Here is a 58,013-nt window from a genome sequence, read left to right as displayed (position 1 = left end):
TGCCTCCGCTTGAGCAATCCCTTGAACATTCAACCCTTGGAATGCCTCCACACGGGTTTTCACTAGAATTTCCCAGCCTTTTGCTATTTCTAGACTATTCCTGCTCCAAAACAACACTATTTTTGGAATTGGGCAACCATCTTCCAAATCTAGTTTAATGTAATGATTACTATTAACATAACCGATCCCAAGCACATTAACATTGTTTAGATCCACTGGGGAACTCATAGGAAGAAAGGTATAACAATATGATGTAGAGAACTGTACAAGCACAACGTCAAATCTCGACACAAACAAATACCCAGTAATAGGCATATCCATCCATTTGTTCCTCTTGGCACGAGTTCTCTTCTTTTTCCTTATCCTTTTATTTAATCCATCAACAGCTTCCTGGAAAAATATCCTCACATAATATTCCTCATTTGACATTAAGTCACTTAATAACTCTTGTCTCATCCAAAACCAGTCGGTTTGTTTTCTTCCCAAAGCCAAGCAGAGAGCCCTGAAACCACAATTTCCATCGCTGATAGGGTCTTCAAAACCAACAATAAACTGTAGTAATTCACGGAAAAAACATATTTTATATCCAGATTGAGCAATGGGGCAACTGACATCAAAACTCAACTTCTTCTTCCCCTTTGAAACATATGGTTTGGCCTTGGGTTTCGTTATAGATTGTGGAGTCACATGTGGAGCATCTGGAGGATGTTCAATTTCATTAATGGAGCAACCAACATCAACATTTTGTTTCTTCCTCTTTGAAACATATGGTTTGGCCATGGGCTTCGTTATAGATTGTGGAGTCACGGGTGGAGCATCTGGAGGATGTTCAATTTCATTAATGGAGCAACCAACATCATCATTTGGTTTCTTCCTTTTTGGAACAAATGGTTTGGCCTTAGGCTTCATTATGGATTGTGGAGTCACGGGTGGAGCATCCGGAGGGTACTCAAACCATGACGGATCTAGAGTAGTTGACCACTCTTCTTTTGCTGGCCTCTTCTTAGTACTGCCCTTAGGGTGACCCTTTGGTGTAGCATCCTCCTTTGGTGGCTCCAATGATGAACTTTCAGGCGTTGCAAGTTCCATGAGCATCTTTATCATAGATCTCTGCTAGTCTTCAAAAGTCGATCCTAGTCGTTGAATAAATAAATCCATAGCTGGTTTGTAATCAACACCAATGGGATCATTGGCTCTCGGTTCAATAGACAACTTTTTCCAAAATTCATCAATTTCATAAAGAGGTATTCTACAACCTTTTTGTTTGAGTATCACTAGCTCATGCACACGGCAAACAGTGTGAAGTACGCAAAGTGTGGTCGCAAACACTATCATCTACCCTAATGACATCTATACGTCCCATCTCTTCCAAAATCAAATCTAAAGCTCTCTTTGAAATAAATCCTCTGAGCTCACTAAAAAACCTGTCATTGTACTCGTGCTGAAATCTAGTTAAACTCCTCTCAAAAGAGGCTCTAATTTCGCTCATCTCAATATTGATAATTGGATGGATCAATTTCCACATTCCAAGAAAATCATGTTTGCATGTCCCCTTCAAGCTTGACTTCAGTCGAGCATTCAATCCTTCCACCCTATTCGTCGTAGTGTTTCCATAGTGCTTTTGTTGGTCTATCAAGTAAGCAACAAATGCTTCTTTGTAAGGCAACCATGTTCTACGCAAATATTGGATGAGCGCATGATAGTCTTTAAAAGCTAACTCTATAAAAGCAAACTTTCTAAAAAAAACCCTCCTGTGTCTTTGACTTTACCACATTAGTCCACATGGCACAAAGTTTATTTATGTTTTGCTCGTCACTGAGAATATTTTTTCCCATTTTCAAGACACATTGGGAAATGTGCCATCAACACAAGTGCTTCTTTGCATTTGGAAAGATGACATCGGCTGTATTCTTCAAAGCTAGTTCCCTATCCCTATCAGTCACAATCAACACTGGAACTTCAGGCATGAGTATCTCTCGAAACATTTTCAATGCCTAAGTGTAGTCATACTCTTTTTCCTTTTCCATCAACACATGACATGCAGTGAAAGTCATATTGGTCGATGTCACTCCTGCAATCTTTAACAACTTGAAATGATACTTGTTTGTCCTATACGTACAATCCATGATAAAATTTTGGTTAAAAGTCTTAACCATTTGGATCGAACCCAGATGGGCCCAAAACAATTCGCAAACCTCATTGCTACCTTCTCGACGTTTACTGTATTCCACATATCCATTTTCCCTTAACAATCTACCCAACTCTTGCAACTGTGTTCTATTTTCCATTTCATCAAGTCTAATTCTGTGTCTTGCGTTATACATTTGTCTCATGGAGGACGAGTTTATTATATCTCTTGCTTTGACAGCATTCATGACCTCTTTTGGTTTGACTCCAACTCTACTCATCTCAGACACAAGAATAATTTCTATCTTATTAAACCTTCCCATATAAGAGTGACCCTCCATAGTTTTTGCCAATCCATGAGTATGACGACCACAATCAACTCTTAGTGTCCATCTATCTAAACTACCACGTTCAAAACAAGCTTTTAATTTAAAAGGACAATTCATCTTTTTTGTTCCAGTCTTTCTCATTTGCTTCTACCTTTTTATGAAATTGAAATTTACCACCACTCTCACATATCAAAATAAGTCTAGGAGCCTTCCCACCAATTGCATTTTGAGATTTCCCAGTGACGATAATAGCTCCCACTTCATTTCCTTTATGTTGTGTCCAATCAATTAAATCTTGACGACTATCAAATACCTATAAATTAATTTAAGTATTCATTATTCCATGGGTAAGAAGATATTAAATCAAAGAAGTAAGTTTCAAAACATATATTCATCCATACATACCATGTTGGTATTAAAATGTTCGATTTGATCTATGTAGTGCTCCTCCGAAAATGCATATGAATTTTGTGAAGTCTGAAGTGCATCAATTGGTACCTCATTGTGATTGTATAGAGGATCCTATAACATTTACAGTGAATTATAATGTTAGCTAAAAATTTGTCACAAGAAAAATATCTATCGAAGTAACTAAGAGACGGCCAAATTAGACTGTTTAATGCTTCCTAGGTCGCTCCAGTTGGAGGCCAGAGTCTTAGAAAGTTAGTTGGCCTGGGACGTCTCGAACGTAAAACTATTCCCATTTCCCAACACTCACTATTAAAATCAACCATAAACGGAAGATATCGTCCTCATAGATTGAGTTTGCATAAATACTTTGTAATCACATTTTGTACAAATCATCCTCAGAATGATCTCATAATAAATTGATATTGGAATCATTATGAACAATAGTTGTGTATGGAGTTACCTCGTCTTGGTCGCCGTCTTGGTCACTTGATTGAAATTTCTCTTCATTAAATAGTTCATTTTCCACATTAAAAACATTATATGCCCATTCCATTTCACTCAATGTCATAAAAAAAAATGAAAAACAAAAAGATGGGTTTTAGGGTTGTAAATAGAAATATAACAAAAGAATTTGAAAAAGAAGATGAATATGTGTAGAGAAAGAAGAGATGTGTGGGTTAAGTTTATGTAGATTGGAAAATGAGAGGAGTGGAGAAAAAAAGTGTGGGTTTAAGGAAGATTTCTTGAGAGAGAGTAAAAAGACAAAACTTGAGTAAAAAGACAAAAGTTGAAATTTAGGTGTTTTCACTTTTTAAATAGGGTCTGCCCTAAGATATTATTTGGGGACATATCCAGTATTTAAATTTTTTAAAATGGGGTCTGCCTTGAGAGATATGGGGTATGTATATAGCAATTCCCTATTATTAATCAAGAAGTGAGTCTCAAAACCCTACACTTAGCCTTATATTGGCGACTTAAAACAGACAAGAAATTATGGACCAAATAGGGGCGAAACTACCCAAAGAAATAAACACGTAATAAAATTCACTATAGGGCTCATGCCCCTTATTTGAGTTGGGAATACGAGCGCTCGCCCATGTCTTCCACTCAACAGCAACTAAGCCTTTGATGCATGATCACGAGCGTCTATGAAACCATCTGCTATAGCTTGTACTACATCAGATGTGGTGCTTTCACATATATAAGATATATATGTTTGCAGTCAATCTACTATGGGTGTCGTTCTTGCTCCAGAAGAATAGAAGACCTACTAAAGTAAGGCATTCTCGAACTGCTATCGCTTCCGAGTTCAAGTTTTGATTTAAGACAGAAATTACGTGCGGTGATTATTCCAAAGTTGAAATAGTTGATATATTTCTCAAAGTACATTTAAGAAATAACAGCCATTGCGCTTGCTTTCAAGAAAAAATGGTGAAATTTGCTAGGCCAAGCCCAACACTCAAACCAGTTTGAAATAAAATAAAAAATAAAAAATCAATAAAAACATATGAATCTTAAGCTTTTCTCAGTAGATATGAATGCAAGACATGCAAGGGGGTAATTGTAGAATTTAACAACCAATCACAGAGACAAAACACAAGATTTATAGTGGTTCGGTGCCATTGCGGCAACCTACGTCCACAGGAGAAGAAAGAGATGTTATTGCTTGATTGATTTTTTAGGATTCCATTACAGAGATATATATATGCACAACTCAAGTGCACAAAATCATCTCTTGTTTCTAAGAATAGAGTCTTCCCTTTTATAGAAACATCAATATCGGTCGAACTTGTCATGAATCGACCGAAGGCCCAAGACCTTCATCATGTGCAATGTAGCCAGCCTTAAGTGTCTCCTCTCGACTTCTCCCACACTCCCCCTCAAGTTGGTGCGAAGATATTCAGCAAGCCCAACTTGGAGAGTATATCATGGAACTTGGAAGCTGGAAGTCCCTTGGTAAAAATGTCTGCAAGTTGTTGATCACTTCGAGCAAAGGAGGTAGTGACAATGTTAGACTACACTTTTCCATGCACAAAATGACAGTCAACTTCAATATGCTTAGTTCTTTCATAAAACACCGGATTTGCAGCAATGTGCATAGTAGCTTGATTATCATAGTAAAGTGTAGTTGGCAGATGCAAACCAAAACACAAATCCTTCATAAGAGCACGAAGCCATATAATTTCACTGGTGGTGGAAGCCATAGCTCTGTACTCAGCTTCAGCACTAGAATGAGCCACTACATTCTATTTTTCGCTCTTCTAAGTGACCAAATTACCTCCCACAAAGGTGCAATAACCAGAAGTAGACCGCATATCAACTGGACATCCTGCCCAATCAGCATCTATATAAGCAGTAATAGATGCATGCCCATTTTTCCGCATCCAAATACCTCTGCCTGGCAACCCTTACAGATACTACAATATTCTGGAAACTGCATTCATATGTAGACTCCTTGGAGCATGCATAAAACGACTAACCAAGCTTACTACATAAGAAATATATGGTCGGGTAATAGTTAAATATATTAGTTTACCAACTAATCGCTGATACTGACCAATGTCAGTAAGAAGATCACCGATGTTGTCCAACTTGACTCCACTGTCAGTTGGAGAATCAGATGCTTTTACACCCAGCTTTCCTGCTTTACTCCAAAGATCTAACACACACTTTCTTTGATTAAGAAATATGCCTCTTTTTGAATAAGCAATTTCGATCCCAAGAAAGTACTTCACAATACCCAGATCCTTGATGGCAAATTTCTTGTGCAGTAGATCCTTAAGTTGAGAGATTTCGATATGGTCATTACCTGTGATAACTATGCCATTAACATAAATAAAAACAACAACCAAGCCTGACTTGCTAGACTTAACAAATAAGGAAGGATCAGCATCACTCCGCTTAGGACTGGTCATAGTTAGAACAGAACTGAGCTTGGCATACCACTCTCGTGGAGATTGTTTAAGTCCATAGATAGCTTTTTTTAACTTACATACTAATCCAACCTTAGTCTCCTTCGGATGTCCAGGTGGGATGCTCATATACACTTCTTCTTTAAGATCGCCGTGTAAGAATGCATTTTTAACATCCATCTGAAACAATATCCAGTCTTGATTTATAGCTAGAGACAAAAGAACTCTAAAAGTGTTCATCTTTGCAACTGGTGCAAAATTTTCCTTGTAGTCCTGACCATATGTTTGGGTGAATCCCCTTGCAATGAGTCAAGCTTTAAACCTCTCTAAGGAACAATCACTATTGAATTTGTTTCCATGACAATCAATTGTTTTCTTTCCGTAAGGTAGCATAACAATCTCCCAAGTTTTATTCTCGTCTAGAGCACGAAGTTCTTCTTGCATCGCCTTTCTCTATACTAGACAAGAGTTAGCTTCTCTAAAGTTCTTGGGTTCTTACACATCATCGACTGTACTCAAGAAAGTATGATGAGATGAAGTGATATTGGCATATGTTATATACTCTTATAGAGGATATGAAACGTCATGCAATGAATAAAAATTCCTGTGAATCACTGGGGAATGCAGTTCTCTATCAGATTTATAGTAATCCTTGAGAGTTACTGGAGGTCGTCTCTCTCGTTCTGATTGTCGAGAAACTGGAGGTGCTGGAGTAGCTGGAGGAGCTAGAGCGTGTGCACCCTTTAGTTGCTCAGCATGGAAGCGCCCGCCCTGTCTACTGTAAAGTCGTCAGTAGTGAGTGGCGCGCGCCCTTTGGTTGTTCAGTATGTGAGCGCGCCCGGGCAATGTCTTATGTAGAACCTATAACTTCAGTAGGTTCAATAACTTCTACAGCGGGAACTATATCTTCACCAACCGCTAGGACAGGAACTATATCTTCACCAACTTGAACTATATCTTCACCAACTTCTGGGAGAGGTGCCAAATCTGCCATAACTGCTGGGAGAGGTGCCAAAATGCCAAACACTCCCCGTGGGACCGATTCCCAGGCATAGCTAAATCCTGAAAAAAAACTTCAGATTCCACAAATCATACATCACGAAAGACAACCAGTTTTCTTGTCGCCAGATTGTAACATATGTAGCCTTTCTGTGTGGTAGAATAACCAACAAAAATACATCGAGTAGCTCGAGCATCGAATTTATCTCGATGAATAGCTTGCTGATGCACATAACAAACACACCCAAACACTCGTAGATGAGAGAGATCTAGCGGCATAGATTTGAGCACTTCCAATGGGGATTTAAACCAAGAACCCGACTGGGAAGACAATTAATCAAATAAGCAGCAGTTAAGACACCATGAGACCAGTATTGCTTAGGAACATTCATGCCCAACATAAAAGCACGAGTGGTTTCAAAAAGGTGTCTATTTTTTCTTTCAGCCACGCCATTCTGCTGAGGTGTGCGAACACAGCTAGTTTGATGAATTATCCTCTGGTTATGAAGGTACTCAAGTAACAGACCTTTGCAAAACTCAGTGCCATTGTCAAATCTAAACATCTTGATTTTTGCCCCAAACTGATTAGTAACCATAATATGAAAATCTTTGAAAACATTCACAACCTCAGTCTTCCATTTCAACAAATATAACCATGTAGCACAAGATTATCATCAATAAACAACACAAAATACTTATAGCCATCATAAGAATTAACAGAAGAAGGTCCCCATAAATCAGAGTGGATTAACTCAAACAAATTATTAGACATAGTATGCGAGCTTGGAAGAGGGAAACGAGTTTGTTTAGAAAATTGACAAGCATCACAAACATCATCCGAGTTTATAGAAACATGCGGAAATAAATTTGACAGGACATGACCAGATGGATGCCCAAGTCTTTTATGCAAAATTCGACTCTCAAGTAACCCACTAGCTTGACACACCTTTTTATTCGACTTTAACAAATAGAGCCCATTGGAATAAATTCCTTCACCAATCGTCCTCTTCGACTTTCGATCCTGAAAGACAACAGAGTTAGAAGAAAAAATGACATCACAATTTAAAGAATTTGTAAGTTTTCCAACAGATAGAAGTTGGACAGGGAAGGAAGGAACAACTAGAGCGTCACTCTGGAGACTTTGATTAAAAAAATCCACTTGACCACTACCTAGAATGGGAACGGTAGATCCATTGGCTATGGAAATATTATGTTTGTCGGTTTTAGACACAAAATTATGGACAAAGGCAGGGAAATTAGCCATATGATCAGTAGCCCCCGAATCAATTATCCATGAGTTATTATTTTCTGGCATAGTAAAATAGGCATGTAAATTACCTGACACATGAGTTGAGACATACTGACCTTTGCTAGATGGCATGGACTTAGTGAGTTGTTAGAGAATTTGACTCAATTGATGACTAATATATGAGTTGGAAATTGATGTCTCAGCTACTGCGGCATGATCTTTCTTGGATAGTTCCTTTTTAAGATGCAGATGTAATTCCCAACAACGGTCCTTGGTGTGTTAGTTTTTTCCACAATGATCACAGTGAGATGGTTCCCTTTTTCCCTTACCTTTTTCAAATCCCTGTGACTTCTTTCAAAAATCATTTTCTACAAGTAATACAGTATATTCAGAGATTAAAGACTTCACCTCAGAGTTCATAGTTTTCTTCCTTGTTTCCTCTCTCTGAATAGTTGCATAAACAGTAGCAAGTGATGGAAGAGTGATTTCTATTAGAATATTGATTTCCAGATTTTCATATTCTGGTTTAAGACTATGAAATACTATGAAGATTTTATCCTTTTCAGCCCCATTTCAAAAGAGTTTTAGTATCTGTGGTGTGTGGACGATATATGTTTAACTCATTCCATAATTTTTTAAGATTCTCAAGGTGTTATGTAAAAGTCTTCTCACATTGTTGGAAAGCGCCGATTGCAAGTTGAAGTTAAAAAACACAGGCAGAATTGTTTTGGTTTTCGTATAAATCTTCAATTGAATCCCACATCTACTTTGCAGAATCAGAAAAAGTAAAAATTTCAGCAATAGTTGACTCCATCAAATTGAGTAACCAAGATCGAACAAGCTGATCATTGGAAACCCAATTCTCGTATTCGGCATCATCAATGGCAGGACACACATTTGCACCATTAATGAACCCTGATTTCCTCTTGCCACCCAGAGATAGCGAAACAGCCCTGGACCAAGGTATATAGTTAGTTCCATTCAAAAGAATTGATGACAGCTTCCAACCGGGATTAGAATCAGTCTCTGTTGTTACGGCAGACTTAGGGTTTGGTTTTGGATCTGTCATAGTTTTTTGTTTTTGTTTTTGAGTAAGTTGAGATTGATTGAGATAAGAGATTAAGCGCTCCACTCTGATACCATGTAGAATTTAACAACCAATCACAGAGACAAAACACAAGATTTATAGTGGTTCGGTGCCATTGCGGCAACCTACGTCCACGGGAGAAGAAAGAGATGTTATAGTTTGGTTAATATTTTAGGGTTCCATTACAGAGATATATATAGGCACAATACAAGTGCACAAAATTGTCTCTTGTTTCTAAGAATGGAGTCTTCCCTTTTATAGAAACACAAATATCGGTCAAACTTGTTATGAACCGACTAAGCACGCCCGCGCCTTCATCATGTGCAACAGAAGCGCGCCCGCACCTAAGCGCCTATCTCTGACTTCTCCCACATTATTATTGTAATAGGATGAGTTTGATAGGAAGCTTATTGCGTTAAGAATGGAAAAAATAAGATACGCCAGACATAACCTCCATAAGCTTATTGTGTCAGGCTACTTGTCTCCTTACTGCATGTTGAGATAATGAGATGAGAATGTGTCTATATTCCAAAAATATTAGTCTAGCATAGTGCCATTGTGCATCATCCACAAACGAAGTGAGTTCTTACAATAGGGTAGGGGAGAGAGAGAGTGCTTATTTGTTTGTTACTCTGTTCTGTTGAGCCGTGTCTTGAGGTTTTCCTCCAATAGCACTCGTGCAATACGAACTGTTATAAGCGAATAAAGAAAACAATGAAGAGACAAGGACAGCAGTAACATGGAACAACCAAGGCGCGGATTAGGCTGTCATTAAGGAAAGATTTCGCCCCTTCTAGTGGTGCAAAAAGGCAGCAGTGTCATCTTCCTCACAGGATACAATGGTGTATAGCAATTTGATTTGCACTAGAACAAACTACTCTCTATAACATTAATATAACTCTCTCTGGCAGCTACAATAAGAAGAGAAGAAGAATAGGCTGGGGTTTGCGAGTTCTATTTCTCTGGATGTGTGAGTTTCTATCTCTGGGATGATATCTATATGGACGCATGGTCCTGAATTTATAGAGGTAAGGTCGTCGGTTTTCCAGATATGAAAAGAACTCATACTGTTACTCTAAGTCGGTTTCCAAAAGAGATAAACATGGAGGAGAAACCAACTTGAAGTAGAACACCGAAACTTGCTGCTGAAGCAAAAGCAAAAACAAGTTTAGGCAATTGGTTAAGCCACTACCCACTAGACAGTAAGCCCAAGCCCAAGCCCAAGCCCAAGCTCGACCTGACGCGAGTCGGCTCGGTGCGGTGCAGGCAGGCGCGCGCGCAAGTTTGTGGCTTTGGGTGAGTCCTCCCTCCTAACACAAAAGCATTTGTACCCTAAGGGCACACCCTTATGGTAGAGGAATGTCTCTTATACTTCACTTGCTAGTCGTGGATAACTAATGTGGGATTATCTTCTATGCACTAAAGTGGAAAGAACACTCTTTGTTCATCTCCTCCACTTTGTACACACACACAGTAGTATTTAGAAATACAATAGAGATTCCAACAATCCCCCACTATTTCAAAATACTAATAGTCCCCCACTATTTTGGAATAGGATATTAGAAAAGAAATGGGTTAACAAAATCCCAGAGAGAATCGAAAAAGCAATGCCTAAGATACTGGTGCTTTACAGGCTTGAACTAGTCATAGGGTAACATGTCTTATAATACGTGAAAGTGGTGGATTAAAAAATCTTTGAACCAACATTCCCTTATAGTAAAATAGATCACATGCACCCACACTGCTCTTTCATTATATGCATGTTCTGCGGTGTTGCGCTTTTTGGCCCTATGTTGCCTGTGTTCCATGAATGCTCTAAAGTATTTGCCCGAATACTCATAAGAACCGACCCCGTTCTACATTCACGTAGGTGGATATCCATCAAGTGTACATTGCAGTTAAAATACACTATCTCATTATAAAATAGACTATGGATTCTAATAAGAGTAAAATAACTCATCCTTACTCATTGCAATTCAAGTTATACAAAGTATACAAAAATACTATCTCGTCATAAGGTGGGACGTCTCAAAAAAGACGATAGCATACCAGAGCGACTAGGTGACTTGTTTTTCCCTTTGAACCTACTTCATGGGATCTCCAATCACATAGGTGGGGTTGGCATCAGTGTCGCCCTCTATCTTAGGCAAAAGTCTCATCCCCCTCGACATTTCAACCATTTGCCTCCTGCTAAACGGTTTGGTCAGAGGATCGGCTAAATTTAACTCTGACCTCACATAATCTAGAGCCATAACTCCAAATTCCAACAGCTGTTTTATAGAATGTAGTCTCAGACGGATATGTCTGCTTTTCCCATTATGCAATTTGCTCTTTGCCTTTGCTATTACGGCCTGACAGTCACAATGCATAGGTATAGCTAGAGGCGGTTTTGTACCAATAGGAAGATCTGCCAAGAGGTTTCTAAGACACTCAGCCTCAGCACTTGCTTTATCTAAAGCAATAAGCTTGGACTCCATGGTTGAACGAGCTATCAATGTCTGCTTAGAAGATTTCTAAACGACTGCACCTCCACCAAGGGTGAATATATAACCACTAGTGGACTTGATATCATGAGAATCAGATATCCAGTTTGCATCACAATAACCCTCTATCACAGGTGCTAAAGCAATAAGCTTGGACTCCATGGTTGAACGAGCTATCAATGTCTGCTTAGAAGATTTCCAAGCGACTGCATCTCCACCAAGGGTGAATATATAACCACTAGTGGACTTGATATCATGAGAATCAGATATCCAGTTTGCATCACAATAACCCTCTATCACAGGTGGAGAGTTTATCTAAAATGTATGCCGTAATTCCTTGTTCCTCTCAAGTACTTGGCTAGTCTCTCTAACGCACTCCAATGTTCCTTGCTAGGACAATGAGTGTATTTGCTTAATTTGCTAACTGCATAAACAATGTCAGGTCTAGTGCAATTCATCAAGTACATGAGACTACCAATAATTTGGGTATATTTAGACTGAAGGACACTATGTTGATTATTTTTCTGAAGTTCAATACTTGCCTCATAAGGTGTCGACACAGGCTTACTATCATAATAGTTAAACTTCTTCAAAAACTTCTCAACATAATGTTCTTGTGAAAGTGTATAACCATCATAGTTTCTGATGATTTTGATTCCAAGAATCACATCAGCTTCTCCCAAATCCTTCATTTCAAATTGGGAGGATAAGAACATCTTGGTGTTTCTCATAACATCAAGGCTAGGACTCATTAACATGTCATCCACATATAGACAGATAATCACATATGTATTCACAACAAAAGATTTAAAGTAAATACATTTATCAACATCATTTATTTGATATCCATTGGACATCATGACACTGTCAAACTTTTCATCCCATTGTTTTGGTGCTTGTTTCAACCTATATAAAGACTTAACTAATTTGCATATCTTATGCTCATTCCCTGGTACTATAATACCCTCAGGCTGCATCATATATATTTCTTCATCAAGATCACCATTCAAAAATGCAGTTTTTACATCCATTTGATGAATAAATAAATTATGAATAGCAGCGAGAGCCATTAGAACTCTTATAGAAGAAATTCTAGTTACAGGAGCATAAGTATCAAAATAGTCAATGCCTTTTTTCTGGGAGAATCCCTTGACTACTAGTCTAGCCTTGTATTTATCAATGGAACCATCTAGCTTCAGTTTCTTTTTGAAGATCCACTTGTAACGTATATGTTTTGCCCCAGGCGGTAGATCAACTATCTCCCATGTGTGATTAGATATAATTGAATCTAGTTCTGAGTTTATAGCATCTTTCCAGAAATGTGCATCTCTAGAACTGATTGCCTCATTATACGTCACAGGATTATCATCAACGAGAAATGTGTAAAATTCATCACCAAAATTGGTGGATTTTCTATCTCTTTTACTCTTCTGAATTTCTTGTTAAGAAATTTCAGGATCTGTTGTTTGTTGTTCACTAGGAGCAACCAACCTACCTCTCAATGCCAATTTTCAAAGAAAATATATTCTCAAAGAAATCAGCATTTTTACTCTCTATAATAGTGTTAGCATCGACAAGGTTATTATCGGATTTTACTACTAAAAATCTATATGCAACACTATTATGAGCATAACCAATGAACATACAATCAACAGTTCTAGGTCCCAATTTTCTCTTTTTAGGTTCGTTCACTAGAACCTTTGCTAGACACCCCCACATTTTGAAGTATTTCAGGTTAGGTACATGACCTTTCCATAATTCATATGGTGTCTTATTCCCTGTTTTCTTGTTGGGTATCCTATTCTATATATGGCAAGCAGATAGGATTGTTTCCCCCCCACAAGTTCAGGGAAGCTCCAGAACTTACAAGCATAGCATTCATCATCTTTTTTAGTGTTCTATTTTTTCGTTCGGCTACTCCATTAGACTCAGGAGAGTATGGTGGAGTAGTCTCATGAATAATGTCATTCTTGTCACAAAAGTCCTGGAAGGGGTTAGACTCATATTCTCCACCCCTGTCAGACCGAAGTCTTTTAATCTTACAGTTAAGCTAGTTTTCAACTTCAGCTTTGTACTTGAGAAACATCTCACCTGCCTCATACTTGTTTCTAAGTAAATATATTATGGTGTACCTAGAGAAGTCATCTATGAATGTAATATAATAAAACTTTCTCCCTCTAGACATGGTACTTCTAAATTCACCCAAATCTGTATGAATAAAAGTTAGTAATCCAGTTTTATCTCTAGAAACAGTTCTGCAAGGTTTCTTTGTGGCTTTAGTCTCAGCATATATCACACATTTATCATTAGAAAAATCAGAAATATCAGTCAATAAACCGCATACTTTCATCATTTTCATATACTGAACATTCACATGTCCTAGTCTACCATGTCATATATTAAAAGAGTCAAGCAAGTAAGCAGAAACAAATTCATTCTTATTAATAATATTGTTGTCAAGTACATTCAACATGAAAAGACCACTGTTATTACAATAACCTTTCCCAACAAAACTCTCATTCTTACTTAGAACGAACTTGTCACTTTCAAAAGTCACCTTGACGCCAACTTTTCCCAGTAATGACACAAAAATTAGATTCTGACGAATCTCAAGAACATGGAGAACATTACTAAGTGAAAGGGTTTTCCCTAAAGTTAACTTCAGAAGAATCTTGCATGTTCCCTCAACAAGAATAGACTTTGAGTCACCCATATAGACATTTTCATCTTTCACTAGCTAGTATGCAGTCTGAGAAGGCTTCAACATCACCACAGACGTGGCAGGTGGCACCAGAATCTAGTACCCAGTTCTTCTTCCCAGTGGCCACAAACACTTCTGACACTACAGCAGCAATTATATCATCTCCCTAAACTAAATTAACATTGGGAGGATCATCAGTGTCTTTCTTGTGCCTGCACTGAAAAGCCTATGTCCCGATTTACCATAAATATAACAATTGCCATTGCCAGTACCACTCCTTTTAAAAGAAGTGCTTTTGACCTTGAAATTCTTATTTTTGTTGTACTTCTGCTTTTTAGAGGTTTTGTTGGATTTGCTGGGATTACCTTCAATGATATTAGCTTTGGAATGGAATTCCTTAAACAACACCTCATCCCGAAGTCTTATTATTTTCCTCTATGTGAATGTGAATGATCACATCCTCAAGAGTCATCTCTTTGCGCTTATACTTCATACTATTCTTATAGTGTTTCCAAGACTCGGGGAGTTTCTCAATCAAACATCCAGCAACAAAGGTTTCGGGTAAATCAATACCCTCAGTTTTCAAATCATTAATTAGCACATGAATATCATGGATTTGAGACGTTACATCTCTATCCTCTCTCATTTGGAACTTTAGAAAAGTCCCAAGAGCATATTTCTGAGTACCAGCATCCTCTATTATGTATTTTTTGTTCAAACTCTCCCATATATCATGTGCATTCTTATTTGAACAATAAATATCAAAAATTTCATTGGACAAGGTACTCAAAATAGCATGACGACATACCTTATTCGCATTAAGTCAAGCAGCTTGATTTCTTTTGAAATCATTAGAACCCTCCACGGGTGCTGTATCAGTGAGATAGTTTACATAGTTGAGTACATTTAGGGCTGAGAACACCCTTTCTCTCCATTGCTTGAAGTGTGAACCGTTGAAGGATTCAATCTTTGATACATTGGGTAAGTTGCGAGCATTCAGTAAAGGTGCAACATCTCTCATAGTCGAAGTAACCTCCATGACTCCAGAATTGGTTTCTTTGTTCGGCGTGTCTACTGGTGTAGACATCTCGATTCTTTCCTTAAGATTGTTGTAAGCAAATAAAGAAAACAATGAAGTAACAAGGACAGCAGTAATAGGGAACAACCAAGGCGCGGATTAGGCTGTCCTTAAGGAAAGCCCCTTCTTCCAAATTGAATGCGTCGCGTAAAGCAGCGATGGCGTGGCGTGCCTTCCTCCACGAGGATACAATGGTGTACATCAGTTTGACTTGCACTAGAACAAAATACTCTCGAGAACAGCAATATAACTCTCTCTAACAATTACAGTATGAAGAGAAGAAGAATAGGCTACAGCAGTTTGACTTGCACTAGAACAAACTACTCTCTAGAACAACAATATAAGAGAAGAAGAATAGGCTACAGCAGTTTGACTTGCACTAGAACAAACTACTCTCTAGAACAGCAATATAACTCTCTCTGGTGGCGCGGCTACAGTAAGAAAAGAAGAAGAATAGGCTAGGGTTTGCGAGTTCTGTTTCTATGGCGGCTACAGTAAGATGAGAAGAAGAATAGGCAATTGGTCAAGCCACTACCCACTAGACAGTAATTAAGCCCGAGCCCGACCCGGCGCGCTCATGTGGCTTTGGGCGAGTCCTCCCACCTAACACAAAAACATTTGTACCCTAAGGGCATGCCCTTATGGTAGAGGAATGTCTCTTATACTTCACTTGCTAGTGATGGATAACCAATGTAGGACTATCTTCTATGCACTAAAGTGGAGATAACACTCTTTGTTCATCTCCTCCACTTTGTATATACACACTAGTATTTAGAAATACAATAGAGATTCCAACACGAACTGACCACGTTACCCAATTTCCTCTGCCATTGATAAGCCCATTTTGAGCCTCTGGTAAGAGATCCGTGCAAATCGGGAGCTCTTGGACTTGTGGACGATTGAGTTTGTTCCATCTTTTGATTCCAATATCTCATAGGCGATCTTCCATTCCATTCACGCTTATGCTCAGCGACTAGGAGATCGACGTCTCCATGATAGGACAGTGTACTCCTATGGTGTTTTCCTAGCTTTTTAAAGGTAGTGCATGTCTACGTACAATTCAAGGGCAGTGTTGTTACACTAAGTATCTTGACCGAAAGTTTCTGTCTATGGATCAATTCCATCTCTGTTTTCCTGTTTGGCTGATAATTCCGTGGTCGTAGGTTACATTTAGATGTTCTCCTTCGAGAGTTCTCCTTGAAAATCTATTTAAGGTGGGCGGAGAGTTACAGCGAGTACTGATATGGTTACCGGATTAGGCTACGTCTGTGATCATGAACTATTGGTCCATTCCCTTTGTGAAGAAGGGATAAGAAAGAAAGCTAGTGGCGCCAGTGCGACGAGGTTTCCATACGAGGTACTTGAATATTTTTAGATGATGATTATAAGAGGCCATGAGCCCAGTATTGGCACAGTCAACTTGTTTTTGGACGGATACCGTCTCCATGGAATGGAAAGGGGATTAGAAAAATATTATTATTCAGGGGTTGCTGCAGATCATGCGCGTATTAGTACTATTAGCTTTAACCCAACATTTGGATCGGTGGCTATTGCAAAGCGGAGAGGAGGTATGAGGCAGTTCAACATGTTTATTGTTTTCGCCGCAAGGAATTATATTGAAGCCCAACACTGCTACCTACACTACGCTTAGCTTATACGCGAGTTTTGCAACGTTTGTAATGTTAAATATGGGTGCACAAGAGCTTTCCAAGGGCATGCTAGTTAATATGCAAATCCAGTGTACTAGATTTGCAATAACTGGCCTATGCACTAACAACATTTTTTCCAATGAAGCCAAGGGAGTAAGGGACTGTTCCATATTATGGAAAAAAAAACATGGACTGAAGGCTGATCATATAGAAAGTTACTGTCACTGTTGAAAACATGTGTACTTTTATTTGTCGGGGCAAGCTAAGTGAACTCTTTTACTCTCCTGGTGCGCAAGTGAATTGAAACCAGACACATGGTTGTGTAATTTAGTCACTAGAGGTTAGCGACCTCTTTGAAGAGGGGATGATATGTATCGAATCAGCTTGTTCTTCTGTGGTGCCAATTAATTTGGTGACTAATATGCATGGGGCTTTGATTGGGACAATATATCATTGTATCTAGACGCTAGTAGCATCCGTTTGGCTTGTAGATTTTGTAGATTCCATTTCGATACTACGGATATTAATGGGCAGTTGCTTTCTCAATTGCAATGAAGCGTATGCTAGCTGCTGATAGCCATCCATGTTCAAGAGAATTAGAGTTAGAAGTGCAAAACAAGATTGTTTTAGTAATTATTAGGGTACACATGAATAGCAAAAAAGAATACAATTGGGAATTATTTCAATCAAGCGCTAACTGTTAAAATTTTGATTATGAACTCCCCACTGGCCTGTATATTCTTTTATTAGGAAACTTCTGCCAGTTATTGTAATTCCTTCCTGTAAACAAAAAATAAGACAATTGTTGTTAGTACTATGGAGTATGGAGTATGGACCTTATCAAAAACTATGGAGTATGGACTATAGTATGAAAGCATAATTCATGTCAACAAGTTCAGTTATTGGGATCTTGAAGACGGAATGTTTTGGCACAATAATACCACTTGGCTTTTCAGTTTATAGGCCGGGCTCATGTTGTAAATGAAGTTTGGGATAGATTGGGCAAGTACAGAAGTATAAGAAGGAAAAAGCTCATACCTGAATATCTATATTCTTGCACCAACGGGACGATATGAGGAATGAAAACGCCTGTTCCATTACTAAAATTCCCCGTATTCACCTGTTTAAGTGGAACCCGATTGTGTTTCCAGCAATCTAAGGAGTTGCTAGGTTCAAGTCCAGCATCATAAACAATCTCTTTAGGCCTTACAGAGGGCATCGAAGTATTTTGAGACACTCTTGATTCAATTTGGAGCAATTCTTCATCACCATCATCAATTAAGAGCAAAATTTGTCTTCGTAAATCTGCGTAGAAGGTATCATTTTCATCGGCCTCAAAATAAGAATCCATGTTCGCGCTAATGCTGCTTCAAAATGAGATACAGAGGAGATTGAGTTCAGTGCAAGATGCATGACAAATGAGTGAAATATATACAGACAATGTCGACAGTGGGTACAAAAAAAAGGATACACTGTTTGAGGACAATTCTCCAGATTCTACTCAAGAAAGATGGTCAAATAGAATGTACTTAAGTTAATGCATATCAATATCTCCAAATTTTGATATTTGTACGTTTCTTACTTTGAAACTGATATAGTGGGACAGGTACATCACACTAATCCACTTTAAATGATCCAAATCCAAATCCAAATCCAAAGCGTCAATGGTTCTTAGCAAGTTAAAAGCGTAGTAAATTGGGTTAATAAATTAGAATGGTTAAGAATTTGAAATGTAAGTGCATCTTTTAGTGATAAGAAATCTTGCATGGATACTCTTTTACTAAATATATTTTGACTTTTCACACTAGTCATTACTGGAAACTGTTTTAATAGGAGGCTTTCTCTTACGTAATTTAATCATCCAATATTGTCTTTTACAAATGATCCATGTTTTTGAACTGAACTGGCCGTCTGTAGTCTTTCAAAGTTTAAGATTATCATGTCGAGTAATATCTCCAAGTATTTTGTACTGAGTATAGTCAACAGTGTGATGTCTAAGAATTAAGGAATTAACGTGATCGAATTGGAACTAATAATATTATTCAACGACTTATTACATTCCACTGGGTACACGTTATTATGGATCCAATCGATATCATACTGTACCGAATTTTGGATCAATATCAATAATTAGCTGCTGCAAATCTGCAATAATCTATGATTTTTCAGTGCAAACAAACATTTAGCAGCATCTTGATGCAATAGAAGTTAGGAGACTTGTAAACAGAAGTTGAGCTATGTGTTGATCTCACATACGTGGCGCGAAGTTAACTTCTCAGCTAATCAAGTTGCAACACATAGTCTGACCCTCAACCTACAAGAACAGGTTCTTTATCCAGGTAAACCAGTATGGATTTCCAAATGGAAAAGGCCAGATTTTGTGTACTTCAGATTTGATTAAAGTTAATTAGGAACCATTTCCTAATTAAGCCAACCTTTTGTAATTTTATTTCATGGTAATATAATTTGCTAACTTAGGAAAAATAGAAAAGCAGCATCTTGATGCAATAGCAAATCCGTTTTCGTTATTTATAAATTACTAGTAAATATGCACGTGCTTTGCACTTGAATGAAAAACAAAACTTATTGATGAGAATGTGATTATAGTTTAGTTTTCAATTTTTTTTTTGTGAAATTATGCAAGTATATATACCTATGGGTTATAACTCACATTAGCATTTTGAAATTGGCATATGGGCGATGGCATATATCTAAACAAAAGTATAAGGCAAGAGTATTAATTAACAGACTTAAATCCCAAATTGTGGCTTATAGATATGAGCACAAAATCACAATAATATTAAAGCAAAATTAATAGTAGTAGATTACAGATAATAGGCGGCTTTGATGCATATATATAACATAAGTAAAACTCAGTCCAAAATTGTTTACACTACCAATTTGTTGGCCTGTATTGAGAATTCGCTATTTCAAAATGGATGAAAGAAGCCTATATAATTAACATATAATCATGTACATGAATCTCATAGGCTTTGTGTTCATGCCTATGATTATAAAAAAAAAAAAAAAAAAAAAAAAAAAAAAAAAAAAAAAACGACCTATAAAATTTATACCTATATATGGATAGTCAAGTAAACATCACCAATATCAATCAATGAATAACACCTGTGGTAACCTAGCATTGAATATTAATTAACTCTTTAGCTTGCAAAGAAAAACCTTATATATAGATCACATATCGAACTAAACTGCTTCTAAACCATCGATTAAAAGAAAAGAGGCATCTGCCTAAGCATTTGCTCAGGGCCACTTTCACCCAGAAAAATAGAATACAGCTTGTACTCGCACAAATTCCAATGTGGTATAGTGTATACTTGTATAGAAAATGACCTCTGAATTTGGACTTGCATCCTTTGCAGTCACTGGAAGTGCAAAATGGTATCGCCAGTCCAATCAATATCTACTTGTCCTATTGGTACCACCCTGCAATGCTCGACATTCAAAAATTATAAAAGAGATTTCATAAACATTTAACTACACAATTTAGCTTCAAAGCTAATTAGGACAAAGCTTCAATGAGAAGAATGTCCCCGTGAGACTAATTTTGGGGGAATGGATATGGCAAATGGTGATAAATACATTAAGTGCATCATTCCTTGAAAAAGTTCATAACATCTAGCTAGAAGCTAATTAATGTTGATATTACGGTATCACACCTAATATGAAACTCTCAGATAAGCAATACTTACCTTGTCCCTTTATCAAGTAGGATACCAATGTAAGTTTTAGAAGACAACATTCATCCCAAGAAGATCTTTGTTCGAGTGTACCACCAAAGCTTCCATAGAAATCTTTGGACACCTTAATGAACTCCTCATTATAATAGCTTACATAAAGTTAACTTCCATTCTCTATGGCAAGCACCCTATGGGAAACCAACTGCAGCCCGACCACATTCTAGGTCGAAGTTTGTGTACCACCTTGTAAGGTGTTTCTACACGGGCTTAAAGAGAAGTTTTTTAAATTTCAGGACGGTATATCAAATGCCATCTTGGTAGTTAGAGGAAAATGAAAGGGGATGTTGTCGGCTTATGCAAATTGAAATAGGATATGTGCGACAATAAAATACCAACCTTCTTTCTTTTTTGGCAGTCTCAAATACAATAGTGGGATCTTTAGAGAATTCATTAAAAGTAAAACCCTCCAAGTTTAGAGAATTCATACAGCAGTCAATCGACTTAAAGAGCATGCAATGCACTCAAATCCAATCTAATATTAACTAATAATAACACCTGAGAATGAGTTTCCACAAACCTATTAGTCTAAGTCATAACAGAGAACCAAGACCTTAAAATTTGTTTTTAAGTAGCAAGGAAGACCACCTCTTTTGCAAACTAATTTTTTGAATAGACAAAAGATTTATAAAGTTAATTAGAGTAAAACAGGACTATGCTGGCAAAAACCAAAATTCTATTTTAAAAATAAATAAATATCATATTCGAAGCATTCTAGCTCCCCGGCCTCATGAATGTCTTAGGGTTATTTTGCTTATCGAGATGTGGAGTTTGTAACAAATTATTTCACATTCCAATTAAATGATTAATTTCGAGAAGGGGAAGAGAATTCCCAATGGGACATCATTGGAGACCATACCCCTTGAAACCTAGTTATAAATCACATTCCTATCCTACACAACAGATCCTATAATGAATATCTTATACATAAGGATGGCAGAAGCCTTTGGGGCTATTGCATTACCACATATAAGGGTTAATGCTAACACAACAATAGGTGGTATCAAAAGAAAGCCTCATTAACCAAACTTTAAAAAAAAATACTAATTCAGAAGCACTTACAATTCAAGGAGAAGCTAAACCTTTGTGCATTAGTGTTTGAGAAAGTACCAACTCGGACATCACCCTCACCTGCAAACTGAAGATTAGAAGTGTAGCTGCATCAGTCACAACAATCTTCCTAACCTGTTTAGCAGTTCAAAATAAGGTTATCACATGAGACAGATTACTTAAATGTCATGGAAAAAGAAAACAGTATTAAGAAGTGGGACATGAGATATAATGTTGGTACTTTTATTGCCACAACCGTAAGTGTTAAGTTCTCACAATCCATCAAGACAGAGAGCATAATTTTGAAAGAATGACCCGTGTTTTCACTAAATACTAATACCAATTGCTTAAACATCGGTTATAAAATAACCCGTGTTTTCACTAAATACTAATAGCGATTGCTCAAACATTGGTTATGAAGGCTTCCTAGAGACGATTGATCACAATGTTGCTTTGTGACATAGATCATGAATAATTTCCTACAAATCATAAATATATGTAAAAAGAAGATTAAAAAAAAAATGAGAAGATACCTCACATGTTGCTTCAATGAATTGGATAAAAAACAGTGTGTTTCTCTTCTCCCTCAAATTGCTCATCTTTTTTTCTGAAACAATTAGAAGGAATGAATGCATGCTTACATAATTTAACAACATAAATAAAATATAGAAAGCATAACAAACTGTAAGTATAATCCAAAAGGTCACCTTGCCAATACGCAATACTAGTTTTGGTGAAGTTGTTTTTCGTCCATCTAGTGGATGAGTACATGACCTGTGACACCTTTACTATTTACTATTTTTTTATGAAAATAGTAAAAAATTCGACAGATAGATAGCATTCCCCGAGAGTGCTTATGAAAAGATAGCTTCCCTTATAATTTGAAGTAAGCATTCTATAATTTTACAGTATTCGACGCATCATTAAGCTAACCTCAAAATTTTCAGTACACATTCTGCTCCGGTCAAATTTAAGGAGTTCAGGTACCTCATTTTAATACTTGATAACGAATTCTTCAATAGCACGACTTTGACTACTTTAAACGCTTGACCAAAGGTTTTAATGACTATAATCTTTTGACACAAATGTTTAACAATGTTTGTTGGAATGTTTCCCTTTTACAAGCTTAGTAATATAACAGTCGCATGCTTCGAAAAAACTAAGCATGTCAAATTCAGGGTAGTCATGAAGAAATCCAGTGCTCAATCACTATTATATGTACTTGGATAGTATTACAATGGAATCTCAAAACAATATTGTTACTACTAATACTACTAAAAATCTAAAACTATATTTGTAAAACAGTAAAATGAATGCTAAAGTGTGAAAGTAGGGCTGGTCATCGAGCTACCCGAGTCGAGTTTTGCTATACTCGAGCTCGACTCGCACATCCAGAAGCTCGACTCGAACTCGCATTCGAGCTTAATATTGAAGCTCAAGCTCGACTCGCCTAGTTATACTAATAGTTCGAGCTCGACTCGGCTCGACTCGTTTTACACTTCGAGCTCGAGCTTAGGTTCGAACTCGAGTTCAGTTGTGCTCGTTTGAACTTGAACTCGAGCTCAAACTCGAAAAAAATGTATATAAAACATTAAAACTAGTATAAATTGTAAATTATAGTTGGGTATAAAGTATAAAATGTTGTATAAATTATAAATTATATACTACGTATGGGCTTATAAAACGAGTAGCTCACGAGTAACTCGCGAGCTACTCGAACTCGAACTCGAACTACTTGCTATCTAGAATGAACTTTAAATTAAGCTCAAGCTCGACTCATACTTTTGTGCGAACGAGTTTGAGTCGAGCCTTCAACGAGCGAGCTCGAGTTACTCACAAATAGCTCGACTCAATGACCAGCCCTATGTGAAAGAAATAGTTAGAATTCCTGTTCACCTAATGTCATGTGCTTTACATAACATCTACTTATTCAAAGCTTTAATAGAAAGTCAAAGCAAATTAGTAACTCCAACATACCTCGTTTCCCATTGTAAGTGGTAAAACTGAAGAAGTATCCACTGCCACAGGTATGCGTAATTCTCGAAGAGACTCTAAGTTCATTCGTTCTTCACTAACGTATGACGAACTTTCGTTTTTTCTAGTCAAACTACCTCATCCAGGTTCATGCAATGTTTTCTTTTATCCAAAAGTCCTATTGTAAGCAACGCTAAGTCAGAGGTCACAAGCACAATAACTATATGCCTCTTGGTTTGCCTCGATAAATACAAACAGTACCATAGACAAAAGAATGGATAATCAATTATAAACTATGATTAGTTGAAAATTTATTCATTAATAAGTTGCATCCTGTTGGACTTGAAGGCTATAATCAAGTTCGCAATGATACATAGTACATATTTGAAGAGCTTATCATATTTAACATAATAATTGAGGAAGCCAAAACATCACTCACAGCTAAAGACTTAATGGAAAAATTCATAAATCATCATATCATAATCAAATAACATGAAGCAAAATCAGTTTAGGACTTGGTATTAGTACGACCTAATAGTCAAGAAGGGACTAATCATCCTACTTGATACAAGGTACCACCATGAATCCCATTATAAAAAGAAAAGCACAACTTCAAAAAATAAATCAATTGAACCAACAATCATTGAAAATGAAATAGATTGATGCAAATAAATAACTAAGGAATCGGAGGTTACCTATATATCTCCACCTCCGTTATCTCCAAGTTGTGTCATCTTTGTACCACCGACAAAAGATAAAACCAGCATGTGAGTCAGAAGCATCAATAGACACGGACACAAAACCTTATCAAAAAGATGTTCCAGTACTTTACGGACCAGCGAACAAAAAGATGTGCATCATCAGTAGATGTAGCATCCGGCAAGTAATTTAGAAATATTTGTTGAACGACTTTGACTTTAGTAACAGATTCTGAAGCTTCGAATTCATGCGTCTGGTGTGATTCTTTCCCCATCGACTTTCGCAACTTGTAGTATGATTGCAGAACAATCAGCTGCTTCTTATAGAGGCAAAGCTGGCAAAATGAACCACGTGTAGGAACATCATGCCCTGCAACTTCCATACAATCTGTATGGAAAGCTCTCTGACAACCATGACAAATATATCAAATTTTGCCACCCCTTGCATCAAGACAAACTGCGCACATGTCCTCTTGGTAATTGTGCTCAGCAGTATCTCGACTAATCAAATGTTGCAAAGTCCAAAATCTATCTTGTTTGCAAAGGACAACAACATGTTTCAACCGCGGAAACAGTTCCAAGTAAGTCAATTGCCAGTGCACGAGTGGAAATGTCTTTTGATTTCAACCCAGCATTTTGCAATAACATCACACGGAGAACCTGCAAATAAATTGTAATTAACATCCACACAAAGATTTTTCAATTGGTGATCACGATGAATAATCCTTGGATTACAATGTTCGTGAAGGTACTCTAATCCACGAGCTATGCCTAGAGCCACTCTTTTTCTGGTAGGCCAATCCAGAACTGGCTCCCCAGGTTTAATCTCTGCAATTCATAGGCATATATTTAGAGAAAATTGTAAAATCACGTAAACAAATTATAGAAAATAGATAATATCCATCAAATGACATTTCACAATACTGATGGACAATGGATTTAAGGGAAAAAACAACACCCGAAAATTCCATAATGACTAATCATAGTTCTGCTAGCAAAGGGGAAGATATGGTCAACAACTTGTTGGCTGAAGTGGAGATCTTTCTTTCAATAAATGCTATTTGACAAACCCCATTTTGATTAAGATGAATGCCACTCGCCCCTCTTGCACACATCACATCTATTTCATTATAAGCACATACAAGCTTAAAAGCTTTGAAGAGTAGATTTGTGTCTATATGATAAGGACTGATTATTGCTACTACCCTTGGTACTCCACAACACAATTGCTTTACACAAATCCAAGTAAAAGAGCTTCCAAGGAATTTCTCTCGGTGTTAAAGAAATGTCATTCTCTATCATACGATTAATGCGCAGATAACGAACAAACCAACCTTTGGATATCAAGAAATTCAGCAAAATCCCATACATACTTAAACAAATTCAACGAATGAAAAACACCCACTGACCAAAACATGCAAAAACCAAACCCCAACTAAACTCAAAAGTCATTAACACTAACCTAATGAATAGGCTGGAGGGTACATGGAATTGGTACAAACATGACACTCGAGCAATTCATGAACACCAGTAGGAGGAGGAATAGTTGTTGTTGGTGTTGAAGCAGTATTAAGATGTTGTGAACAAATAAGAAAACTGAGGATTGCAACGATGAGATAAAGATAGAATTGTCCAGTTCCAGGCAGAAAATGTCAAATGAGTCCAAGGCTCCTCTCGCTATTTGTGTCACCTAGAATTCAAATCAAAGTGCCCTGCTCCCCGCCACATATCTTGTATCCCAGTCTCTCTATTTTCAGGTTCATTCTCATCATTCAGGAAATCCTCAGTTGGTTCTTCTTCCTCTCTATGTGTGTTAACCCATCCATGAACCATCTCGTCCATGTGAACTACCTGCTCGGTCCTCCCAAGTTATGACCAATGGGAACCAACATCACCGATACCCAAAATCATTCCCTCAAGATAGGATGAGCAAGCATCTCAAAGACGAGCTTGCTCTCGCTTGAAGCATCACCGCCATCCACATCCCGGTCTCTAGGCCTCTCTGTTAGCCTTCTCCTTTAATTCCATCTCTGCCCTTAAATTAAACAAAGCATCTATTTCTCCTCTTCTGAAGAAGCCCGCTACCCCATCATTTGTTCTTTCTCGTAATTCCTCAGAGCTTGCTTATGGGTTAGGTTATTGAAGGTATTGACCTGTTTCTCAAACATGGTGGTGAATTCTGCAAGCTTATTGACAATGTTATGGTGCCACTGCTGGAGGCGTGATGGCATCTGACATGTTGTGTCAGAATCAAGGAACTTGTCATCCTCTTCAGCTTCATAGTCAGCCACCACATGGTACAGCAATAGCCTACATACAAAAATTCATTTGGCAAGAATGATGAGATTATTAAAAATCAAACGAATGAACATTTTGCGAGATTGATGAAATTAACAAAAATTGAAAGCACTACCATTTTTTCTTATATAATGATAAACTATTGAAAGCATAAATTGTTTTTTTGGACAATGCAAATGTGCATAGTGGAAAGCAAGAAAGAGAGTGAAAATATGACCACCCTCTCAGGTACAAAGAGTTTTTTTGTAATTAGCTCCAAGAAATATTAAACGACCACACATATACCATTTTCAGGTGACAAACCACGAGGAAATAGAAACAAAAAAATGGCATGAAGGATCCAATATCTAGATATGATATCTCACTGGGTACAAAACTACAGACCAAAAGGCTAGTAGAAACAAAGAAGCATATAAAAGAAGCACAATTTATCAACATAAAAAGAAATGTAAACATGAATTTAGAATCTTGGAAGAAGTAGTAAAGCTTTTTACGTTGTGATATATTGTTGTAAAAAGAAAAATGGAAACACTAACCTTTAATCTCTCATGAGCTTCCTTGATAGACATTCCATCTTTTTCCTTCCGCCAGTTATGGCCATCCTTCCGAAAGTATCTCAATACTTTCCGGTCAAAAAGGAAAAGTCAACCGTCGAGAAGAAGAAAAAAAAGTGTTAATAAAGCTTGTATGAAAATGAGAAAATATGAATTTTTTTCATTTGGTTATTAGGTTATCTTTTACTGTTGGCAAAAGAAAGTGGAGAGACCGTAGAGTGGAGATTGAGAGGGAGAGGGAAAGTGAAGGGGAGGGGGTTTGTATTTATGGTAATTAATGACACCGTAATTAATATTTATTGGGCATTTATTGTGTGGATACAATTTAAAATGGCATGGATTTGGTTTTTTAATTAACCACCTCATGAAATTACCAATTACCCCTATTAAACAATGTTAAAAAACACTTTAATTGAAAGACAATATCGGTACTTAGAATTTACATAGGTATAAAAAGACCAAATAGTCATTCGTAATAGTATTTAGGTGCTTGATTTAATTATTTATTCAGAGGCATTATGCATAAGAAAAAGACGGACGAATTTAAGAGGCACAATCATTATAGAATATGCTACTAGTATAGATGATTAAGACACTTGGAGATATTTCAGGAATTGGCTTTGAAATGCTTGTCGACATCTCGTTGACATTTTCTAATAAAAAAAAAATTATTGGTGTACAAGTTTCTTAATAACAAAGTTAGGCTTCTTCTTGTTCTCAATTTCCTTTAGAAAAATACCGTTCTCAAAAAGTTTGTAAAGCACCAATAATGGAGGATACTTACGATTATTTTTTCCCGGCCTCTAGAACTACAAGACGTAGCTGACGATGTTGGTACTGGACTACTCGATCGTTTTAGTGGTGGCATGCTAAGGGAATTGTAAAGCAAACAAGTCTGTAGTCTCTACAACTTTACCAGTAGATATAGCTTGAAAGTCAGTTTCAGAGCTTTCGCCACAATTAGCACGATATCATCATTAAGAACGATTTGATTGGGTAGTAACTATGGTAGGTACTAAGGTAATATGGTGAAACAATTCTTTCAGTTCGGTACTTTCACGAAGGAGATCAATTTTACGTATATAGTGTTGATTCTAAAGATTAATAGGCCTACACTGGCTGAACATTTTCGACCTATTAGTCTCACCAATGTGTCTTATAAGGTGATCACAAAGATTAAGGTGAATAGAATGAGACCTATTTTACAATCTATCATCAGCCCAAATCAAAGTGCTTTCCTACCTGGTCAATTTATCCATAATAATGTTCTGTTAGCACATGAAGCTTTCCACCAAATCCGAACAAAGAGGAACAAGAAACATCACTTTTATGCTCTAAAATTTGGTATGCAAAAAGCCTATGATAGGCTTAAATGGCCATTTATCGAAGAAGTGCTAAAGAGGTTTGGTTTCAATCAACAATGGGTTCAACGAATAATGTTTTGTATCTCTACACCTTATGCCATTTTGGTCAATGGAGCACCATCTGATTTTTTTTGTCCATCTCTTGGCATTCGACAAGGCGACCCTCTATCGATCACCATATACTTATTTATCTTATGTGATGAAGTCTTGTATTTAAAGTTGCACCATTTATTGGCTACACACTAGGTCAGAGGTCTTCAACTTTCAAAAAAATTGTCCCTCTTACTCATTTGTTGTATGCGGATGATTTATTGATATTTGCCAAGGATGATACTGCTGAAGCAAATGTGATTAACACGACTCTTCAATCTTATCGTAATATTTATGGTCAAAGAATCAATAAAGTTAAATCACAGCTCATTCATCATAAAAGCATGCCAAGAACGTCTATTTCCATGCCGTATAATGTATATAAAGTTCCTTGTACTATTTCTTTTCCTAATTATTTAAGAGTCCCATCAATACTGGGTAGAGCAACCATGGATCATTATTCTCATTTGATCCAGAGAATTCAGAGTCAATTAGTAGGCTGGAAGTCTTCTTTGATATCAAAAGGTGGTAGGATTACATTAATTAATTATGTTCTATCTACATTACCTACTCATATTATGTCATGTATTAGACTTCCGGTCCATATTATCGAGGAGTTAGACAAGTACATGAAATGTTTCTTTTGGGGGCATGAGAAGGGGCAGCATAAATTACATTACTTTAATTGGCACCTTGTGTGCAAACCTTTCAAAGAAGGAGGGTTGGGTGTTAAAAACTTGGAGGTTCAAAATGTTGCATTATTAGGCAAACATGCTTGGTCTTTATTGAATCCAAAGTCAATGTGGGCGACATATATGCAAGCCAAATATTTTCCTCGTGGCAACTTTCTTAGAGCAAGTTGTCCATCTTCTGCTTCATTGGTTTGGAAGTCAATATATAAACTTAGACATCTCCTTGTGCATGGTATTAGGTACGGTGGAGTATTGGAGATGGTTTATCTGTTCGAGCATGGCTAGATTCCTGGGTGCCAGACAAACCTTGCCCACTACCATTACTTCTACAACCAACTGGTTGTATGTTAAACCGTGTGGCAAATTTTATTGATCCGGTGAATCGGTGTTGGAATGAAGAGCTTGTTCTTACTCATTGGCCAACCCCTTATGCTAACAGAATACTTTTACTGCCTCTTCGTATCGTGGCTCATGAGGATTCCAAATTCTAGGCACCTGACAAGCATGGCATATACACAGTCAAGAGTGCCTATACAGTAGTGATGAAGTTTCTTAACCCTGAATGGGATATTTACTCTTCTTTATATTTGAAGATATGGAACCTACAAGTGTCATACAATATTCATTTCTTCTTATGGCAGAGTTCTCAAGGGGTCATTCCAACCGCAGATTTTTTGGCTACTAAATCTTTTTTAGTAGATCATACATGTTACTTATGTATACAACATGAGGAAACTCAGTTACATCTTTTTTATTAGTGTCTTTTTGCTCGGGTGGTCTGGTTTGAATTTAATTTTTCTTAGGCTCTAAATGCTGCAAGGAGAGATCACATGAGGTTTTGGCTATTGGATATATTTTCTATGATTAGCACGTCAAATAATTCTTAATACCAGCCTATATTATTCCCTATGACTATGTGGCTGATTTGGCTGGAGCGGAACAAATATCGGTTTCAACCTACAACACAGCCACTATAACACCCCGTTTATTTCTTTTATTTTTCCTAGTATAATAATAATAATAATAGATAAAAAAAAAAATAGGATAGATATTAGTAAGGATAGGAAACCCAGTAGGGTTAAGAGATAAACCTTCCTTCCTTGTTTTTAGGGGGGTTTGAAAAAAAAAAGGAGTTCACACGGAGTTTTTAAAAACACATAGAGTTTTTTTATACAGAGAAAAAAAAAAAGTTTTACTGAGAGAGGAAAAGGAAGGTTTTTCTGATAGATAGCTGATAGTCGGAGCTAATCACGGGTGAGTAGATATTTTATTTTTTTTTTTTTATAATGTCCTCGTTTACTGTAGATTGCATGAGGCTGGAAAAAATATGATTTTTACTGTTCACATACTGTTTTAAGATTCGGTTTTGTATTGTATACTATTTAGTGTTAACTGCGTATACATCTTGATTATCGTTTGAAGAACCCATCTGTCTCCGGAAAACTTGTCCAGATCTAGTGATAAAACGCAAGTAATCAATCGATTATGGTTACTGTAACTTTCTTTGTTGATCTATATGTATGATGTATGCGTTTTCGCAATTTGGTTGACAGTGGATTATTGGTTTGTGGGTGTGACGGGAATTACCTAAGGTATTCATTGAATGTGTCATGAATGACCTCGAGCCATTTTTTTGCACAGCTTTATCACCAAAATTAATGTTAACTCACTCTACCTAAAAACCATTAGATTTTGTATGTTGTGCGGTCAAGATCTGTTGTAAGAACTGTTGTATGAAAGTCATTGTATACGGAACCACCCTATATATATATATATATATATATATATATATATATATATATATATATATATATATTTATCACCAAAATTAATGTTAACTCACTCTACCTAAAACCATTAGATTTTGTATGTTGTGCGGTCAAGATCTGTTGTAAGAACTGTTGTATGAAAGTCATTGTATACGGAACCCACCCATATATATATATATATATATATATATATATGGGGTGGGCCTACTAATGGTTTAAACGGTTATTTCTAGTTTGACGTTTCATACTTGGATCTAAAATTCCGTCAGTGTAGCCATAGTTTAGCTACGCGTGCCCTACGGCTTTCATTGACATACTATACTTCTATAGCTACTATAGCGCACTACGGAGCAAGTGACTACACTACTTTAGTAGGCCGGGGGAACGTGAGGCCGAAAGCAAGAGGGTCAAACGCTTAGCAACCCGTTATGTTAGCTGATGTTGATTGCTTTTTCTCTTATCTAATTAATATCGCTTTATAGCGTATAGCGAATCTCTTGGATTCAGATTCAATCGCTTCATTTCATAGTCGCTCTTGTGCTTAAGAGTCAAAAAGAGAAGAAAGCATCGCCCAAGAGTGCCTTACTAGGTGTAACCACTGGCTATCTCTAGACGCTTTCGAACAAGACTTACTTCTTTATTTTTTCTAATCACTTGAATCTAATCGCTTTAACTTCTCTTGACTCACGACCACAAAGGTAAAGGGAGGATGTGCAACAGATGCCATAACGAGAGTCTCATTTATCGAATCAGCTACTCCCGCCCTCCGAGAAGAATCTATATGTTGCCTTGAAATGCCTCCAATTCATTTATCATATAATGAATGATGCCCGAAAAGCACATGATGTTAATAATCATCGGTCGGAAAGTCATTTAGACCCTTTTTTCCTCTATTATCTTATGTTGAGGTCCCGGTATCCAATCTCATAGGGTACAGGTTCGGGTCTAAGCCTGAATCGCTTAATCCCACGGAGAGAGTATGTGCATGAGTTTAAGGTACTTCATCCTCACAGGACACACTCTTCGTATCCCTCTTATTGAGTGAGGACTTATTTGATTCGATTGGCCTTTTTACCGAAAATACGGAATAAATGGCTTTTATCGATATTCTCTACACCGCGATTACTACAACAGCCAATATACTTTTTCTTTATTTCCTTACTTTACTTTGGTTCAAAAACTAGTGGAGCTAGGAGATTGGTTGTTTAACCCGAGGCAATGAAATTGTTTGCGATGGAAGGTCGTTCCCTTTGCTTGTATTCCGGTCTCGCCGCTTTCTCTCGATTGATCGGGATCGAGTTCATTATGCAAGTGCGTGTGCGGTTTTAGTGCCTCTTACCGCCTCTATCTTTAGGATTATGTGACTGGTCTCGCTGACTTAACCGCTGACAAATGCATTTTTTTTTCTTCTATGTAAGGATGGATGATAATGGGTTTCGCCATCCTCATAGCCGAAAAGCCGATCTACTCTCTCCACAAAGGTGTACAATCCGGTAAAATCTGTGGTTCTTTAAGTTCATTCACTGTTCTTACTTTCTCTAATCATTTCTTCTATTATGATATAATGAGCATGGGTTTACTAAAAAGGAGAAGCCACTTAGGCGAAAAGAAAGAAGAAAGAAAGTCACTCGACTCACTAAAGGTCATGGATCTGCAGGAGGAGAAATAGAGCTCGTTGAATCCGTGGATATAGACACGTAACCTCTATGTTCATCGGCTTGACTTGTAGTTGCCCTTCTCTTGCTTGGCCTGAATGCAAGAAGTAGTTGAATCAATCTATCGAGTTGAAGAAGCAGCAGATTGATTAAGTTTCATCAAGAATGAGGGGAAATTTCATTGCAATTACTAGGTGTCCACGGCACTTTTGGTACCGTCAAGTTCGGTTCTGTCCGGGGTCTCAATTCATCGTTTATGTAGTCTCTCTCTATTGATCGATCTATGAATCCAACGGCTTGAAGGCTTCAACCGAAAGCAATCGGACTATAGGCTTGCTTGGTTTAGTCGATCAAACGTTCAATCTATCTATCATTCATACTTTATCGAGATATTGGGTTGGTCGAACCACCACGAGAGGGGTTTTACTACTCGACTAAAAGGGAAGGATAGAAACGCCACTTGACCGAAGGGACTACAGGAGCTGAGTGAAACGAAGGAGCAGATGTTCTTTTGGTGAAACAAATGAGGGTCGAAAGCGAGCATCCTTCTATAAGATGCTTCGGATTGAAGGCCGGCCGGCTATAGTTTCTTTATAAACCTCTTTCAAAGGGAGTGCGGTAAGATTTTCTTCTTATATCTAATTGGATATATATATATAGGGGTGGGTTCCGTAATGATAGTCGGGTCTTCTGGAATACCCTTCCCAATATCGAGTAGGCAATTTAAGATCTACTTATTTACTTAATTTGGAAACACCTCCCTCACTAAATTTAGAATAAGTCCCACTTTTATTAATATAATTTGAACAAGGTATTTTTTTTTTTATTAATAATTTAGAAACACCTCTCTAATGTCACTTAAATTAAATAATTACCTCCATTTCCCACATTGAATTAAAAGGAACCCTATTTTATTATTGATAATTTAAAAGAACCTCCCTAATATCACTTAAATAACATAATTATCTCCCATTTTGTTAGAAATAAATAAATAGATGAGTCTCTCCTATATAATTACAATTACCATTTACAATTAGAATCCAAAGAAACCATGCTAACTATCGATCTTGAGGGACGGGTTTCAAGACTTAAAAAAACCAATGTGTAAGACCCCCCAATTATTTTTCCATTATTTCGTAACAATATTTAATATTTCATAATTTAATATTTATTTCTTGGTTAACGGGCTATTAAATGTGGGCTTGACTTTTTGGGAAAAAAAAATAGGGAAAATAGTTTGTTTGGTTTGAAAATGATTTAATAGGAAAGTTTTCAAGTTTTAAAATAATGTGTAGAGATTTTATTAATAAAGAAACATGGAGAGAATAATTCCGAAATTTATGGGAGAAAATATGGAAATGTTTTGTGTTTATTTTTAGAAAAAAGAAGAAGAAGAGAAAATGAATACATTAAGTATTTTTATGGCCTGGTGATATGGATTTTCATGGCGGATTCGTGCGTCTTCTAGCTAGCTTGGGATTGGTTTTCTCGCGTAATATTTTCTAGATACTTATTTGCAATACAAGTGAGTAGTTATATTTTTAAATCTATTTTCACCGAACCTACGGGAAGAAAAAGCTTTACTGTCAAGGTTTTGATTCCGCTCAGTATATATTTTGTTCTGCTTGCTGTTGATATTATCATCCTGTCAAATTGTTTTAAGGGTTAGCATATTGTTTGGCTGACTGTAAAACTCTGGAATTTTATTTGTTGAAGCTTATAGGATGTCAATGGCGGCTAAAGCCCCCGAAATCGCCTTGTATAATTATTTTATTATATGATTTGAACTTTGGTGGTTGTGGTTTTTGATTGATTGTGGATTGTTGGTTTATGGGGGATGTCGGGTTTAGAATCGGTTGTTGGGTGCTGTCGGGATTGAAATTGGGTGTGGATGTGAAGCTTGAAATGTTCATTAATGGCGTTTTCGCGATTTGGTGATGGTGAGTGGTTGGTATGGGTGATGTCGGGGTGTATGGGTGAAGTGTATTGATTGAATTGTGGTTGGGGAAGGGTGATTGGGTTGTGTAGTGAGATGTGTGTTGTTGAAGCTCCGGAGGGGACGTTAATGGTGGTCGAGATCTAGATTTGGGAGTGATCTCGACCGTGAATAAAAGGGAGTGGTGTGCGTATTAAAGTTGGTTGGTTTTTGATGGGGAGTCAAACTGATGTGATGAGGAAGGGAGGAGAGGTGGTCCGAAACCGAGCTGGTGTGGTGGAGGGGATGACTGCGATTTGGATCCAGTGCGACTCTATTTCGCTTGGGCTTAGGCCTTAGGTTGTTTTGTTTGGGCTGGACCACATTAGTTGTTTTGGGCCAGTTTATATTTCTTTTGTTTTTGGGCCAAACTAATTAGTGTGTTAGGCCAGTTTATATTTTTGGTTTGGGCCAGTTTCTATTTTTATTCTGGGCCGACCCATTTGACTTAAAATGGGTCAAGGTGAGTCTTTAAGTGTTTAGACTTTTGGGCTTTGGTTTTGGGGGCTCTGTCTTGTTTAATTTGATTAGGACAATGGGTTGAACTGTTTTAAACATGGGTTTGGTTTTGGACCTTGATTGTGGACTATTGACTGTTTAATTACGTTATCTGTTTATGTTGTAAATTTTATGGACTAATTCAATGGTAGAATGTTGTGGAAGCCTGTATAAACTAGTTGGTCATTATCTAAGAAAGATTTGATGTTGATATTGTGCAATTTTTGACACGTGACGAGATTGAAATTTTAGGAGACATAATATTCATAAAACGCTATAAAAATGTTATGCGGTACGTTTTGAGCAATTGTGACATTATGTAGTATGTTGAAATTGTTGTTCTGTTAAATGATGTGATATGTTCGGATATATTAAATGCAATATTTTTGAGAAATTAATATGAACGTTCCATCATTATATCTGTGAGATGCTACTATGAGGTAGTATAATAGTTGTGGATATTTTCCACGGGATTGTGGCTTAGTGCAATAATATATTGGCACGTGAAAGAATGAAAGTTGTTATGAGATGTATTGAGATATTTCTAAATATCGTGGTTTAGTGCAATAATGTATTAGGCATGCACGTGATAAAGTGAAATGGGTATGAGATACAAATATATGACACCTAAATAAATTACGTAACGAAAATCCTAGAACCTAGCTACCACAACTCATGTGATTTGGCCCTTATGATGGGCGTATGTGATTTGATTGGCTCTTCTGGCATTTTAGTGAATCTGAATGGCGCTTCTGGCGTAGCCGAATATTGGTTTGATTTTCCGTTCGCAAAATTAGAACGAGACGCACGATATTTTATGCCGAATAGTGGCAGTACTCACATAATGGCTTTCGTGTGAGGGTTATCTGGTATGCGATATCCCGCTTATGGTAGCTACGCACGGAGTGGTTCATTATGTGAGGGGAGGCATGCGGATGTACATGTTCGGCGTTGGGAAGCGATTGTGGTAGCCAGAAAAACTAGGTAAGACATAAAGACGACGTGATTCTAGAGACACTTGAAGAAACTTTAAACAATAATTGTGATGATATATCAAAGTGTTCATTAAATCTATAATAAATTATTTATTGTAAGTACGTTGCATTCACAATGGTTTTGCAGAAGGGTGGGTTGAATTGATTAATTATGCAGGTGTGACCCACTCTGTGATTAGGCTTACACAAGTGTAAGTATAGAGTAAGTTTAGTTTTGGTATTTTATTATTAGATGTCATTGATTTAGTACGGTTTGAAGCTAAGACGCCTCAGTGGAGGAACTAAATGCCTTGTTATTATTGAATTGGAAGTTAAGGCGCCTCAGTGGAGGAACTACCTGCCTTAATTATTATAATTTAGGAATGTTGTACTAGTCGTTAGAAGTTAAGGCGCCTCGGTGGAGGAACTAATTGCCTTATGGATTGTGTATATATATGTATAAGTATATTTTGTATTTTAGGGTTACTCATACCAGCATTGTTTATAATGCTGACCCGATTTGTATGTTTGCTTATCGGGTGTGTTCATAAAATGAACATAGTCGATGAGTCTTAACAGGATTAGTGTTGAAGAAGGTTGATTGCTGCTTGTGGTTCGCGTAGCGTCTCATTACAGGATATGTTTTGTTTTCCCTTGAGGTGCAATAGATTTTCAATTGAGACAATGTAGTTTTGTATTTTCAGTTGTAATTATAATTAAAGAGTTGTTGAAAGGAGATTTGTAACTTAATTATATTTGTGAATTTCTGAAATGAAAAAGACTTTTGTTTATTTAAATTTTTTATTGGTTTCAAATTATTAGAATAATTAAATAGATTATAGGTTTTTTTGGGAGTGGAGAGTACATCACACCTCAAAAATCGAAGAGTCGGGAACAAATATTGTTTTTCCGATTTTGGCGAAATTTGGGGTATGACACGATGCGTAGCAAGGTTTACATACTTGTATATATATATCCAAGAAGAAGTATAAGGCGACAATTTAATTTGTGTGTGTAATATTGGATATTTTCATACATTTAGTTAAACAAATACTTTAAAATTTAAATTCCTAATCAATATTTGTTCGGGGCTTGCAGAGGCAGAGAGGATGGGGTGGATGGAAGATGGGGGTGCAATGATGCAATACGGATATAGTACGTACTACGTAGGACTTCGAGGAGGTAATCAGTGACGTAGGAGGTGTTATTGTAAGTTGGTTCGTTTTTACTAGGAACATATAACACCCCGTTTATTTCTTTTATTTTTCCTAGTACCATAATAATAATAATAATAATAATAATAATAATAATAATAATAATAATAATAATAATAATAATAGATAAAACAAAAATATGATCGATATTAGTTAAGGATAGGAAACCCCGTAGGTAAAAAGATAAACCTTCATCCTTGTTTTTTGGGGGGTTTTAAAAACAAAAAGGAGTTCACACGTAGAGATTATTTTACCCAGAGAAGAAAAGAAAAGAAATAAGAGATTGAAAGGAGAGTACCATCAGTGAGTGGTTGCTGTTTGAGAGTAAAAAGAAAAGGTTTCGAACGAGGAAGATCGTCTTCTTCATGAGACAGTCGACTACGGTCTTTCGAATTCTTCCGCTTTCGGAAATCTAACTGTTCGGTTTACAAACAGTGAGTAGTCTGAGCTTTTTTATTTTAAGATTTTAGTTTATGGATTAGCATATATTTCTTCTAGTTAGTAATCTAATTCTTTGATTTTCGTGGAACCTTGTTATATAATTTGACCCAAAGGCATATCGCATATTTTGAGCCACTAACCCAAAGCTCCTGAAGTAGACGATGATATGCAAATGTTCGTTACTTTGAACTGTTACTTACATAGACTTAATATTTGATTTATATATGTTGGATGGGTAAGGTATAAAGCCGAATAGAATCAACTTGCAGTATTTAGCTAGTTTTATTGTCAGTAGCTTGGGTTTCTTAGAAAAGGTTCAATAATAGCTGTGGGGTCGGAAACTTGAGTTCAGAACTTTTAGACTATGATTTTTGGATGGGTTGATTGTTAACTACATTTTTTGTGTTATATGTGTGGATGGGATAATAACCATTGTTGGTCTTTGGGTTGAGGTGAAGCTTTGAAAAGTCATTAATGGCGTCAAAAACGCGATTTTTGAAGTGTGAGGGAATTGAAATTTTATTGTATAGAAAGATTGGGCTTTTAGGGAGGAGTAAAACCGTTGGGTTTATAGTGGAGTAGGGTTGGCGGTTTGTGGTGGTTAATCGGCGGTGGAGGTGCGCTAGTGAGGAAGAAGAAGAGACAGCGATCCTGTTCCTTCCTCATTTTTTGTTGGGCTTGGGCCGAAATTAGTTTATGTGGGCTTGCGTGTTTTAATTTTTGATTTTCACTTATGGGCTTAAGTTATTTAGATTGGGATTGGGAAAGGCTAAAGACTTTGGGCCTTAGTCTTTGGGTTTTGGTTTGATTGAGTTTAGGACTGGTTGACTGCTGTTGATCGACCCTTGGCAGGTTGACTGCTATTGGCCAGGGTTGACTTTGACTGTTGACCAAGGTTGACTTTGACTAGTTGACCAAATTTGACCTTTGACTTGGCTAAGATTAGATCTATTATGATAGGTCTAGGGCTATTAGCGTACTTGGCGTTAGGCTAAGACTTTATATATATATATGTGTGTACGTGTATTAACTACTATGTGAAATTTCATTCTTATTATAATTATGTTATGATATACGACGCTATGATACTTAGACATCGATATAATTAATAACGCGTAAATAATAATACACAAAACAAGATACTCCTCCGTTCTCTAAAATAATATATGCAATAAAGTTCAATAATGCGTAAACAAATTTACTACACCCTTTTAGAACTCTCCACACCTCAAGTTTTGGAAATAAGATTTTATGATTGGTAATGTCATGTGATAGGTGGGCATTTATTGAATGTGCCATAAATAGCCCGTTAGCGTTATAAATGGGTATTTATTGACTGTGCCATGAATGACCCGGGTATTCATTGAATGTGTCATGAATGACCCGTTAGTAATATGATATGTATTCCTTAAATGTGGCAGGAATGACCTAAGGTATTCATTGAATGTGCCATGAATAACCTAAGTTTTTATGCCCAAAGAGGCTGTGAAATATGTGTATGAAAGCCCAGAGATGGCTATGATATCGTGGTATTCGGTGGGAGAGAGGCACACATGAATGTGTGATTTGGCAAATGTGTGGAGTGCAAATCGGGGGTAGGTACTAAAGGGTGGGTGTATAAGAAAAGTAATTGATTAATTTATAAGAGAAATTAATTTGATTATGTGAGTGTGCTTGGGCTTACATTTGAATACTTATAGGATATCTACATATGTTATTTAGAATTTCTAACTTCCGTTTGCAAGAGGGTAGGACTTAATAATCTTTTGTGCAGGGACGTTGTCCTACCCTTATACAGGAGTGGATATCAGTAAGATTTAATTCAATTATTAAGTTATTAAGATGAGTTATTATAATGAGTTAATAGAATGGAAGTCTTGCTTGGGAAGAAACTATGCCGGTTGAAATGACAGAACTACCTGTCTTCCAAGCTGAGAATGATTAAGTTATGGGTAAATATAAAGTGTTTGTTGGATAATTAAAGATATGGAATTGTTTTTATGTTGTTAGTCTACTCATACCAACAAATTCCATTTTGCTGACCTATGTTTGCTTTGTTTTGGCAACATGGGTGTGTTCTTGGGAACATAAATGGAAGGCAGTGGAACCACAGCATTTGATTTGGATTCTTTCCTGGAGCAGTCCATTAGTTTTTTTGTTAGTTTTTTCATTAGGTCCGATTCTTTTTGGAAGTATGTATTAACGTAGTTTCATATGCATATGACATGAGAATACGATGTTGAAGACTTTTATTCTTAGAGTTTGTTTGATGTTTTCTTGGGATGGAAGATAGTCTTTCAATAAAGTGATGGTTGAGAAATTTTTAGAGATTATTGTTGTTAAGTTGATTCTTTTATGAAGTGGGTTTTCGGTTTTGGCATGTGTTGTATCCACCCCGTCATAGCTTGGGTTTTTAGACAATTGAACATAGCGATGTTTGAGATATTTATATTTCAAATATTCACTTTGTAATTGTTTAGAAATTCGGGTTGTGACAGCCACCCAATCCTTTCAATGTCATCCGAAGTGCTCATCGACTATCTAGTGAGTTATTAAATCTATATTCTAACATGAAATTCTCTAAACATATGAGTATTTCAATTGCAATTTGTTGAACTTCTCCTCCTCTCCACTATCTCAAATTCAATGTCGATGGATCTTCTCTCGGTAACCCTGGTCCAGCAGGTGCTGGTGGTGTTTTAAGGAATGGTTTAATTTGAGTGACTTTTTGTTGGGTTTCTCTACACCAATTCGTTAGGGTTCTACCATATATACGGAATCCATTGCTCTGCGAACTAGTATTCAACTAGCTGCACAGTTGGGACTAACAAATGTTATCTTTGAAACTGATTCCCAATATATATTTGAATGCAATACAAAGCACAGCCAAACTATACCATGGGAAATACGATTGATCATCATGGATGTTTGGGACCTCCTTCTCTCTCACGCTTCATTTAACCTCCAATGGGTTTACAGAGAAGGAAATTTGGTGGCTGATGGTTTTGTTGGCTCTACTCAGGCTAAGAGTAATGAATGGTGGTTACAACTTACGATAGCTCGAACAAATTTGTAGAAAGCTCTACAACTCATATCTCTAGGACATACTTCTGTATGGTGTAATAGACCACCATCCCAGTATTGCTAATTTAGTTTTCAACGATATAACATCTGTATGTACTCTCCGCAATGTTTAATAAATAAAGGAAATGCAATTACCAAAAAAAAAAAAGATTGGGTAGTAACTAGTAAGTGCTTACTTGGCCGGTAAAGGATGAAGAGGAAATGGGCAGGGCAGGACCGTGAGATTCCTTGGTCGGAGACGAATTCCCGATATTGCAATGATCGAAGTATCATGGATCTTAACTATTAAATTGCTAATTTCTCCATAAGCTCGAACTTATGTGAAGGGTCAATTCTATTAATATATTAGAGGCTCATATATGTCAACACTCCCTCTTAGCGGGACACGCTGGAATACACAACTAGAAGGACTGGAAATCTTCACCTGGTAGGAGTTGAACCCGAGACCTCTCAGACACCAGTGACTCTGATACCATGTTAAATTGTCAATATCTCCATAAGCTCAAACTTATGTGAATGATTAATTCTATTAATATGAGAGGAGGCTCAAGAGAGAAATAGACGGGACACACCTAAAAATTGGGGTGGAATATTCTCAACACTCCCCTTCAGCTGGACACGCTGGAAATAAACATAAGTGAGCACTTTTTTTTATTTTTTGTGCAACTTTCACCTGGCAAGACTTGAACCCGAGACCTCTTATAAACATGTGCTCTGATACCATATTAAATTGTCAATCTCTCCATAAGCTCGAACGTATGTGAATGGTCAATTCTATTAGTATGAGAGGAAGCTCATGAGAAAAATAGGCAGGACACACCTTGAAATTAGGCGGCCTAGGATTTATATATTGATTGACTAGGCTTTAGACACCCGATGTGGGATTATAATCTCAACACGCCCCCTCACGCGTGGTGAAATCTTGAGCCTAACACGTGGACAATTTTTTAAACGGGTGATGCGAAGTGACATGGGCCATTTGGGCCAAAGAAATAGCCCGCTCTAATACCATATTAAATTGTCAATTTCTCCATAAGCTCGAACTTATGTGAATAGTCAATTCTATTAATATCTTATAGGCTCATATATGTCAACATTAACTGAGTATGAGACAACTGATGTACATTTAAAAGGTCGAGTCGCCCCATTTCTCATCAGAGAATTGTAAACGATTCATCATATGAGAAAAAGAAAAGGAAGAAAAAAATATAAAGGCAAGACACAGAAAGGATCTCTGGGCTGAACTTATTGATCTTTACACCGACAAGCCTTGGCTGGTACTAGGAGATTTCAACATCATACTTAGAAAATGAGAAAAAAGGAAGAAGGCCACCTAATAGGGTAGCGATGGATGAGTTTTACTTTGCAGTCAATTATGGTAAGCTTATGTAGTGTCAAAGCTTGGGAATAAAATACACTTAGATGACTTTCAAGGTCACTTCTTCATTGTGTGTTGGCCGATTATTAAGTATGATATGTCTACAAGGCAGTGAGATCCTTTTTCAGATAAGCTAATATACCACATGGAGTTAATACAAAGTTCATTGCCCTAATTCCTAAGGAGATCGAAGAATGCTAGGAAAACATCTCATTATAGGCCTATCTGTATGTGAAACTTTTTTGTGAAGATCTTATCCAAGATTATGCAGAAAAGGTTCACAAACTTGTTTCGAAGGAACAAGGGGGTTTCATTAAAGGTAGATCTATCTAGGCAAATATTGGGATGGCGTCTGAAATGATAAATGACATGAAAAAAGTAAATTATGGCGGTTCTCTGAGCATGAAGGTGGACATTTCCCAGGCTTATGACACCTTAACCTGAGAGTTTCTAAAAACAGCTATGAAGAAGCAAGGTTTCTGTGATACTTGGTGTACAAGAGTCATGGCCATTATCAACAGGGCAAGACTTTCTATTCTTATTAATGGAGGTCCGTGTGGTTACATATCTGTTGGAAGAGGAGTGAGACAGGGAGACCCCCTATATCCACGTTGTTTGCACTAGCTGAAGACACCTTAAGTAGAGGCATCAACTATCTCAGAGATATGTACGTGTTTTACAAAGCCATTGGCGGTCACTAAAGGCTTCCCAGGGCCCTTTCACTTACTGTTTACTAATGACATTCATATTCCTTAAAGGAGACATCAATGGTGCGAAAGCATTGCCCCAACTCTTGGACTCTTATCAAGAATCAGCAGGCCAGGCAATGAACAAAAGCAAGAGTAGTGTCTTCATTGATGGAGTTCCAAAAACCAGACATATAAGAATTAAAGAGATATTAGAAGTGCAAGTCGGACAGTTCCTGAACAAGTATCTAGGTGTCCCTCTATTCCAAGGCAGAGTAACTAAAGTCAACACAAATACTTTGCTTGATATGATCAAATCAGGAATCATTGCTTGGAAAGGTATACTTCTATCTTTTCAAGGTAGATGTGTTCTAGTGAAATCTGTGTTATGCAGTATACCAGTTTACAACATGAGTATATACAAGTGGCCTTGTATTATGATTAAGCAATGTTAAACCATCTTGAGAAACTCTCTGGACTGGCCTGGCAACCCAGCAACTAGAAAAGGGATCACAGTAGCATGGAACAAAGTATGTAAGCCATTTGATGAAGGGGTTGGGAATAAGAAAAATGAGAGAGCTTAACCTCGCACTTCTCATGAAACTCGCCTAGCACATTCTAACAGGAAGTGATGACTTTGCAAACTATATGAGATGCAAGTACTTTACCAGAGATGGAGATCTTGTTCAATATTATGTTCCTTCTTCCATTTGGAGTGGCATAAGCTTATGATGAAATTATTGCAAGATCACAATGGAATATAGGGGATGGCCGGCAGCGCGATCGATTAGTGGAGGGACAATTGGGCAGGACCTCACTCGGTGAAGCAAGCAATGAACTTAACTGCAAGACAACTCAAGGGATGTAGAGCCAGACTAAGTGCATTGATTGTAAATGGCGAGTGGAGAATTCCTTCAAGTGTGCAACAAATTCTTCAAATTGCAAACATCAATGTCAACCAGCTACTGGAAATTGATATTGAAAGTGGAGATGAAAGAGTGTGGCAACCTAATACAAAAGGTCGATTCACTGTGAGTTCAGATCACGAACAGATCTGGGTCTAGAAAGCAAAGTTAAATGGAGCAAGCTGGTACGGAAACCTTACATTCACCTTAGAGTTTCTACCATTGCATGGAAGCTATGCCATAATAATGCAGCCACTGACTTGGGAGTTCAAAAAAGAGGTATTCATTTTGCCTCTAGGTGCTATTGCTGCAACAAGAACTCTAAGGACTTGAAACATCTACTTTGGCGTTGTGACTTTGTGAGGAGTTGTTGGACTTGGGTAGCGGATAAGTTCAATTTTCATGCGAACTTCTTTTCCCTAACTCAGCTAGGCAAAAAGAAAGAGCTCTAATAGTAGTCCCATTGTTAAACATCTAGCATGCTGCCATTCTTGGATGCATGACAGTACTCTGGAAGCACAAAAATAGATTGGTGTTCGATAACAAGAGCAATAATACTTATTTCTGCCACAAGGAAATTTCAAACATCATCCAACAAACTGGGATCTTGTCAAAGGCGCAAATATGGTCAGAAGATGGTAATGAGATTCTAAGAAAATGGAGAATACCTACAAGACATATCATATTAGCCATCAGGTGGTAAGACAATGCACTTGGGGATTGGCTGAAGTTGACACCATTAAAATTAAGGGTTAACTAGTATTACCCCCCACTAGATGAGCCAATTAGGATTTCCCCCCACTAGATGAGAAATTATCGCCCCTAAAATACACAAAAAAAAAGTCAAAGTGGGTTGACCCGAATTTTTTTTTGTGTATATTTAGGGGGGGAGACCCTAATTTCCCATCTGAAGTGGGGATCCTAATTGGCTCATCTAGTTTGGGGGTACTAGTTCACCCTAAAATTAATTGGGATGGAGCAGCAAAAGGTAACTCGGGGAATGCTGGCCTTGGAGTTGTCAATAGAAATAATAGTGGTGACTTTATGTTGGTATTATAGAGGAAGTTGGGAATCAACACCAACTACTCCATGTCTGGCCATACTTGAGGGTATAGAATGTGCAGTACAAATAAGGGGTTGGTGCAGATTATGGGTGAATCTGATTCAGAAGCCTCCATAGCTGCATTTGGAACTAGGAACCTACCATGGCACTTGCGGTACAGATGGAACGTTTGTAAGAGAAAACTTTTGAACCTAGAAATTACACCTATACGTGGAGGGAACGGAACTTCTCGGGCTGATCAGGCACAAACGATGCAATAACCATGCATGACTGACAACATGACCATTGTACATGAAGGCAAGTCCCCGTGGTTGTCCAAGTGGGAGGTCCCTAGTTTGAATTACTTTATATTTGCACACTAGAGTGAGAACTGATGTCTCAGGTCTCCCTAGTTTCCATTGTACTTTTTCTTTTTCCTTGTACATTTCCATGTAACTTCTTTCACATTTTTAATACAAAATCTTGCTCACTTAGTAAAAAAAAATGTAAGACATTGGTGCATTCAGTTTTTGGAAAAAAACAGATGATGAAGAAATTGCACATGTACAAATTAAGGTATATATGGCATGTTTTATAACTAGTTAATGCCCTTGCCTTCTGCACGGATTCCATAAATAAACATCATTGATAATGTGATTTAAAATTCCACATGCATTATTTACTATTTATTGTGATGGAAAAAAAATTGATAAGTAGGCAGCTTGTCGATGAAACGGTTTTTAAATCAGCCCAAACAAACTCCATCAACTACAGCCATACAAAGTTAATATATGTAAGCAGTAAGCAATCCAATTACTTGCTTCAATCCTCTAAATAGAAGAGCACCATAAATTCACCAATAAACACATGAATTCCGGTCTAAATATCATGCCAGTAGCTGAAAAAATAATTAGAGAGAGGGATGGGAAAATGAGATGTTTAGCAACATAAGATTTGAATTTATAACTCAAATTATATATAAAAAAAGATTTGCATCAAAGAATAAAGCAGTAAGTTACCAAGCAACTCCGCTTGTTGTTACTTGTAGACTTTGCTGCGAAAGGAGTATGTGCTTCTTTGTTTTTGATAGATCCTCGAAAGGATTCAATCCTGTCCACTATAATAACTAAAAAATTAGCCATATTACTTAATGACCTAATATAATATGAAAGTCAACTAATACAAAATATGACATTGAAAATATCTCTCTCAGCGCTCTTATTTCTTATTAAAAAAAACCTCCAATTAGACCAATATATGGGGATACTAACAGAATATAATTTACAACTCCAAGGTATTATGTTATTGGTTCATACATACTTAAGAAATGCATAAATGATTAGTCTATGGCCTGAGTCACTAAAGCAGTAGTAGTTAAGCTGCAAGACCAAAATCATAAAGGTACTGCCATACAATAATTGTTCAGTCCAATTTCAATGCACAGACATGAGGAAGCAATGTTCGAGGATACAGGGAACTAACTCGTTTGCATACAGTACGCCCTGGTGCACCAATAATAAGCGGGAGGGAATGGGTTCCCTTTCGACATTTTTCCCATACGTACTTCCTCCATTGACAATTTGCCATACATTAATAAACAGAAGTCCATACTTTGGACTAATTAGACAACAAAGGACGATGCATACAAATGAAAAATTTTCCTACGTATTACTTACTAATGCTACTTCATAGTGTACTCTAATGGAGACTTGAGACCACCTCAAAGTGGCTTTGGCAGCTTGATCGACACTCTTCACACCAGTTGACTTAGAAATTCGTTTACGAACCCGACCTTGTGATCCATGATCTTAGCTCTATTCACTGCAAGCTCTTCAGCTATCATTATCAAAGGCTGCAATATCATCATTGCTACCATTACTATAACGCCTATATTCCATTGATAGAAATTCTACATTGTTAGGTTGTGATGTTGAGTGGTTACTACTTCTACCCCAAGAAGTGGAGTTGCACCTAAAAAAACTATAGAGATAATAAGTGTACAGTGGATTTGGTTTAAAAATATACAATATACTACAAATTCATTTACCAACAGATTGAGTGCATCACAGTGAAGTTTTTAGAAGGATAGGGAGGAGCGACTACACTGAAATCCCCTATTGCAAGATAACACATGTTGCCTTTTTTGGAACCATCCCTGACGCATTCAACACAAAAGTACCAAGTCTTTGTTCTTGAAAAAACTTGGTAGGGCAATAAATTTCACTAACTTACATTTTTCAAACCCTCTATGGGCAACAATTAGATAATTGAAAGCTTCAAGCATGAATAAATATCAACGCAAGAACATGAGAAACCCCCCAAAAACATAATCATATTAGCAGAATTGAGAATCTTGTATTAGATCAAAACATTAGAAATAAAATGAAATATTCCAAAATGTAACCTATGAGAAACATGGAGAAAGAATTAACCAAGTTCCTATTGAGATCAAAGTCCAAAGAGCACATAGATGAGTTTATTTAGGGGTGTGGTGGAGTTTTCTTTGTTTCATATTGGCCTCATGACCAAATGATCAATCAATTAGAAATCATTGAAGAATGTACATTGCACTTAACTAAGAAATACTTAAGAAAAAGTTGAATGTTCTCGATGGTGTATATTCAAGAAATTAAGGTCTTTCTAGCGAATAATAAAGCAAAAAAAAAAATAGTGTTAAGAGCATCCAAAAATTGGAACTTCAATTCAGGCACTACAAAACCATGCAAAAAAATATTTAATCAATGAAAAACCCTAAAAAATCCAAATCCACCCCAAAACCCTAAAAAAATTAGAGTTATAGTGCACTGACAATGAGCATAAATAGGAAGCATTAGAATGCAAAAGATTGGGTACTAACACCATACCACACATATAGATGAAATCAATGGAACCTCACCTCAAAGTCAATGCATTCTTCAGGATGGACCACACAAATAGATATGCCAAAAAATTTATATGTAACCATGTTGTGTTGAGTTCTCTCATTCTCTTTCCCTTTTTTTTCGTCAGACATTCCATGTATTTTTGGTTTATAGAAATGATGCTTCAACCGTGTTTATTCTCCAAACTATTCAAGGGTGAGCTGACAATTTGAAAAAAGATTTAAAAAATAGAATAGAGCTTGAAGCCATATAATTCACAACACTTAGTTCGCTTGGCCGCGAGACATTTGTTAAAATTACTCTACGCATCATTATATTTCCATAATAGTTGTCCATAAGAAAGGTAGACTATCTAAAAAGATCGTTCACAATTCATTATTCTATTTGATACAAATGGATAAAAATGATAACCCAACAATTATATAATATCAACATACCTCTGAAAATTGCACAATTTTAGCAGCAGTGCGGCAATTGGATGAAGACTCGAAACATAGGTTAGACAATTGGGCAATCCTTATTCTCTGGGCTTTACTGCCTGTATAAAAAACCAAAGTTTGGTTAAGCTCCTCTATCCTCAGCCACCCTTCAGTCGAATATCAACAGATATCAAATTAATCTAAAATTAATAACTAAAGAAATACTTTAAAGTCAATATTGTTGTCTTACAGTATGTACATCTTAGCAACGGAAAACAAATATTGTATATATATAATTCTTTAGTTGTTAGCTTTAGAACATACTGGAATCGCCGAGATTACCCAGAAGAGGTTCAATAATTATTTTATTTTCTTCCTTCATTTCTAAACACAGGGCAATAAAAACTTGATCAGTGAAATCATCAACACACCATATTAGGAAAAAAAAAAATAGCAACAACTAAAAACTTTGTTCCACCAAATCACCTACTGTTACCCCATTCCAATTACTTGAATAGAGCATGCAAAAGAGTACAACCAATTCAATCGACAACATGAATCCATTTAAGTATCATTGACATTTCCTATTTTCTGCCATTCTTAGTTCGTTCGCCAATAAACCAATGAAAGTAAAAGGAAATTAGAGAGCTTGAGAAGAGACAAAGGAAAAATTACCTTAAAGATGAGGGCTTCACAACTGAAAAAAGATAACGATGAAGAGAGAGAAAGAAATTAGTTTTAAATAGAGGGGATAATAAGACACTGACTTTTGAGAGAGAAGAACAATACCTGAGCGATTATGGAGGGGATGAATTAATGTTGAGATTCGAGAGAGAGAGAGCTAAATAAAAGGAAGAGTAGTTAGGGCATGGGGAAACGAAGGGTTTTGACTATTGGGATAACTTTTTTTCCAATTCCTTGATTGTGAAGACCAAAAGATTTTCTCTTTGTTCGGTTTCCATAATTAAGACTGGTAATTAATATCTAATCCAACCGGCTAGGGAGAAGTAGCGAAAGTGAGAACCAAGAGTTTGCACTATGAAGGGTTTTCACAAATTAAGACCTTTAATTAATTCCTAATCCACATGGCAGAATGGTGGCCCTCGATTTATACCCCTTCAAATCGAATCCCAGCCGCGAGTTAGAAACCGAGATGTTTTGTTAAGTTGATAATTTTGACGTGTAGCATGTGCAACCAGTGCAATTTTGCGGTTGGAATACCTTGCTTGATATCATGCGCTATTATCAAAGTAAATTGAGAAACAGATACAGCTAGCCATACAAAATCTCCAAGTACTGACTGGTTAGCTCACTTCTTGTAATCTTTGTCAAGAATACAGAGAACTCAAAAATAGAGGACTGGATCCTTCAATAGGTAAGCCGACCACAATAGGATATGCATGCACAAGCGTACTACAGTTTCATTATCACCGCTCCATTTACACCTTTGTCATCAGAAGTACGTGGTCGGCGATAGCCTATGCCTGGATGAACAGGCCCATGTAACAAGTTCATCGTCCACTTGCCAAGAGACAAATGTACTCAACACACCCATACGTACTGTGAATTCATCAATATAAGGTCGCATTGTTTATCGGCAAAATTTGCTGTAAAAAGAGAACTTAAAAACTCAAAAAGTAGGTGTACCAACGGAAGATAATTATATAATTGACAAATGAATGAAGATTTTTTTGCAACCAGCGCCAACAGTCAGATACACGTAACTTTCAAGGATGGTTAGTTACACAATTGCACGCAATCCATAATTCGAGCAGGGCGTATACTAGTCTAGGCCCAGCCTGACTATCAAAATATGCTCTTAGTTTTTTCCTTCTCTTTTCTCCCTGTGTAAATTTTCCACTTTATAATCAAAATTACCCTTCATCAAAAAAAACAAAAAGGTTTAGGCCTAGCCTGAATGTCAAAATCCTGATGTCAACTATAATACAATGACGGCCTCAGACCACCATGAGTCTAGACATAATACAGAAGGTATATTTCCGCCCAGCACTTCTACTCGTATCTATTTTTTCAACTTACTATTGTGAGTCAATACTTGGATAATGTTGATTTGCATTGAAATGCACCCCGGTGCGTCATGCTTGTCTCTATATAAATCGATGAAGCTCAGTTAGTAGGTTCGTTTAGTAGATTGTAGACAATCTTGACATGACTACCAATTGGAATCTCATAGCAATAGGAAGAGTGCTGCTCTGCATGCCTTTACGGTGGTTATTCAGTTCAACCTTGACTTACAAAGTCAACTCTCGTCCAGACAGTAAACTCACCTCTGTCTTGTGTTTTGACTACGAATTTGATCATATAAAATTGCGTCGTCCTTACCACATCGGTATATCTACTGTTAAATACAAATTTTGGCTGTTTGACTTCTTCACTTTTTGTTATTAACCTAGGTATAACTGGTAACCGGTCAGTGTTATTCATTTTTTATGATTTAAATTAACCTATGAAAAAGAAAAATAAAAGTTAATTACTATTATTTGACTAATTAATTAATAGGGATTGAGTGCTATGGAAACGAAGAACAATAAAGTTAATAATTATAATTTGAACAAGTTATGAATTTATAATTTGTATATTCTCATCACCTTGATGTTTTGGAAAAGAAGATCAAAATGGTAATACAAAGATATAGGAATAACAAAATGCCAATACAATTATGAATCTTTAAAATTCTATAAGAGAAAAAATTGCTAATACAATGATAGGAAGGAGCTTACATCCAAAAGTCTCCACTTCCTCTTAACGCCATTATGTACGTAGTAACTTAGTATATAGTCATCCTACTTGTAAACATCCGGTCAGTACGTATATGGTCAAGAGTCAAGAGTCTGTATGTATAATAGTCTAACCTTTCACCAAGCACTTGGGCTATTATGGAAAAAGTATGTAGACATTCCACTTAACCCTATTTGGGATTTCGGCCACTACATATATCCTATTTATCACCATCCAGTCAGTACAGAGTTTTAATAACAGTTCAACATTTGAAAAAACATCTTTGATTTATTGGTAAAAAAAAAACACGGAGCAAAATATGCCTACAACGTAATCCTCCGTTGGTCCAAAGTTTTTCTAGCTACTTTCCACATCTGTTGCAATCTCTATGCAATATTTCAACCCGTGAATAAATTCCTACCATTTTTTATATCATCTGTTTTTTATAACCATAAAAATAGGCAAGACATCTGCAGTACGCAATACTCAATCCATAATCATGCACAGTTGCACACCACTAACCTAAGCGCAGAAATAATTTTATGAGTCACATATTCTAAATACAGAACAACAATTAAAAAAGAAAAACACACACTCCAAAAAGCATACCCACTGGCCTTAAACATTATTAAACTATGTCCACTGTAAGGTTTATGTACTTCTCATATACAATGGTACCAACTACATATCAAAATTTGAAACTGTACCAACGACTCTTGAGCTTCAAAGAAGACACATTGAATATAGTCATTGTGGCCAAGACCACTTCAGAAATTCAATCATTTTGTGCTACTTCGTTGTCGAAGATTCAATCATTTTGTGCTCTCCATGTCACCCCTCAAAAGACAACAATCTCATATGATTTAAAGCTATCGCATTTGGCTAAGCTATGAACTTACAATATTTGTCTTGACATAATATATATCATGTAACATTGTTGTTGATTAGTGTCATACCCTGAATTTCGAAAAAAAACAGTTATTTGTTTCCGACTCTTCGATTTTCGAGGTGTGATGCACTCTCTACTCCCAAAAACTCACAATCAGTTTAAATACGCGGATAATTAAAAACCAATAAAAATTTCAAATTAATAAAAGTCCTCTTCATTACAAAAATTCACAAAACTGATTAAGTTATAAATCTCATTTCAACCCTCTTTAGTTATAAATACAACTGAAAATATAAAACAATTAACATTTGTCTTAACTAAAAATCTATTACACCTTAAGGGAAAACAAAACATATCCTGAATGCGACGTTAATGCAAACCACAAGCAGCAACCAACCTTCTTCAATATGAAACCTGTCAAGACTTATCAACTATGTTCATTTAATGAACACACTCGATAAGCAAACATGCAAATCGGGTCAGCATTATAAACAATGCTGGTGTGAGTAGCTCTAAAATACAATATATACTTATACATATACATACACCCATCCATAAGGAAATTAGTTCCTCCACCGAGGCGCCTTAACTTCCAACAACTAATACGACATCCTTAAGTACAATAATTAAGGCAGGTAGTTCCTCCACTGAGGCGCCTTAACTTTCCACTAACCACACAACAAACTATACGCATAATAAATAAGGCATGTAGTTCCTCCATCGAGGCGCCTTAGGTTATAACTAAACAAATAACCAACCAAGCATATTATATCCGTCCGCATTTCATGCTCAATTACAGAGTGGGTCGTCTCTGCCCAAGTAATTAGTTTGACCCACACTTCTGTAAAACCATATACAATCATCTATCTAAAGATACATCATTAATCAACACATTACCATAATTATATTAATTAAGGCTTTCTTTGCGTGTCCCTAAAATCACGTCGTATCTATGTCTTACCTAGTTTCCCTGGCTATCACAATCGCTTCCCAACGCCGAACATGTACATCCACATGTCTCCCCTTACATAATGAATCACTCCGTACATAACTACCCTGAGCGGGATGCCGCACACCAGGTAACCCTCACACGAAAGTCATTATGTAAGTACTGCCATTATACTGCATAAAATATCGCGTATCTCATTCTAATTTTGCGAACGGAATAATCAAGCCACTATTCGGCTACGCCAGAAGGGCTATTCAGATTCACTAAAACGCCAGAAGGGCCCATCATATCGCATACGCCCATCACTAAGGCAAATCCCATGAGTTGTGGTAACTAGGTTCTAGGATTTTCGTTACGTAATTTATTCAAGTGTCAGACATATATATCTCAAAATAATTCTTATTCTATCCCATGCCAGTATACTTAATTGTACTGAAGCTCAACGTTTCTCGTTATAATACAATCCACATTATCACGTGCCAATACTATTTATTGCACGATATCCAAATATCTCTATATCAAATCTCGAAACTTATTATTTCACGGGCCAATCATATATTGCACTACACCGTATGGAATATTTCAAACCTTCATAAATAATACAATTCATTTAAGTAACAACTCATACTAGTAATCAATCATGTAATGTATTCATTCAATATATTTATGTAAACTCAATTCACCATCAAAGCCCAATACTAAAGTCCATATATCACGCATAATTATTCGAGTCCAAATCACAAGTCTTATAAGAATTCCCCTCTTGTTACGTGCCAATATTTATATTTTTTACACATTACTCACGTCAAATCTTAATTAGATAATGAAAAACAAAATTATACTCTTTTCGACAATATTTTATTACTACTTTTGTCCATATTCTTAAATATGTGAAAATCTAGAAAAAGTCAACATTCCACAGTCAACGGTCAACGGTCAATGTCAAAGTCAACCTGTCATTGTCAAAGTCAAACTGTCGTTTCCATGTTCAACAGGTTCAGGGTCATAGCCATGGTTCATGGCTAAGGTCAAAGGTGCATGGCTCATGGGCTCATGACTAAGGAAATGGTTCGGACCCAACTAGCCGAGCCCAAACCCCAAACCTTAGAACCCAAAAGTCTAAATGTTGAAAGACCCATTTGGATCTCTATTAAGTCCTATGGACTGCCCCAAATAAATATTAGAAACTAACCCCCAAACAATTAAGTGATCGGGCCCAAAGGAAGTAAAATAAAACTGGCCCAACCAAACAACTTAAAATCGGGCCCAAAGAAAACCAACTAAGGCCCAGCAAAACAAAACCCATTGGCTTTGGCCCAAGCCCAAGCCCAACCGGTCATCTTCCTCACAGCAGCCTCCACCAGCTCAAATTTTTCCGGCCACCACAAATTTCAAACGCCACCCCTCCAAACATAATCGAAAATTATGAGGGGAAAAACCCCCACTACTTTAACAAAATCGAAAATCAAAACCCTTAACTCCATCCACTCCCTCTACAGTAGATCTGGAGATTTTCGATCTCCATTAATGCTTCTTCAAGGCTCCATTACACCACTCTCCAGCACCCATACAAACATCCCTAACCAACCTCCAACCAACAAATCTAACATCACAACAAAAAAGTTCAAACAAATCGTACAGAAGGTTTTGTTTTGTTTTGTTTTGTTTTGTTTTTTATTGGCGACGCATTAAGCGCTTCTTGAAGCTTCGAAAGAACTCCAACAGCCCACCCAATCAAACCTCAATAGCCAAACATACAACCCTTACTCCCCCCGACATCAAACAACCAAATCAAGACCACAAAGAAGAGGTCAAACAAAACGGCAGTACGTTTTCTTTATCTTGGGCTCGAGACGCCATTACAGCCCCTTTTTAAAGCTTCGACAGCTTAAGTTCAGAGTTTCAAAACCACAAACAAAAAGAGTTTAAACGAAACACAGGCCGAAATCTTGCTGTGGGGCTTGCGCCACCATTAACAGCATCTCGAAGCTTCGACAGTTCAATAACTTTTTTTTTTTCAATAAGTAAGAACAACGAACCATATATAACAGAAATCAGTTTAACAATAACGACACAGGACGAGGAAGAACGAACAGTAAAAATGAGTGAAAACATTGAACATTGAACATTAAGGTTGTTTCCATATACACGTGAAGTAGAAAAACTAACTACTCACCGTAATTAATAGCTCAACGAATTCCTCCTAGTCCGAGTCGTCGTGCTTCAACGCTCGAGCAAACAAGCCGCCTCCATTTTTATTATTTTATTATCTAAGAACCCTATTCTCCAGAACAATACGAATATATACTTGGGTTTGAAACCCAAGTCCAACACAGACTCGGGCCCAGAAACTAGGCCCACATATCTCAAATCCAATCCAATCAAATTTTAAATTAATTAATTAATTAATTAATAAATAGATAAATACGTATTTTAAATATGGGCGTTACAATTAGTGTATATATAGTTTAGTACACTTTTAACTTCGCAATGACTAACTCACATTTCATAGAAAGTCTAACGAAGAGGATGGGTACACACATAAAAACAAATAACTTAATATTTGTTAGTACACATATTATTCCATTTTATTTTTATTTCATAGTTAACATAGCAAGCAAGCACGTACAAAGGGTTGTGGAGAATAAAAAATCTTATGTTGAAATGAATAAAGACTTACCATCATCATGAGCAAGCAAAAGAGCTACTCAGTTATCTAAAGAGACTGTGTCTGTAGTGATATGTGCTACTTTCTTTCAACCAAGTATCTTTGGAAAAACCTACAATAAAGCAAAACACAGATGTGATGTCTAAGAACACGTTCTTACCTATGCTCTAAGATCACACAACAAAATGAATGAAGAAAACAGAATCAAAGAAGATGAAGTGAATACTTGTTTTATTAAAATGGCGATAACAGTTTACAATTTTTCTCTTTTCTTCCTCTCTCTTTCTCTCTCCTTTTTTCAATGATTTTTTGGATAATGAATGAATCAAATCCTTTTCTGATGCCCTTCCAGTCTTTATATAGTGTCCTGATTTGGCTTGGACCCAGTCAATCTTTGACACGTGTCCCTTGCCTTTTCTTCCTCGTTTCCGCTTTCTACCCGAACACAATTTAAACCCAATTAGATTTACCGAGATATTGGCCTTTATGCAATATCTCGAAGTTTTAAAATATCAAAAGCGAACATGTTTATAGGTGCGATATTTTCCCATTACATCGCCCCCTCGAAATTTTGAAATTTCCTTTGAAATTTCAACTTTTCGAGAAGCAATTATACCAAATAACGGATATGAAAACTATCGGGCCCAAACAAATACCCGGTCCAATATTTCAAAAAATATAAATTTAAACCTCTTTAGCTTCTTCAGTACACTTCCCAAACACATAATCTCTTTAGCTTCTTCAGTACGCCTCCAAACACCTAAAAAAAAACTCTGGTTTTCTTCTTCTTCAACTTTCCATAACTCATCCCTCTTGCAATCCATAAGGTATGCTCTTTCATCCTGCACTTTATTAACCTTTCTAACATATGCATTAATATACTTGCTTTAGTAATAATAGATATGATATTTTGTCTTAGCTTTATTTGTTTACATTTGAATCATTTAATTTTGCATGTCTGCGTGTACTAATGCTTATGTAATGACATATATTACTACCTTGAACTTCTAAACATATAAAAGTTTGAATCTTTTTATTCCTACCTTAGTTTTTTATCTTTTTGTTTGTTCTGGCTTTACTATCGGCATGTATCACAATATTTCCGATATTACTTTATTCCGATATAACTCTATTCATCTGTATCTCTAATGACTTATATCGACCTTGCCGATACTACAATATCATGCAGCTAATAACATTATAAATATTGAAGTGCCGATATTAAAAATACCTTTGTCCTTCCTTTTTTGTGTATAGTCATTTCAATGGCCAGTGAAGATATCATCTCTGATGCTAGTCTCCCTTCTGAGGATACCATATCGGATAGCATTCTTTCTGACAATATAATTTCTGACGATAGACCTTTCAGTCACAACTTCGCTTCGACTTCGAACAATAACTTTCGGCCCCATATTACATGGGACCTATCTTATGTTGTAGAAGGTATTCCATGCCATCCTTTTGCAACCACTGATTCTGAATCTGAACGTGATACCATAGAAGATACCAACCGATGGAGAACTGGTCTTTGCAATTTCGTTATTAAACAACCCAATCTATCGTTAGTTCAAACCGCCTATCAAATTCCCTCTTCACTTTATCTACAACATTATGCTGGTAGTCGGGCTTTTACTCAATGCCAGAGCGGTACCAAGAATGGAATCATTATTACTGTCGGCCAACTCGCTGCTGGTCTGAGATTTCCTTTATCCACCCTTGATAGTGAAGTACTGAACCATTTAGATATTTCTCCTGATTAGGGCACTGGTGTTTGTATATAATTATTATAACAGCCACCTTTCTCCCGATAAATATGCTGCTGACTGTATTAGGTTATCCAATATTCTTATGCACTATAGATTCTGTGAAAAGATTATCGGATACTTTTATCCCAAAAAACATACCCATCGAAACATTAATGGTATTCTTAGGAAAAACCACAATAGCGACAAACAATGGACCCAGTATCCTATTGTTGTTTTAGGTAACTGGGAAAGTTCCAATAGCCCAGCAAATCCCCCTTTGAAATATCAAGTCTTCAACCCCACAGGTATGTCCTCCCCTTTCCTTTGTTTTCCTTCTTCAAAACCGGAACCTTTTTATCTAATTTCACTCTCATTTGCGTCTTTTCAGTACTTCTACCTCATTTTGCCAAAGCTCGTGGTAATTCCGATAGAGTATTGAGGTTTTTAGAAGGAACTGAAGCCGATGTTGATATTAAAACGGGTGTCGATAAAGAAGGGAATCCCAAAGTTAATGTTCATCTGCCCGATATCTCCCACTATCGAGCACCTCTTTACGTTCTCAAATATCGAGCTCTTCAAAAAATGGGTCAGTCGCCAACTC

General features: G+C 36.8%; 1 protein-coding gene and 2 long non-coding RNA genes across 3 annotated transcripts; all 3 read right to left on the bottom strand.

Annotated features, from left to right (window-relative positions):
* Window positions 1–20,939: 20,939 nt before the first annotated feature.
* On the bottom strand, window positions 20,940–22,441 carry LOC147479658 (uncharacterized). Its single transcript, XR_015203668.1, has 3 exons — window positions 22,364–22,441; window positions 21,843–21,918; window positions 20,940–20,980 (listed from the first exon to the last, which is right to left on the bottom strand). It is a non-coding gene; the product is annotated as an uncharacterized LOC147479658 (long non-coding RNA).
* A 3,747-nt stretch (window positions 22,442–26,188) lies between these two features.
* On the bottom strand, window positions 26,189–46,997 carry LOC147479657 (uncharacterized). The gene is made up of 3 exons (XM_086578465.1): window positions 46,909–46,997; window positions 26,656–26,812; window positions 26,189–26,353 (listed from the first exon to the last, which is right to left on the bottom strand). Exons 1-3 carry the CDS (start codon window positions 46,995–46,997, stop codon window positions 26,189–26,191), a joined length of 411 nt encoding a protein of 136 aa, XP_086434591.1.
* Window positions 46,998–48,440: 1,443 nt separating this feature from the next.
* On the bottom strand, window positions 48,441–49,369 carry LOC147479656 (uncharacterized). The gene is made up of 3 exons (XR_015205221.1): window positions 49,212–49,369; window positions 49,098–49,119; window positions 48,441–48,541 (listed from the first exon to the last, which is right to left on the bottom strand). It is a non-coding gene; the product is annotated as an uncharacterized LOC147479656 (long non-coding RNA).
* Between the last annotated feature and the right edge of the window lie 8,644 nt (window positions 49,370–58,013).

Source organism: Coptis chinensis, chromosome 8 (genome assembly GCF_015680905.1).
Source record: "Coptis chinensis isolate HL-2020 chromosome 8, ASM1568090v1, whole genome shotgun sequence".
Lineage (NCBI taxonomy): Eukaryota > Viridiplantae > Streptophyta > Magnoliopsida > Ranunculales > Ranunculaceae > Coptis > Coptis chinensis.
This window is presented reverse-complemented; position numbering and strand designations above follow the sequence as displayed.

Excerpts from the sequence above, each read along its gene's own strand:
- LOC147479657 (XM_086578465.1), bottom strand. The coding sequence starts at position 46,997 with ATGGTAGCAATGATGATATTGCAGCCTTTGATAATGATAGCTGAAGAG. Across the intron at positions 26,813-46,908 it reads ATCATGGATCACAAGGTCGG|GCTATTGCTGTACCATGTGG; the intron begins GTTCGTAAACGA and ends TTTTGTATGTAG. Across the intron at positions 26,354-26,655 it reads CCACCATGTTTGAGAAACAG|GTAGTTCACATGGACGAGAT; the intron begins GTCAATACCTTC and ends AGGACCGAGCAG.